The sequence below is a fragment of the Halichoerus grypus genome, chromosome 6, assembly GCF_964656455.1.
Source record: "Halichoerus grypus chromosome 6, mHalGry1.hap1.1, whole genome shotgun sequence".
Taxonomy (NCBI): Eukaryota; Metazoa; Chordata; class Mammalia; order Carnivora; family Phocidae; genus Halichoerus; species Halichoerus grypus.
The window spans coordinates 137,705,491-137,775,149 of NC_135717.1; the positions used below are offsets into that span (position 1 = coordinate 137,705,491).

The 69,659-nt window shown below is 36.9% G+C and overlaps 1 protein-coding gene and 1 long non-coding RNA gene across 8 annotated transcripts; one reads left to right on the forward strand and one right to left on the reverse strand.

The window, feature by feature from the left end:
* Positions 1-8,190: 8,190 nt before the first annotated feature.
* On the reverse strand, positions 8,191-41,468 carry NAP1L1 (nucleosome assembly protein 1 like 1). 7 transcript variants are annotated; one of them, XM_078076329.1, is made up of 16 exons: positions 41,330-41,468; positions 31,163-31,199; positions 26,576-26,661; positions 24,993-25,095; positions 19,187-19,328; positions 18,842-18,922; positions 17,983-18,111; positions 16,957-17,028; positions 16,012-16,151; positions 15,223-15,368; positions 15,109-15,128; positions 13,398-13,520; positions 12,636-12,665; positions 12,076-12,126; positions 10,543-10,586; positions 8,191-9,797 (listed from the first exon to the last, which is right to left on the reverse strand). In XM_078076329.1, exons 2-15 carry the CDS (start codon positions 31,177-31,179, stop codon positions 10,551-10,553), a joined length of 1,176 nt encoding a protein of 391 aa, XP_077932455.1. In that variant the 5' UTR covers positions 31,180-31,199; positions 41,330-41,468; the 3' UTR covers positions 8,191-9,797; positions 10,543-10,550. The 7 variants fall into 7 exon arrangements, with proteins under 7 accessions (XP_077932455.1, XP_077932454.1, XP_077932456.1 ...); XM_078076328.1 differs by having other exon boundaries at positions 10,515-10,586; XM_078076330.1 differs by having other exon boundaries at positions 8,191-10,586; positions 17,983-18,108.
* Positions 41,469-41,562: 94 nt separating this feature from the next.
* Positions 41,563-56,096, forward strand: LOC144382403 (uncharacterized). Its single transcript, XR_013449284.1, has 3 exons — positions 41,563-41,972; positions 42,340-42,459; positions 54,982-56,096. It is a non-coding gene; the product is annotated as an uncharacterized LOC144382403 (long non-coding RNA).
* The last annotated feature ends 13,563 nt before the right edge of the window (positions 56,097-69,659 follow it).

The following is a 69,659-nucleotide window of genomic DNA, read 5'->3' on the forward strand; positions in this document are numbered from 1 at the left end:
CCCTAATCTGCAATACACAGAAGACTCTCACAGCAATGTATTATTAAACATTGGGAAACAGCAACGTTCAAATATATTTCAAAAAATAGCTAAAACCCCAGTGATCTACGAAAATGTTTGGTCACTCTCACGAGCACACAAAGGTCCACATTCACTCGGCAATTTAGATTTTTCAGTCATTCAGTTCATTTTAAAATACTATTCAGCAGAAATACTTTATGAAGATTCTAATCTCCAAAATGCCTGGTTGAAAAGGTTAAATACTAACTCAATTAGATACAGAACTATCCAGAGTTCTTAGGTTCATCTGCCTAGCTGCCTTTTTCACAGCACTAGTTGATGAAGTAATGCCTCCTAGTGATCAATTTGTATAACACAGCTTAGAACAAGTCAGAATAGTATAGGCTGTTGGCTGCTCTCTAGTCTCTATTCATGGGTTAAAACAATTACAACCCATTTGTAGCTGCCAATCAGCTACGTCTCTGTCCTTTCTGCCAATAGCCTAACTCAGGTTTTTTCTCTCATCTACTCTTCTAATAGGCTAACCACTTGAATCTATACCATTCCATAAGTTACACTGCTGCCAGTTTTACTCCTAGAACGATATAAAACTTAATTACTTCTTACTGTATAGAACATTCCACCTCCTTAGTTAACATCTTAGATGAATGTTTTTATCATTGTACTTAGTAGCACAGTGGATCATGCTAGAGGTTGGTGATGGTGCTGACAGCACTTACACTGAAGGAGTCTAAATGTTAGTTTTGGTTGAAAATATATTATTCAAAATAGAGAGAACAGGTTGAAGACACTTTACTGAGGATGTCCAGCAAGTAACTGAGTTCAGGAGCATTAAGGTAACGCATTAAGGTAATAGTAGCTTTGAAGAGACAAATGAAAATATGAGTGGATGAAATGAAGCTGGGGTCCAGTTCTCTTTTGTCCTAAATCCAGAATGTAGGCAACACATTTAAGCAGAGGGAAGTAGCCCAATGAAGGCAGGTTAAGAGGGTATGATAAACTTGCTTGGGTGTTGTAAATAGTCTCACAAAATTGCTACTACTCGAAAGTACTGATACTCTAGAAGCCTTTGGGGCAGTAGCAGAGAAGCATCAGGTACTCCAGTGACCCACAGTGGGAGCACCGGTGAACCTGTTTTAAATTTGAGCACTGCCCTGGCTGAATAACACCCTCCACCCCCCCACTAAAGAGCCCATGAACACCTAATATCCTTTCCTAAGTGCACTTCAAACTAAGTAAATGCTGTGGTTGTTCACAACTCAAGATATATGATAGCCACTTGGGCAAATCTCTTCATTTAAGGGACTAGATTGCAAGGACGACTACCCTTTTTCAGTCTTCTATACACAACACATAGTCTGAGAGAATAGAGACTATTCAATTTGATTATTACTCATTTAAAAAAAAAAAAACATTCAGCAAATGAGCAAAGGCCTTTGTTAAGCATTAGAGGAAAGTAGAAGCAGTGTAGATAATGCTTTCCAAAAATACAAGGAGGAAGGAAAACAGATGGTATGATAAACTTGCTTGGGTGCTGTAAATGGCAAGGTTACTTTACAAGAGGAATTCAGGCTGTAGACCAAGAACTGGAGGGTAGAGGTTGTGGCACAGAGGACAGGATTGACAGGATAATGGATGCAAGACAGAAGACTGAAAGGGACAAAATGAAAGAATTCTGTGGGGTAGCCATGCCCAAAAAGGTGGAGATGCTCTTACCAAAGATAGAACCCAGGAAATTTTTTTTTTTTTTTAAAGATTTTATTTATTTATTTGACAGAGAGAGACACAGCGAGAGAGGGAACACAAGCAGGGGGAGTGGGAGAGAGAGAAGCAGGCTTCCCGCAGAGCAGGGAGCCCGATGTGGGGCTCAATCCCAGGACCCTGGGATCATGACCTGAGCCGAAGGCAGACACCTAACGACTGAGCCGCCCAGGCGCCCCTTCCCAGGAATCTTTTTATGGCAAGTTTCCACATTGCCAGTAAACTTACTAAGAAAATCAAATATCACATTAAAAGGAACAAATTTGCCACACAACTCCTAACTACAGACTACCTGATTTAAGTAAATCGAGTAACAATGACCATCTCTTAATAGGTCAGAAACTAGAACATTCAGCAGTTGTTATTCCTAATGAGATCCCATTTACACTTTCATTTCAGTCACTGTCTCAACCTCATCTGCGTACCCCGTTTCCAAGGAAAGCATCATGCACGATCAAGTGAAAAGCCTCAGATGAAGGACTCTGGTCAGCTCGCAATAAGTCTTTGGGCTAGATTCCTAAACCTTACTGGGGACTGTTTACCTATTTCTGAAATGTAGTTATTTGCCTCTTATGTTCCAGGCTATCCTTGATCAATCTTTTTCTAAACCTGAAGATCCTCAGTATATGTGACCAATGTGGCAGTCATAGTAACCTCCCTCCTCCCAACTCCTACCAAACTCAGCTTCAGCCATTTGGTGCTGTAACCAGGAATCACAGGCTCTTCTTTCAAGAGGACTGGATGCCAACAGTCTTTTGCCTCCTTCAGTCCCACTGCTTCCTAAAAGCCCGGACACGATGGGCAGGAGCTGCAGCAGCCATTTCAGCCCATAAAGCGATTAAACAAAAAGAAAGAAAGAAAGAAAGAAAAGATGGAAGCCATATGCCATGGGCAGCAAAGCAAAAGCCTCTTTGAGAACTATGAAGCTCCCAAACGAGCCCCCGAGTCTAATTTACACCTAGAAGAAAACTCCTTTTAACCCACATTGCATTTGATTTGTTGTTCAGCCAACATGTGCACGCAAACCAGGTGCGCGGCAGGGGGCAGCCTATCTGAAGGCTGTTTAAAATTGATCCAGATAAACTCTTGTGTACTCTAAAATATTTGATATTCTGAAATCCCTAGCTTAATGAAAGTGCCTATTTAACCACTAGTGCACACAGGAGTATCTCCAAGAAGCCAGTGAAGACTTCTCTTAGAGTGGGTACGAGCATACGCAAAGACCAAACAAGTGGACATCACACTGGCTCCAACAGAGACCAATGTTGAGGACGTGTTAAAGTTATTCAACTTCTATCTTTACGTATAAAGAGAGTAATTACCATCCTCAGTATAAAGATTAAATAAAGCATTATTTATACTATCTTAAATGGGTACACATTTGGATCTTTCAAAAATGATTAAGATCTATAACGCTATAAAAGCAAAGTCCCACCTCGTTTAAAATAGAAACAGTAGAGCAATGTTTTTCTCTGAACTCCTCACAATATATTACACCTAACCTTTAAAACTGAATCTATACTGGGACGCCTGGGTGGCTCAGTCAGTTAAGCATCTGCCTTCGGCTCAGGTCATGCTCCCAAGGTCCTGGGATCGAGTCCCGCATCAGGCTCCCTGCTCAGCGGGGAGCCTGCTTCTCCCTCTGCCTGCTGCTCCCCCTGCTTGTGCTCTCGTGCGCTGACAAAGAAATAAATAAAATCTTTAAAAAAAAAATGAAAATAAATCTATACTTAAGGGTCACCTTATACTTACCATTTAAGGTTCCTTTACTAATCAATCTTGAGATTTTTATGATTAAGAATGAGCTAATTATGTATGTTTAGGAATCTCAATTGTCCAGAATAGTCAAATGATAAAAGATTCTAATATGATAGAGTAAAACATTCTTTCTCCAATAACAGGCATACAATATATAATTTAAACTTTCTATGTTTCTGGTCATTTTGAAAAACTGTTGTAGCCAACTGTTTTCATAAAAATAAAAAAATTGTGGCCATTGTGAGATTTCAGTTCCTCTCATCCAAAATCTTATTATCCCTCCAGGAAGATGTAGTCCCCTTCTGTAATTAAACCTGGGTGGGTTTGTGACTGACTATAATCAATAGTGAGGACTTCCCAGATTAGGTCATAAAAAGGATGCAACTTTTACCTCTTGGAACCCAGCTACGCTACTATAAGGCAGTATCTAGGTAGAGATCTGGCTACATCCCAGCTGAGGTCTCATCCAACATCAACCACCTGTGCATGAAAAGCCTTCAGATGATTCCAGTCCCTGTCCTTCAAAAACTGCCCCTAACGATGCTCAGTACAGCAGAAATGAACTATAACCAAGCAGGGTCAACAAAATAAATCTTGTCAATGTCTTAAGTTTTGAGAGTGGTTTTGTTATCCAGTACTAGGTAACTGCAACTATTGATACTTTCCATGATCTCATAGAACCACTGAATTTACAGAACAATATACACAACCCAGCATTGTTTTACCATTTTCCTCAATATAAGCCAACCAGTATGTAGGATTTGACAACTACAAAGGACCTTAGACTATCTTGAACCAACGAGAATCCATCATTTATCTTGTTACAAGACCCGTAAGAATGATTTGGTAAAACAGAAAGAAAGAGCCCAGATAAATCCTAACTGATCTACACATACAAAAGTCTGCTGTATACCTACCATCCCAGTACTGTTAAGTTAGGAAATCCAACAGCAAGCATGCATCCCTAAACTACCTCTTAAACTGGTACAGCCAGTTCAGAACTGAAGAACCAGAATACGTATTAAATCAAAGAAAAAGAGACTATGTTGAGTAAGCCATGCACAGAAGACTAGTGGGCAGGAAAAGGTGAAAGAAAAAGCAGCCAAGCAGAGCTGAAACAGTGCAAATGCAAGACAGGCTGGGTTGCTGATACCGAAGCTGCTCTAAAGGTTGTACGCCCACTCACCAAGCCAACTGAACAGGAAAGAGATCAGATCCAGCTTCTAGTTTTAAAACTTCTATCAACTAGCCTAATCCAAGTCTAAAATAACATCTTATTTCAAAACAGACACCTATCTCATTGTCCACCTCTAGGTTACCTGTCACAATGTCCAGAGCTCCAGGTAAACGTTAGGGATGGAGAAGATGGGCTGAATAGTGACAACTTGGGTGTTCTGGAGCATTAATATCCAAATACTTCAGACTTAATTTTACTCTAGATTATTTCTGGATGAAAGCCAAGGCCAAAAAATTAGCATATGAAAACATGTATAAAAAATAGGTAGAGATCTTTTTAAAACTAGCTGACTTTAGAGAACAAATTATTTTCTATTTTAATTTTACATAAAAAACTTTCAAAATGGGATAGGTTTGTATTTCTCATCCAGTCTTAAGTCTGTTCTTTTGTACACCAAGTAGGGCACCTCTTAGCCAAGAGCCATTTTGCCTTTAGAAACACAACAAAACCCCAACTAGTTCTAAAATTAACTGCCAAAATCAATTTAAAATGTGATTCCAACTACAAGTTCTAGATTTTATTAGGTTATGGAAGCACATTTACTAAATGCTCATTATTTATATGAGGTTCTAAGTACTAGAAGATTAATGTGTTCTCATTAGTGCTCACCACAATCTTCACAAAACAATGAACAGTGATAGATGAACCCCAAAGCCTATATTTAACAATTCTACCTCTACCACCCAATGGTAGTAACTATTTTATTCTCACATTTATTTAAAAAATGATAGTTCGTCACTTGTTTAGGGGCTATATGGCTTTAATCTAAAATTAGATCTTTTCCATTTTTATTCATGTTTTTTTATTCCTATAAAGCAACCTCACCCACAATTCTCATTCCTAAGTCCACCTATTTGATGAAGGTAGTTACAAATATGGACTGGAGGAAGGCTAGGAAAAAAATCCTGTGTTGGATTAACTCTGAAGCATTCACTGTGTATTGTTTTTAATCTATTTTCACTGGTCAAAACAAATTTGACTGCACATTTAACATTACTTGTACTGTAATTCTGTGAGAACGTCTTCATAATGAGAAAAAAACAACACTTAGAGGGTAAAAGGGTATGATGCCTGCATCTTTGTCAAATAGTTTAGAAACAATGTGTATATGTATGCATAAGAATATAGGGCTATGTAGCATAATCAATAACTGTATTTTCAGAATCAGAGTTACACTATCATGTCTTAGTTTAAAAATTGCCTTCATGGAAGGGTCATCCTCACTTGAAATACTCTTCAACAGGTGGTTTTTAGTGTTTTAAACCCTTTAAAAGGACCTCCATGGCTTGGCCTCTTCTATCTCCATCCATTCTTTCAACACCTTGAATGTGCCCCAGATTGTCCTACTTCAGGCCTTTCAGTGTGTTTCCTCCAGTACCTTCACCTGAACTGCTCTCTGCTCAAATGATCCATCCTTCACTAAACAAATTCCTACTCATCCTTGAAATCCCAGCTAAAAGCTGTCATGTAAGTTTTTAGTCTTCTGGTAGAAACTACTTCACCAATTCATGAAAAATTTATCAGAGCCACAACTGCCTAACCTCATTATGAAGATCAAAATTATGACTATCAATAGCGTTAACTCTTGAAATGAGGTCTGTCAACCTCTGGCACTTTTGATCACTCATCCCGAAGTTCCTCCTTGGTTTTTAAGTTTAAACCACACAAGAACTAAAAACTACTTTTATCTTAAGCAACATTTTCTCCTGAGTTTCAAAATAAAAAAACTCAAAACAAGTAATTAAGAGATCTACAAAAGCTACAAAGTGTCAATTTCCAATATGAAAATTAAGCAACTGGATTAATGACTTATTTCCTGCTGGCAATTTATTATTTCTAAATTGTTATGCTCCATTTCTCATCTATTTTACACTTAAGATAATTAGTCAATGCCTTAATTTTTTTTTAACTGAAAAACCTAAAAGTACATAATGTCAAATGGAAGAAACACAAGATACAAAGTATATTGTATTTTTTGAAAATATAATTAATACATCAATTAAAAATTTCTCATGGATAAATACTCATCCTTTAAGTAATTTCATACTCCAACAAAGATGTTTCCATTTCTCATAAGTCACATAAGTGATCCCTAAGAACTTGGTTTTTTAATCCAAGTTATATTCTGACACCTGGATTTTTAAACCAGTATACAAAATCACTACACGTCTGTAAGTTAATTTCACCATTATCATTTACATTTACTTTTCAGCTATTAGACTTAGTGCTTTAAGTAGCAAATTACCTAAATTATGAATACGTATTTTCAAAACAAAATCCAGTTCACAATTACCAAGTATATACAGTGCAGAAGATTAAAAAAAAAAAAAACCTAAAGTAGCATAGGATTTCTCTTTCCTAAGGTTCCTATTAAGAACATATACTTCTAAGCTACCTTTATTCTGTACATTTAAAATAACATTTGGCTTGACTTAAATAGTCAAAAAATATAAAGACTAAAATTTTTGTAAGACTAACCCTTAATGGACTCAAATTCTAAACCAAGCCCTGAAACCAAGCATTCAAAGAATATCTGAATATTAGTTTAATATTTCTGCATTGTACGATAAGGTTTTCACAAACAATAATTTAAAGTTTTATTTTTATTTTTAATAATGGTAATGGCGTACAACTCAGATAAACCCACAAATTCATACTGTCTTACAAACAGCAGTAATATGAACAATTAATTCAGTTATCTTAGGGGCCTTATTATACACCAATCAGTATCATTAACCTATTCACATTATAATGAAAATATTTCTATCAAAGCTAATGTCTCCCTTTCAGGTTTGTTTTTATTATATGAGCTAAAAAGGAAACAGAGGTAGAATCCCATTTTTCTTATTACTCTATAAGCCAGTTCCACACATTTTTATGTCACAGAAATATTAATACTGCTTCAGGGAACTAGATAAAAGAATTCTGAAAAATTACATAAACTTTCAGACATCTGTGTTAAACTAAATAAACTATGTGATTTATGAAACTATTGTTCTGTTTACTTACCATATTTGAATGACCATAAAATGATAGTAAAAAATTTTCGAAGTATTAGTTTATATAGGGGTGATTATAGGAGATTCTGCCATTTCTAGAGAGAAAAAATAGAACTTCTTGGTAATCTGTGCCTGAGTTAAGGGAAACTATAAACTGAAAATGTAAAGACAAAATTCAAAGTGTCTCAAAAATGTCTATAGTTAACTCAGAGTAAAAACCTTTCTAGTCTTCCAATAACAAACTCCATTTAGCAGGGCTTGGGAGGTTCCTTTTAAAATTATACAGATTTACAGGCCATCCTGGCCTAAGCACAGAATAGCCTACTCTAAACATCTCTACTCTTCAAAAAAAAAAAAAGTATATAGAAATATATTCACATTTTTTAAAAAAACACCCAAAATATCACCAGTACATTTTATAAAATTAAATGCAAATTTTATTAAGGATTTCAAATTACATATTTCAAATTTCTAAAATGGAATAGAACCATTTTGGAACTGGAGAGATGGCATAGATAAACACTGATATCCCTTGCAATGCCAAATTTATTAAGAAAACAATTCCTCTACAAACCACATCCCTTTATATAACAAGATGAAATAGTATCTGCCCCTTCACTTTGGCAATAGCTATTACCTAAAGGAATGAAAAAAAAAAATAGTGGTTCTGCTACTTAAGTTCATTAAAAATGGGATTCTATCTTTAGATTAAATTTTTTTAAGTTCAGAAAAGGCTGTGATCAAATGAGCTATGGGTACAAAAACAAAAATCAGCAAAGAATGTCTAATCAAAGCAACCAAAAGCATTTTCAAAATAAAGAGGAAAAACATAAGGTGTTTTCATGGCATTTTTTTCCTACACACTACTGCAACTGGTTAAGGATTTCCAGTAGTTAATTAAAATCTCAGAAGAAGAATGAATAGTATTACACAAATAACAAGATGTGTTCACATTCCAAGATCTTTAAATACTAAATTTTCAAAAAGGAAGCTCTATCACTTCTAAAAACAATGTAATTTTATTAAGAGCAGGAACTCTGGGCCATCCTCTAATTATAATCCATTTAGTCCACCCTCACTGTCAAAGCTTTTAAGCTCATCACAAAAAATTAACAGTAATTAGCCTGAGGTATTTTAAATGTGGCTCTACAGACTCAAATTTAATGGCATTTCCCCCCAACTAAAAATGGTCTTCTTCCTATGTTAGTCCCATGATCTCTGTAGTATTTTACTACAATATGGTCATAACTAAAATACCTAAAAACAATCCTTGGACCTTTTCAAAGAGTTGCTCTTCTAACAGCTTCTATTAAGATAGGAGCCACACAAAGATCTGCAAGAATGTTGCCTGACCAGATCCAGAATAGAGGTACTTAAACCTTTGTTTTCCAGTTGAATTATCAAACCCTGGTGTGAATAAAATGCTGAATATCATACTTGTGGTACAAATAGGTCCAAATTTTTGAGCTTTTAATGAGATCGAGAAACATTTCATAAAATCTAACTTAATATGCCTTAACAGATCTGTGAGGTAGTTAGGTAAACAGTACTACCCATTTTAATACACAGTAAACAGAAGCATGGGTAAATGACATACTCATACTTTAAAAGCAGTAAGAATCGGAATTAACCACAGAAGCTTGGGGCCTTCTCTCTAGCTCTAATCAAAGGAAATAAAATTTTAACCTTTTAATCTTTTAAAAAAACATTACATCATTTAAGATTTTGTCTTTCTTTTTTATATTTCTTAATTAGCAGATGTAGTACCTCTCCCAAAGTTGACACACTTCTCTTCCATAATATGGTCAACTGGGTACAATGCTTAATTCAAGCTAGGCCTCTGCTACTACCTGAATTAGTACAAAATTAAGACATTATCTTGTGAGAACTAAAATTATATTTGACATTTTTATTTTAGGCTGCAAAAACAAAAACAAGCAAACAAACAATAACAAATAAACTTGAAATAGGCTTGTCAAATGATGTAAATTCATCCTTTCCAGGGAAGCAGAAGGTAGACCCTACCATAAAGAAAAGATGCTTAGTTAATGGAAGTTAAATTTAAAAGTACAGTTAAAATAATGAGGCTTAACTTCTGAAAATAGGTTTTATTCACTTCCCTACAATAACCAATAACCACACTATGAGTTAGGTTTCTTTACTATGGTTTCCTTACTAGGTTTCTAACTACGTCACCTAAAATACAAAAATCCATTAATAATCTAAGTTATCAGTTGTGGTCTTACTGGAAATTCTTAACCATATATTTGTCTCAACAAGTTTTGTTTTTGTTTTTTAAATGAGGAATTGTCTTAGTCTAAGTCACTGCATTTCTACAACAAAGTAATGAAAGGCACAGCTAGTGCAAGCAAACATAAACCCAATTCAACTACCAGCTGAAAAAAATACTTTGGTTCTTCAGGAAAAAAACTGGCAAAGCAAAAAAAAAAAAAAAAAGTTTAACAGTTCTGTTCATTTTCATAGCTGTAATCTAAAATCTTTGTTACATGATAAAAATTACTCCAGAAGAACCAAACCATGTAGTGATGAATGAACATGCGTGAAAGAATTTGTGCAATCAATAGATCTGGCAGAAAAACTAGAGTTGAAATGATAAGTAGAACAAATTGGTCTTTAAAATTATCAGTTCCTTTCCTTTAAAAAAAATTACTGAGTCTACCAAGAAAATACAAAAACATAAGGCTCTAAGTAAATAATAGTTGTGTTTAGGCTATTACAGTGCAGGTTATCCTCAAGGCCACATACATCCTGCTTCACTGCTGCTTGCACTCTGCTGGGTTTTGATCCTTCTGTTAAAGGAAAACAACAAGTCAATCTATCTTTTTCTACCTGCTTCAGTTAATTTTCAACAGTAATTATCGTATATTATCTCAATGTTCTACCAAAATTTTTGCCAAATTAAAGAAATGTAGTATATAGCAAGGATGGCAAATTATTTATTAAAATATTAGCAAGTCACAAAAATGCTAAAATAAGGCCCAAATTTTACATTGTGGAATGAACTCCGTAAAATAACACACTAAACCATAATCTTAAAAAATAAAATAACAAAGCAATTTATGTCATATTACCAATTATTTTTGCCTTTTTATAGATCAATTACAATTATTCAAACATACTAATTCATACCCTTTAGAATAATTAATTTGATTTTTAACTACTCCTCTCTTACCTGCTCACTAAAGTATCTTCCGGATCTTTTACAGTAATTAGCAAATGAACGAATGCATTTAACAGAAACCAAAAGTTTCAAATGAATCCTGATAATGTACTATGTATTTTCGGGGAGATAAAGGGCTTTACTAACCCTGATAATGACAAATACCCAAGAACGACAGATTAGGAGTCTCAAGGAACAGAGGTGGTTGGGAGAACGTAACAAACAGTACTGCTTCCCTATTCCCAAACACTCCTGCAATCAGATTATTTAAAAACTGACCTTTGTTTATAAAGCTATCCTTTGGAAGGAAAACCTAAGAACACAAGCAGTTGAGTAATTTCAAATGCTTCTAAGGGATGCCTGGGTGACTCAGTCAGTTCAATGCCAACTCTTGACTTAGGCTCAGGTCATGATCTCAGGGTCCTGGGATCAAGCCCAGAGTTCCGCCCCACCCTGCCCCCCTCCCCCTCAGGCAGTCTAGGGCAGGTAATCTGCTTGAGGACTCCCTGCTCGCTCACTCTCTCTCCCTTTCCCTCTGCCCCTCCCCCCCATCAGCCCCCTCCCCCACCCCACCAGCACCCCCCCCATATATCTTTGAAAAATAAAATGCTTCTAAAAAACTGTTAAAAAAAAAAAGCCCAGGGCACCCTGGTGGCCCAGTCGGTTAAGGGTCTGCCTTCGGCTCAGGTCATGATCCGAAGTCAGGATCAGGGGTTAAAGCCAGGCATCGGGCTCTGCTCAGTTGGGAGCACACTTCTCCCTCTCCCTCTGCACCACCCCCACCTTGTGCGTGCTCTCCCTCTCAAATAATAAAATCTAAAAAAAAAAAAAAAAAGCCCAAGATAATGTACACTAAAATAGAATCTTAGGGTTTATTTAGCCTGAAACTAAGTAAAATACAAAGTCAGAACCAAAAATAAAACTTCTTAGGAAATGTGCATTGAAATTTCATGTACTGTTGAAATGCCAGTGGGGATTAAAGTGGACTATACATTCATCTCCAGGCAATAGGATTTATTAAAGAGTTTAATGGACAAAAATAAACTTTATATTAAGAAACATCAACTCTTACTTAACCTGCCTTAAATTTAATAGAAAGCAGCACTAATTTTGCTCACCTTTGAGTCATAGTCTGGATCATTTTCCTCATCTCCTTCTTCTTCCCCTTCCTATATTAAAGTTCAAAATGCATCCATGAAGTAGGTACACAGTAGAAAGAAATGGCTCATAACGTACGGAGAAATTTTAATACAAGTTACTCTATGGGTCAAAAGATTTTCATGATTACAGAGTATGGTGAAAATGCAATTTAATTGAAAGCTTCTAATATGAAAAATTTCCCAACACAACTTGAGACATCCAGAGAGCTTTTATTGAAAAGATTTACTGCAGCCAACGTTGAAAAAGTTTACTGCAGCTTTTGACTTCTTCAAAGAGCTGATAACCCTGCAGCAGAACAGAATTATTTGAAATAAAAAAAATGTTCTGAGTTTTGCAATTTATTTATTGAAACCTCATACATACATTGTTTGGCTGTAGAATTCTAAAACCGTATTTTTTTCCAAAAGGTTTATATCCCATATCACAGAATAATGATTATAGCAAAGGAATACATAAGTCACTCAATTTGCTTCTCAATGTGTTAAACAGAATTATTTGCTCATTTGGTAAACATTACCTCATCTGCTTCTTCACCTTCTTCATCATACTAAAAAGGGAAAAAAGGATGAAGTTTGAATGAAGCTAACAAACATTTGAGAATAGCATTAGTTACAGCCATCTTCTCTCCACTAATATCTAAAAAGAGGAAAATACTTTCCTTAAGGCAATTAATTATAAATTAAATGGCTGCGGGAATCAATTCAGGGCCGTTATCTAAATCTGACAATTTTAAAAGTTAAAATAAAGAATACAGTACAATTGTGCGTGTGATCATACAACTATTACTATAAATATTACTTGCCTGTACTTATGCAAACACACAGCACAAAAAGGCCCTAAATCTATTTGCATGACTGACATTTAGCAATAAAGATAGCCAAAATATTTGAGGGCAGCCTAGTTTTACCTTAATTGTTGCTTAATATGCCTTTGGACAAAAATTCTATGCTTCCTAGTATTTTTAAAAGTAATAAAAATTATCTTAGACATGTTTTGTTTGGTCAAAGACAAGAGCATAATACATCTACAACACTGACCAAACACAGTAAAGTTGCACTAATTCAGAGCAGTCTTCCTATTAGCAGGAAAATAAAAGCTACCAAAGATCCTAAGGAGACATATTTAAAACAATTCAGGAAAGTTATCTATAGAACATCAGTAATTAGCCTTTGAATTATTCTGTTTTTTAAAAAATTACATCTGTTCGTTTAACTGCTCACCAGCTGTGACCATCATACCCTCACCAAATGATTTCACTGCAGGATTCAAATTCACTCACATCATCATCATCATCTTCGATAGCTTCTCCAGTAAAGTATAACACTGATCTTGGGATTATACGCTCACGTAAAAAGTGACCAATTTCAAAGTCTGCAGCAAGGATAGCTTCAGCATCATCATCCTGTTTTGTTTTGTTTTTTTTAAGAAAAAAAAGGCACAAAATTTAATAACTGTTAATTTGGCACATGCAAGACTCTTGGGTTTAAATTCTATGAAACAACATTCAACTTCAAACTTTCTGTCATTTTAAAATTAGCTTATGTGTGTGATTAAACAGTCATCGATATATACCTTAGGTTTAATAAAAAGAAAGCTACCAAGTCAGTGTACATACTCAGAGAAATTTGGGAAAATAAAAATCAGAACTGGTTATTGCTTAGTTTTTTGACTTAAAATATAAAAGCAACTTTGTTACATGACTTTAATTTTCTTATAAATATTCATTATTGAAAACACCAAATGAAACAATACTAAGAAGGAATCTCAGGACTTATATAATATTAGGCATACGGCACATAATGAAAGAACACGGAGGATCACTCACGTTTCCTTAAAGATAGTACAGAAGCAGTTTTTTGTATGCATAATGCCAAATGAGATAGAATCCTACTTAATACTAAGTCAATCTAGGATTTCTATTTAATGACAAAGCACAACCCAGAAATGGTGCTGACATTATTCAAAATTCAAATAATCCCATTTAAGTTCCATGATACCAAACAATGAGTAAACATTCCATAGTATTTATTTTGATTCATCAACATAATCCACTATAATAAACAGCCAAAAAAACACAAAAGGGGGCAGTGAACTTTGAGGGAAAGACCTGTAATCACAGGTGGAGGTGTTCTAGCTATAACTACTCAAGACTGTTTTGTTGACAATAGAATTAAAAAAAAAATCACTTCAACACAAACTCCCAACCCACTCACTGACATGAAAATAGCATGAAACTCTACTACAATGTTCTTAAGTAGTTCTACCTAAAATTCAGGTGCTGCTATATAGTCCCCTTTTTTGTCCCACAAACGACATTTTGAAGCAAGCCACTTACCACTCTTTACAGGCAGAAATACTTGCCTTTTACAGATCTGGTCTTAGCCTTAGCCAAAACTATTCCAATTCAAAAGTGTTCAAAACAAACATACTTTCTAATTCCGTATGTATAAAACTACTGAACTATCGGAGTTAAAAAGTTAAAAAATCTGGCCAACAGAAGAGCAGATTCAAAACCTACGTAGCTTACATCCTGCCTGCACAGCATTCCAGGCTGTGCACAGGCACCATTGCAGCTCTTGGCTTATATGGTCACATAACACATGGCCACAATATGAAACCATGTTTCCACTGGAATAACAAATACAGAGAGTTCTAACCAAAATGTGGTTAGGAGTTTTAGTAAATAAATAGTACAAATGATATATTTAATACATACTAGTTTCAGTAAGAAAACTATCATCTTAAGAACCTGAATCCCCCCAAAAATACTTCCAAGCCTCAAAAGAAAAGCCTTTAATCTCTCAGCATTTCTCAATGGAAGCACTATAGGCATTCTGAATGAAATAATTTCAGATGCATAAAGGTCTTCTCCATGCATTGCAAGCCTCAGAACAAAATTCGAGTAGCAACTATCCAACTCCCCACTTTTGAGAACCAGTTCTTTAATTTCATAGTGAACAATTCAACAAATAGATAACAATTTAACTTACCAGATCTCCACTTTCAGGAACTGCAAAATTGAGAGAAGAAATTCAAATGAGTAAGAAATTAAAGAAAGCTTATAATAAAACAACCATTAATACCCAAACTAAAACACTATTTACCTTCAGGAGGGGCAAAAAAATTAAAGAAAGAGTCATTGGAAACTGTTTTGGTCACAGTACGAACTGTCCCACGTCCCTTGTGTTTCTGTTTCTTCTTAATGGTTTTCAAAGTGACATTCTTTCCTTTTTTCCAATCTATCTGGCACCTTGCAAAACAAAGGGAAGAATCACAATTATCATACTATGCTTAATTGCTGGAAGAGCGAAGATTTACCTAATTAAGTACTGTATTTATTTTTTAAAAAGATTTTATTTTATAGAGAGTGAGCGAGAGAGATAAGAAGAACAAGAGCACATGCGCGTGAGCAGGGGGAGGAGCAGAAGGGGAAAAAATCTCAAGCAGACTCTGGGCTGGGACACGGAGTTCCATCTCACAACCCTGAGTTTATGACCTGAGCCTAAACCAAGAGTCAGAAGCTTAACTGAGCCACCCAAGTGCCCCAAATACTATTTTTAATTACAAATTTTAGAGGGAAAAAATGGCTCACATGCTTTTGATAGCAATATAAAGAGAAAATTTTATTTCTAAACACATTTTTCTGTAAATACATTGACAATTAGCAGAAATTCACAATATAATAAATTGAAGTGTGTTCTCCTTTGAAGAAGTGTAATACTATAAGCCAAAGAGAATTCCAGGAAAATAGGTGTGCTCATCTAAGAAAACACTTAATCTGAAATGTTTAGAGATAAACTATGTATCAAGTACACACTAGGAAATACCAAATATCACAAATCACAAGTAAAACAAAAAAGAATATTCTGTGAAAGTAGTAAAATTAAACTCACCCTGTACAACCCATAATTTCTGGTCCATCGAAAGAAAAGGGATCAGAATCATCTGGTTCTGACCTCATCCTATATGTCTTTGTCAACACTTCATTTGTGAAATATTCATTGGGTTCAAAGTGAAATTCTAAGACAAAACTCTTAAAAAATAAAAATAAAAAAAAGTAAACACTAATGAAATTCCTACATCACATATATTAAAATTCAATCTGTTGATTTTTATAAACACATAAACTTCTAGGTGATAATGCCTTTCCTATTCTGGGAAAGGGTCAGATAAACCCCAAATTATGTTTAAAAAGGCAAAACAAGACACAAAATAAAACTGAGTAAAACTTAGCTCAGCTTACAATTTCTATTTAGTAACATGTTTATAAAATTGGTTAGAACAACTGAATAAACTGACCAAGTACTCTTTCCTCCTTCCATCCTCACAAAGAGGACTTATTTAAATCATCTTCTAACCCGAATTTGACAGAGGAACTTTACTACACACGATAGAAGAATGTATAGTCTATAGTAGCTTTGCCCATACTTCACATAATACTGATGGTTTTTGGGAGAAGCTAGTAGCTCATCTTTCATCATGGGGAAGCGGGGGCCCTCTAACATCTTCTATTTTATGTAATCCCCAGACACATGCCTTTTAAGACAGAGTAAGTATTTAGGGTGCTATTATTTTTTATCTATTTTTATCAAGGACTTACTATATTTCAAAAACAGTTTTATGTTCAGAGGGAGGAAAAGGAATAAATTCTACATCACAATTACCAACATCCAAACATTTATTGCCTACCAACAATTAAAGAGTACCAAGTATGAGTTTTAGCTTCTTTCTCACCCATCTCTAGGCTTAGAATATCACCTCTTTTTAGAAAGTTCCATATATCTATATCTATAAACATCTAATGTTACAAAACTAAAAATATTTCAAAGTTCTTTTACCATGGGCTGGCCAGCATCTGAGAACTTCACTTTAATATCTTTCAAGTGCTTCAAAATAGGTTCATCATGTTCCTGCAAATTAAGAAAATATTAAAATGAGTATCTAACATGGCATTTTCGGATCAGTGTGCTATTACCGGACAATAAACATTTAGCTGAGACATTTATAGTGAGGCTTTATGTAACACTTATGAACCATAAGACCTACTCTCCAGATAATGGCTTATACTAAAGCTAGTTTACTTATAAGCTCTACTTATTTCTACTGGCAATGGTAGAAAAAAAGTGACTTAACAGAGAATTACATCATCATCAGACTGAATGGCTGAAGAATATAAAACCAAGTCTAACTCAGGCATGTTTGCTTTGAAAACATTTCCTTTTCCAGCTGCTGCTTGTTCCTTTCATTATGCTAGGTCCTTTCCTACTTTGCCAAAGTAGAAATGCAATAAGCAGTCATTGTTTTGAGATTTCTTTTTCTTGACGTTAACTTTCAACAATCACACTATAAGGCAACAAGTACTATAATGCACACAGTAGTGGCTCAAGAAATGCTTCTGATTAGGACACAAAAAGTTTCCCAGAAAAAGTGACATCTGTGTTGGATTCCCAGAAAAAGTGACAACTTTAAGAGTTAAAGATCTTTATGTTATTCTTTTAAAATGCAAATGTCCCTTGGAATATTTGTTTCAGACTGAAAAGGTCTTTTTGGGTAAGATAAATGAAATTTTAGGTTTCCTCCCTCCAATCTCTAATACCAAGCACTTAAACACAGAAGACGTAAGACTATGACAAAACATCGCTCAATGTAACTGTCAAAGGGCCACTTCATTATCTAATTTTTGAAAATGATTTAGAAATTTATTACATTCATCAAAGATGCAATTTTCCTTCTACAGGTAACAGGTTTCAAAAGACAGCAATCATTCTATAGAGGTCAATGATGGAGACTAGTCATCCCAGCCATTTAAATTTCAAAGGTTTTTACCCTTTAAAGTAAACTGATGTTTTTATGAGTAAAATTACCTGAACCATATCACTGAGCAAGTCAACGTTCTTAAAAACAGTCAACCAGAATTCAGGAATTCCCTTGGGGTCTTCTTTTTCTTCATCCTTTTTCTCATCTTCAATCTTGGCTTTTTCTTTCAGCTCCTCCTTGATAAATGACAACATTATGTTACTGAATTCCTAAATCAGACTACTTGATAAAATCTTACCCATCCCCTAACTTATACCCAGCAGTGAAGTACAGAAACCAACAAATCCTCAATCACCAATTGCAACTTTCAATCAATGAAGTTCTAGTCCAATTGTGTAAACACTGCTGTTATACTCATACCAAACTGTACTTCTATAAATATTGCTACTACCATACCCCTCCAAAAGAGAACCACTGAGAGAGAACCTATGAACTATAGAGAAAGTTTTATAGGAAAACATTTTAAAGCTTCAGGGAAAAAAAATAAAATAAATATAAACTTTGCCCAATTCCTCACCCCTTGGTGTTCTTGATCAAAACATTATGTTCTCCTTATCAACCAACATTAAAATAGCAATGCTGGGGAAACAGAGTCATGTAATAGAACACTGTATTTGTGTCACAACCCTGCCATTTATTAATTGTAGGCAAGTCATTAGAAGCCTCCATTTCATCATGTGAAAAACAAGAACAATCCTTTGCAGGTCATCATGAAGTTCAAAGGAAAAGTTTATATAATCTATAAAATTTAAATACTAAAAAATGTAAGGGAAAAATGAATTTGGGTACACATGGTACCAGGGCTAACAGTGGCTCATCTGTTCTGATTATTGTTAACTCACCATGAATCTTACAATAAAATATTTCCAAGGTATAAAAACACACTAAATTAAAGTTGGTACCAACCGAAATCTCATCCTCCTCGTCTGGTTTCCATTCACATTCTTCTTCCGTAGGTTCATAAATTGCATTAATGATCTCAAATCGCTAAAATGATTAAAATAAAAAAAGCTTGCATAAAAACACTGACATCCAAGCCAGAAACTAATTGTTTCTCATTAAAGATGTGTATAGATTTAATGAATGCATATCACAACTTGAATTGCTATTGACAGTTTTCCCAATTACCTCTAATAACCATTTTGCTGAGAGGTCTAAAGACTAAACCACCTGCAAGTTTGTTTATATTTCCAGAGCTTTATTATAATCTCAAATTTTAGATAAAGAAAATAAAACAGTAGAAAGCATTACCTTATCAAATAGAGGCTGATAGAGAACAGCATACTTTCTTTCAAGATCATGAACTTCCTCATAGAATTTGGCTTCTATCTGTGCACATTTAACTTGAAGATTTTTGAGAGCATTCACTCGTCTTTTAACTACCCTAGGCAAGCTGAAAGGTTGGAACGCACCAGTTACACAGCATCACAGTAAAACACAAGTCACACTTCTATCATATTGAAAAGTAAAGCATAAAAGTTAGTGAATGATAGGTTTCCTATTTGAAGCAAAAGGTATACTCATTCAAAGTAATTAAAATTCAAGAAACATAAATACATGGACTTCTTGACTATAAAATAGTTCAAAAGTGAACATTTAAACAGATACAGTAAGTTGTGATAAGAAAATGTAAATCATTATCAACCCTAAATCTTTCATTATAATCAAGTTCAGCATTAGACTTGTCAGTGCTGGCATTTAAGCTGTAAAACAGTCTATCTTAGGAAGTTAAAAAGTCATGGACTGACCATCCTAACTGAGAATAAGGACAATAACCTTGATTTAAAAAAAAAAAGTAGGCATTATCTCACCCACACCAGCTATTTTTAGGGAAAAGGATATTATATGAGAAAAAAGCATGGTATCCTACACCATTATTTTCTATTTTAGTCTCTAGAATTTATATTTATATTAAAAAAAGAATGTTGTATTTCATGAAGGGATTTTTAATAACAGCTTTGAGATATAATTCACAAATCATACAATTTACTATAGGGTATAATATAGGCCCCCTGAAGTTATGATTCAACTTATGAATCCCCCTACCACCCAAAAAATGTTCACTCAAAATTTATCTAACTTCAGGGATCTGTACAACAGATACAGAATCCAGGTTAGAATTTCCTGCCATAGGCAGATTGCTGTAAATCAAATAATTTTCTTAGTTAACCACTACTTTATAGTTAAGATAATCAGAAGTAAAAAAATTATCTACAGATAATTTTTTTTTCTTACAATTAAAAGTAAAAAGTTTGTTTTGTCAAGGTAATGAAACAGCATGGGGTGCTGCCCACCCCCACACTGTACCTCAGAAAAATTCAACCCTAGAAACTTCAGAACCAAGAAGAAAACAACTATTTCAGGGACTCACACACACTCACAAGCACACACATACTATGAGCAACTTCTGAGTAAGACTAACAACTGTACAGAGTGAACTGCAACCTGGAAAAGGGAGGGAATGGGCAGAATGGGTAGCAGTGAAGACAGGCTCGAAGAAAGCTTCTGAAATTCTGCACTTGCCCTACAACAGTCAGTGTCTGGCTGAGAGCCTACAAGCACTCATTCCTCCACCCCTCCAATCCAGGTACAGTGGATTACAACCAAAGGAGACCGCCTCCTCCCCAAAAGCAGCAAAAACAATTGCCTGGAATTGACAGCAAACTGAGTCTGAAGTAACTGGAGCTCTCCTTAGGTTCATTCCAATCCCTTTTCTTAAATTCCATTGGGACTGTCACAAACCAGAGCCTGATCTTTATTCTTCCCTCAATAATCATTATTGGGGACTAACTGTTATCAATCAGTGAGCCTGAGCTCTACAGCCAGAGTAACTAAACCCTTACAGAGTATAAATTTTAATGAAAGAATGAAATATTTATCATCGGAAGCCGTATTATTAGACAAAATAATATATTTAAAGAGATGAGAGAAGAAACAAGACCAAGAAACCTAAAACAAAGTAGAAATATTAAATATGAAAAATAAAGTAGCTAAAATAAATAAACCAACAAATAGGATAAACAGGATAGGTTTAACTTAAGGAAGTCCATTAACGTTCAAAAGCTCTCCAGAAAGGCAGCAGGAAAGACAGAAAAATTATGACTTGGACGACGAAAGTAGCAATAGCTGAAAGACAGAAAGGAGGTGGATATCTGAATAAATGAATAATAAATTTCTCAGAGTTAAAGTAATATGGAAATCCTTACTCTAACCCTTAGGTTAATGAGATTCATGAGTATCAAAGACCAAAGAAAATTCTACATGTGTTCAATGAAAAACCTACACAGGAAAAGGAATCTGACATCAGGCTTCAAAAGAAAACACCATATACAAGAAGAAATGAACTTTTATTTAAGAACTCTGCACTTACAATTTTAGAAGCCAAACTATTGTTCAAATATGAAGACAAAATAAAAATTGTGTGAGGCATATCAGGCTTCAGGAAATATGCTAGAGATACTCAATACATTCATTAAAGATCATTTCTGAGAAAGTTAAAAAAATAAGAAATTACTATATAAATATAGGTGGCCAAATATCTTGGTAAATCTTACTGTTGCCTTGATGGAAAAAAAGGCGGACTAGAGAACGTGTATTTATAAATAATACAGACATCACTAAATTTAAGAAATCAATATGGGTAAATAAACTTAGGTATTAGGTTATGAGCCCATTTAACATAATAACAAACAACAGAATGCAGTAACTTTGATACCAGCAGAAGACAACTTGACTTATTTAATGGAAAGCAAAAAAAGAGAAAAGAAACAAAGTACAATGAATTATAAAATAATAGCAATTAAGTCCAAAAACAATACTGCTTTCAAGAAATGCAAAGAGTTTAAAATTACTAATAAAGAAGCAAACTTCCATACTAGAGGTAAGATACAAGAATGGAAAAAGACATGCCAGGTAAATAAAAACCAAAAGAAAGCTACAATAGCTATCTTAATATCAGACAAAACAATTTATAACAACACCACCACCACAAAATACAAAAGAGGACACTTTATACTGGTAAACTGGAGGACACTTTACACTGGTAAACTGGAACAAAAGGACAAGATATATACATCACAAACATATAGCTAATAATACAGCTTCAAAATATATTAATCTATAACCAATAGAATTATAGGGAGAAACAGATTAAGTGGAAATTTCTAACACATTCTTCCCAGAAACTGTTAGATCAAGCAGTCAATCAATAAGCAGAAATAAGAGAACCTGAACAACACAATTAATAAATCTAGGCTACTAATTTCAACATATAGATCTTCACACTTAACTTTCATAGAACATTTAGAAAAACAAATATTAAGACCATAAAAGATAATTTTAAAAAAAATCAAATGAACAAAGCCTCAATTCAAGAAACTGGAGGGGAATGGAGCAAATCCAAATTAAGGGTTCTCAAACTCCAAAGGCCAAAGTCCATTTTTAGAAGAGTTCTACCAACTGTTCAAAGAACAGTTAATTCCTATCTTATACAAATTGCTTTGAAAACACAGGGTGAAAAGTAAAAGCAACCCTGTTTATTCATTAAGCAGCTGAAATCTTGACTCTAAAACCAGGGCATGGAATTACCATCCCATGAAAGTTTCTATATTGTACATACATGCACACATGCATACACACACACACACACACACACACGCATATATAGGTATGTGTGTGTGTATATATATATATATATATATATATATACACACACACACACACACACACACACAGGCACACATATTCAAGTACATTTCACTAACAAATAAGGACCTTGAATAAGATATTAACTACTTGACTCAACAGTGTAATAATATATGATTAAATTTATTCCAGGAATGCAAGGCTAGTTTAGTATCATGTTTCCAAAAATATTTAATATGTACTTAATAGAGTCGAAGAAAAAGTCAAAAGACCATCTGAATACATACAGAAAAAAAGGTCATAATAAATCTAAGTAGACACCAAGTTTAATGGCAAGATTTTATATCCATTCCTGGTTAGGACTAGAAATAAGATAAAGATGCTCATGTTTAATGCTAATTGTTTAACACAGTACTGAAAGTCCTGGCCAATGTTATAATGAAATACAAATAAACTTGGTGTGCTGTAATGTGAAATATTAGAGCTCAAACTGCCATTACTTGCAGACAAGATCTTTTGCCTTTGGGAGAAAAAAAAATTACTATAGTAAGTGTAGCAAGATTTCTGGATATAAGATCAACAGCAAAAGAAATAAAAAATAAAAATAAATCAATAGCACTCTTCTCTACATCAACAACAGCTAACCTGGAAATACAATAAAAAATAAGATACTATCCACAATAGCAACACAACTAAAGTATACAGGAATTAACCAAGAATAGACTATGAGAAAAACTTCGTAATAAAAGAGAGTATGATTTCAATAAATACAAGGATATGGATGAGACAATTTTACATTAAAAGAAAAATCCCCTATCCATGTTAATCAATAGATTCAATGTAACTCCTATCAAAATTTTAGTGCGGGGGAGCTGTTTTGTTTTGTGAAAACCTCTCTAAACTTACTATCAACCATATGTGGGATAAAGGTCTACATATAATTAGGCCAATCTTAAGAGTGTATTCCATAGGGGATGGGGGACGGGTAGAAGAAAGCAAGTTATTACAGGGAGAAACAAATTAATAGAAAGATTAAATTATCACCCTGCTAGATATTAAGACATACTAAAAAGCCATATTAAAAAGAGTGCTGCTCAAAGACAAACAAAGGTGTTTTTAAGAAACTGATATGCAATAAAGGTGGTATCACAAATAGATGAGGAAATAATGAACTGTTTAGTTAAGTGTTATATAAACAAGCTCACTAAAAAAAAAACAACAAAAAACCCTGATGCATAGCTAAATACAAAGGTGGCCTCAAGAGGGTTTATTAAAGACCTAAAGATGAAAGGTAAAACTAGTCAACAGGAAATACAGAAGGAACTAGGAAGGACTTCTTAACTTGAAAGAATAAGCCACAGGTCAAAAAACTTAAAACACAAAAATTAAGGACTTCTGTTTAATGGAGAATGCAATGGATAAAGTTAATAAAAATGACAATAGATTACTTACAAAGTCTAAAACTGATAAGAGATTAACACCTTGAATATACAAAAACTCCTGCAAAACAAGACAGTAAACCCCAATAGGAAAATGGACAATGAGAACAACCTAAAAGGCTCACAATCATGAAGAAAAGCTCAAAACTCATTAGACAACAAAAAGTACAAATAAAACAAAATAAGCCTGCACCTCTTAGATTGGTAAAAACAAAAAACCCATAAAGCTGAATGATGCCAACTGCTAGCAGAGATACAAGGATGAAGGGTGCCTTCATGCACTGGACACAGTCATTCTAGAAAGCAAGCTGAGAAGTACTTAAAGCTTGCATACCCTGTAACTAACAATCCCACTGGTAAGTACATATCCCCCCAAAATTCTTACACAGTTCTTTAAGAGGGCATGCAAAAAGAGGACCATTACAACGGAATTTGTGTTGATGGAGCTTAGAAGCAATCAAGATACCCATCAAAGAAAAAGCATATTAAAAAAAGCACGTAATAAAACATGGTGGACACAAATCACCGTAAGTGACAACAAATATTCAGAAGCTAGAAACTACTGATGAGAGATTACATACAGATAGCAACATGGATGGATCTTAAAAATCGTAACAATTATAAGCAGAATAAGATATATGGGCTATTGCAAATGATTTATAGGACCAGTGAAATAAATAAGAAATCTGTATTTCTTCTAATTCTGTGCATTTCTAGCAAACCTCCAAACAAATCTCAGAAATGGTTAAGATCAGTGTACTTTTCCTGTGGAGAGGAGTCAAACTTTAAAAGACCAACTCTAAATTGGTGGTACTCAGCAAAATTTTTAAACTCCCAAAAATCCTATACTAGATACTAACAGACATTAGCTTTCCACTATTACATATCTAAGTCCTAGATGGTCTTAAAAAGATACACCTGCAATGTTGATTATAGAAGGCTAAATAAGGACTACAGAAAAGAAGAACTTGTACCTTTCAATGTATCCTGTTGGTGTTTCTACCAGACCATCAAGTCTTTCTTGAAGGGCTGCAAGAATCTGAGGATTTTGCATCATCTGAACAGTCAGCTGACGCGCTTAAAAAAAAAAAAAAAAAAAAGGGCATCGAAAGGATTTTATGAAAATATATTATGCTATTTTAATAGGACAATCCAATCATGAAGTTTTCCTGACTAGCCCGTAATTCATTGGTCTGAGTACAGATGGGCAGCAAGCTGAGGAAAATCCACTCTAGGAAAACCTGACGTTCAGGAAAAGTTCAGATTCCTAATGATCTTAACACACGCCATTTCTGAAGACCATTGCCACAACTACTATTAACAATAAATATCCTTTCTCTTCCTACTACCTTGTGTTTCATCCACCTTACATTTTTAAGAAGCTCAAAGCTTCACCCAGATGCCTACCTATGACTCTAACACTTTGAAGGCAGACAACACATTATCGGAAGTACAGTGACAGTTTTGACCCTGGGAGAAAGACTGTGGAGTGAGTAACCTAAATGTTTGTTTGATGTTTATAGTATAGTATGCATCTGTTTATCAGAATAGAGAAAGTTAATAGTTGAGACAATCAAGGTTGTAACTAAAGCCAAACAAAATGTGGTTGTTAATGATGTCTAAAAATTATACTCAATCCAAAAATCAACTAGATTTAGGCAAAACAAATTATTTTGCTATTATCATCTCCTCGTCAACACACATTACACAAAAATGACATGAATTTTCCCAGTTATGTTTTTAAAGGTCAATTCCTAATATTAATTTGATTACTGGATGATGTATAGTTATGATAACCAACATGCCTTTAGAAATGTCAATACTGGCCACTAAGGATACTGACCTATGTATCTTTTAAGACAATGCTGCAAGATGAAAGCTGAAGCTGAAGTTCAGTAGTCTTTTCACAATTAACCTCCATCTGGCTTAACAATGGAAAGCTGAGTCATCTAGTACTTTAATATTCTTAGCCCATACCTATAGGGCATAACCTAAAGCAGTACAAGTCCCCCCCTACCATCGCTACCTCCCCCTTTATAATTATTTGCTAAAGAAAACTATGAGTGATTTTTGTTTACATTTAATAAATGTCTTTTTTGTCATTTGGTTGGGAAGGATTAAAAAAAGGTTGAAATACACAACTAAATGTTTTCTACATATGAAATACTGAATATTTCCAGTAACTCTAAGTTGTTTAGAACTACCACCAAAAACAACTCCCACCAACACCTGTAACATTTCTAAATTCAGACAAAACTCATGGGCAGCTGTTTGACAGTTATGCCATGTCACTCCAGCATTAGAAGGCAGAGTAACTTCTGTTGGGTCACTAACTATATTCATACCTTCCTCCCTTATTACTACTCTATCTCCATCTCCCTCTTCCCCTCCTTTCTTCCCCCCACCCCGAACATACACAAACGGTTACTGAACTAGAGGTATGGGCCGCATGGGTAAAGTGTCTAGACAAGGATCCAAAAGGGAACAGTATTTGTTACTACCCTCTAGAAGACATGTGCCAGCAATCACTGGCTCCTGAAGTAATTTAAAGTAATACCTTTGATTTTTGTTTCTTCACCAGTTTCTTCTTCTTCTACTTCTTCAACATCATCCAAATCTTGATCAAGTTCAGACTGTTCTTTGCTACAATATCATAGTATCACACCAAGGTTCAAATGTACCAATTACCAAAAAATAAATAAAAAATTATAAAAAACTTCAATTCATTTTCTAGGTTAATATGCCTCTTTCAAAAATATGAAATAGGAAATTCCAAAGGTAATTCAGTTTTCTTTCTAACTTCATATATAAACAAGCACAAACTGGAAGTACGTAAAATTTCATTTAAAAGCACATGGTCAAATATAAAATTTATATTTTAAGCTCTTTTTTCCCCCAAGATTTTATTTTTAAGTAATCTCTAAACCCAATGTGGGGCTCAAACTAACAACCCCAAGATCAAGAGTTGCACGCTCCACCGACTGAGCCAGCAGGGGCCCCTCTATTCCAAGCTTTAAAAATGTGGTTTGACAGTGTTGGTTCCAGGAACGTGAGGTCAGGAAGTATGTGCTCTCTACCCAATATCCACTGCTTTCACTCTTCTTAGTAACAGCATCCTGATTTTATATGAGATGGCAATACACCAAGCTTTTAAAAATCTACATTTCCCAGCCTACCTTTTAGCTAGGTGTGGTTATGTAACTCTGGGCGGTGAGTTAAAAAACCAAAATGAATAGAATTTTGAGTAAGCCTCCTTTATAGGACAGTAGACAGCTGGGAGGCCTTTTTGATCTTGCTCCCTTCATAGAATAGGGATGATGACTAGAGTTCCAAAAGCCATGCTGGACCAGGAGGCATCCTAGAGAATGAAAGTCAACAGAATGAAGGAGTTTGGAAGAACAAGGATCCTGGATCCCTGATGGCTATGGGGCAATCACATCAGCCTGTACTCACTATCTTTGGACTTTCCTCCTTTTTCTTTACTTCATAGTGGAGATGGGCAAAAAGTTAAGAAGACCTGAGCCTACTTCATACTTAGAGCAAAGCCAGGAGGATGGCACCATTGAAAGGAAAAAAGTAGTAAGATAACATTCTCCCCATTTCATCTTAAAAATCTAGTTTTTGCACATGAAATTACGAGAATTAAAAAGGGAAATAAGGTTATCTAAGTCAACATATAGGTCTTCATATAATTCCTTGTGTGATTTTACATTTTAGTATTTGGTTTACAGATTTAGTCACATTTATGTTTAGAAACAGCATCTGAAGTATTAACTTTCATACAGAGACAAATACTATCTAATTTTCATATAAGAACAAATACAGAAAAGGTCAACTGTATTCTGCCAGCAAAATTTATGTTCCTGTAAACTAAGGAGAAAAAACTCAGCCTTCCCGTCAGAAACAATAGATTGTTTCTGAAATTATCTTTGATTTCGTATAAACTTAAGCATACTTAGATTTAAGGGCCATTAACTAAAGATCACATAGCACAGCTATTCGTCCAGTGTGATTTTAATCATTTAATGAACATCTACATCTTAAGGCTTTAAAACAGGGGTCCACAGACTATGTCACATGGTCAAATACAGCCCAGTATTTTTGTAAATAAAACTTTATTGGAACACAGCCACGTAAGTTTATGTACTGTCTATGGCTGCTTTCACACTACAACAGCAGAGTTGAGTAACTGCAACAGAGACTATATGGCCCAAAATGCCTAAAATATTTATAATCAGGTCATTTATACAGAAAGTCTGCTGACTCCTGCTTTAAGGAACAAGAATCCTCCGTCCTTCCCACCCTCCTAGGGCTGACAGCCATCTAATTAAATAAGGGGATGGTGGGGAATCAAGCGGTCACAACCAATTTATTCTTTTTTTTTTTTTAAGTTTAAAACAAAATGAAGTTTTGTTATCTGCAAGGTTAAGATGGCAGATTGCACATACTCCTCTGATCTTAATCCTTCCAAAATCTTTACTAAAATTACAATAAAAGGGTTTTTTAAACAGACAAACATTAAAGGACAGGAAGACAAGAGCAGCAACAGCAACGTCACTGAGAACTGAAATCTAACAGTCGGAAAAGCTGAAAACTAGACCAAACACAGAATCAAAAAGGACACTTCTGGAATTAGGGCTGGGGGGATGAAATTGGAGAAAATAGGGAGGACTAAACAAAAACTGATAAAGCAGTTAAATCCCCAGATTCTCTCCCTCAATCCAGCAGCACAGCAGTTTCTTCTTTGGAAAGGGTTAAACTAAGAGCTCAGACTGTAAGACCACAGATACAGCCAAGAGTCTCTCAGATACAGGACTGTATCATGCTAGAATGTTGAATGTAGAGACCCTTCCCTGGTCACCTTTTCCCAATTTGGATTCCACAACACTGAAAGCCAGATCTTCACCCAGATACTCTTCCTTGGGGTATCTGACCAGCCCAGAAGAAAACATCATTCTGACAATGGGGATTCTCACAATAAACAACCACTTTGATGACCTTACATTACAATCTAAATTAAAAGCCTCCCTCCACCCCACAACACTCAAATTTTCTAATCAACTTTTTTCTTAAACATCTCTCAACTGCATGTTCTCCCCCACCCCAATCTTAGTGAGCAGACAACCAAGTATTACCTCCTATTTGAGAAAATGTTTTTACATGGAAATGAAAACAAATAGCGGAAAGAAAAATTTAAGAGCAAACACACAGGGGAAAAAACATCCAGAGAAAAGATATTACAATCCAGAGAAAAGACATTACAATCAATGAAATAGGAAGAAGATGCTATAAAAAACAGGAACAGAGAATAAAGACACTCCTGAAAACTATACAACAGAAATTTAGAAACTCAATACAAGAGCTGAAAGATAAAATTTCTTCAGCTTTGCCCAGAAAGAAGAGCAAAGAGATAAAGATGGAAAATAAGACAAAAGATAATTAGAAGAACAAGTTCAACATATAACATAACAGGAGGTCCAGAAAGAGAAAACAGAAATAAGACACTCAACAAAATAAGTCAAGAATATTCCCCAGAACTGAAAGCCATCGAGTTGCCAGACTGAAAGGGCCCACCACTGAATTCCTAACACAAGAAATTTAAAAAATACATAAAAACAATGTGAAAATTTCAGAACTCTGAAGCCAGAGTGCTTCCAGAAATATTTATGTTTAAAACAAAAGTGTCACATACAATGATCAAGAATTATAATGACTTTGAACTTCAACACAGCAATATTGGAAGCCAGGTGGTAATGGAGCAATGCCTTCAAAATTCTGAAGAAAGAGGATTCCCAAATGAGAATTCTACACTCAAACTATCAAACATAAGGATAGAATTGTCATTTTCAGTCATTTATCTCAAAATAATTTGTTTCCCTTGTACTCTTCCAAGAAAGTATTAAAGAACCAAAAAAGAAAATTACATGGGATACAGGAAATAGCAAACCCAAGAGAAGCAGCAAAAAGGAAACCCCAGGAAGATAATAAAATAGAACCACAATGATAGCTATATAACCAAGGTTAAGCAATCCAGATTGGAGCAGTAATAAAGGAGGCAATCACTTTGAAAGCCATTATCACTAAAATACCTGCTGCCATTCTTTTTAAGCATGGAATAATTAGCCAAATTCTTATATGTACTTGAATGTGATGCCCTTGTGCTAAATTTTCCTGCCTTCCCACCTCCATGCTCTGCTGCCTACAACTTGTGGATGGTCGTATTGTACCCCTAAATCCATGTCCAAGTGTTGTTTTAACCTACCCCTAAGTTGTGTGAAATCATAAGCAACGAACAATGCAGCTCACCCATTCTCCCTTACCTTATTTCTGCAAAACATCCATCCACACTAGAACCCTGCCAGAAGTCAACTTCATTAAACTGATGTTTCTAGAGTGTATGACCTTGCCCAATAAATTCTTCAGGAAAGTTGAAATTAGACTGTGACCCAGATAATCTTTTTGTTTCTTTTTTTCTTCCTACCTTGGAGACTTCAACTGATAGTGGTAATACTGCTTTTCTTTTTAAACACAGCTAAGTTTGTGACTGCTATTCAGATTTTCAAAATTAAACACTGATTAACAACGTGTAGGTGTTAAAACTCTAAAAAAAAAAAAAAAGAAAAAAAAAAAGGAATGCTTTAGACAAATGCCAAGACAGTGCTTACACGTCTGGAGAGGAAAGGTGGAGGATGCAATTGAGAAGAGGGACACTGGGCTTCTAATAGTAATGTTTTACTTTTAAAAACTCAAAAATTATAAGTATCCTATTACTCTTTAAACTCTACATATAAATTTCATATACTTTTTATCTTGTATGTATGATGCTGTAATATGGAAGTAGTAATTACCATACATGTATGGTAAAAATGAATTCTGCAAATATTTCTGATTCATTACTGTGCTCAGCACATTCCTAAGAATAAACACTGGCAAATGGTTTATTGTATTTAAGACAATGATTATATATACTGTATTTTATCTTGGGTACACTTTACCCAACTATTGTAACAGCAGGTACTAAGCATCAGTCTTTACCATACATTTTTATATTATTACTACTATTAATTACATCACAGTACAAAGTGAAGCCAAATCTCTGGGAAAAGAAAAAAACAAACAAAAAAACCAACTATCTAGCACTTACTTGTCAATGTCTGCCATGTTGTAAGAACTCCAAATATCTATGGAGAGAAATGTCAGTGTTAACAAAATATACATATATAATGTATTTAAAACCATTAAAAATATTTGATGCCCAAACCCTTTAAATCAGTACCACATTGAGAATCATCACACGGAGGAATGTATACCCCCATTAAAAACACATCAGTGTTAAGAAGAAAAATCGTGGCACATATATATGGACTTTCATACTAGCCCCCAAAGTAATTTTTCAGAGGATACTGCTAAAAATAAGCAAGTTATTACTAGGCTGTTAGATTCTACCACGTAAGGACATTTTCATAATAGCACTGCTGGTAAAGAATCTGATGTATGCTAGTATCACAGAAAAGGAACAATACAAGAGTTATTCAAACTCCTTTAACAATTACAAATGGTCAATTTTTGCTTAAATTTTTAGACTACTTAGTACCTCACAGAACCCACTTCATTTTTACCAGTATTAATTCTTACCAAATTCATGTTAAAAAGCCAAAATCTGCCACCATTATGCCCCTGGAGATCTTTCTAAGAAGTTTAATAATCCTACCAAATGCCAGTCCTTTAAGCAACGTAGTCACAGTTTTAAAGCTCTGGGTTCCAATCTATATCAAGTAAACCTTCCCCATCTCTTCAAATGTACCTCATGTCTTATCACTGATAAGGACCACACCCCCAGATTACCCTGGATATGCTGTCATATTGTCAACAAACTCTTGGTTACCTGACATCAATACTGTTAGAACTGATCTGGAGAATATCCTAAATTCTTTCCCGCTATAGATTAGTATTGACTTAGAGAATACTGCTTTTAGAAAAAGAAAACTGAAGGTAAAACGTGTTATATTCAGGCAGGAAAATGACTAATGCCGTATGTAATGAATGCATAAACTACCAAAAAAAATAATCTAAATCAAGCTTAGGATCCCACATTAAAATCAAGTTTTTATCTCTTAGTAATTAAAACCACAGACTTTTAATAACACTCAGAATGCTACAAGATGTGATTCCTCATATCAACATGTTTTATATGATTATTACTTAAATAGTTAAGAAGAGTTACTCATTTCAGCAGCCAAGTGCTAATATGTGGAGTATTATTACTGATCTAACATCCATCCTTTCAACAAACTGTGAAGAAAATATTTCTTCCTAATAATGTAGCCTATTCTACTTTAAATATTTTTTTGCTTTAAATAATTTCTAATAGCGCTGATAAATTTCTCTAGTGATGCTGGGTAATTTACAAAATTAACAAAATACTTAAACAATTATGAAGAAATATTAATTCAAAAATAAAAATACTGAATCTTAATCATCAAAGAAATCCAAATAGAATTCTAGTTTGTCTATCAAATCAGTAAGGCTCTTCTTTTAATGCAGGGAAAACGGTGGTGAACATGCATTCTTAAATATGGCTTGTGTTCCTATAAACTATTTTCTCTCTGGAGAGTAATTTGGCCATAGTAATATCAAAAACCTTAAATATGTGTATCTCCAGCTTTAGTTATTCACTTGTGAGACTCTAACATGAAAAAAAATATTATGAATCTAAAGGCTGTGCTCTTCATGTTTGCCTAGAAGGTTCTTCCAAAATTCAGTTAACATAACCTTTGGCTCTTAGCTCAAAGTTTTACTTTTTCAGAGAGGCTTCTCCAACCTGTACATTCTGGCTAAATAAGATTTCTTGGTTATACACACCTATAAAGCCCTATTTCTTTCCATTGTAAGATGTCTCAAGTTTGTAGTTACAAATTAGTGTGATTATTTGACTAAGATCTATCTTTCCCAACTAATCACAGCACAAGATTCATATTACAGAGATTATATATGCTTTTGCCAATTGCTGCATTGCATCCTGCAGGGTAATAATACATAAAGCTTATATAGAGAGCAGCTACAGTTACTTATCTCATCAAAAATAAATTCAGTATTAGCATGGAATGTGCATACAATGAAATGCTTTGCAGTCAAAAATGAAGCAGATATGAAAAAACACAGGGCTTATGGCAAAATCCAATCTGGACAGAATACATATATATTCTGCCACATCTTTGCATCCTTCATATACATATATGAACATGCATGCTCATGCACATACTTTACGAATAAGACATTTCTGTACAGATATACCAGAAACCTAATAGTAGTCACCTCTAAGAAAAGACTGGGAGAAATGAGAACTTACATTTCATTCTGCATTATTTGGCTTTCCCATATACAAGTACATTTTGCTAACGTTTTGGAAGTTGCTCGGTTGAATACACAGTCTAGTAAGTCCAGCAATTATCAAAAATATAAAACAACCCCCCCAAAACTTCTAAAGTCAGATTTTTATAACATTTTAACATGTACTCAGAAGAATGGCTACACTGCTACCTTCCCTGTCCATTTCATGGGGTCACATTTAGAATTCAAACTCTTAAAATAAAATTCTTTGGATTCTTTATTAAAGATGATATGATTCAAGACAGAACAGGATGGCATTTACTTCTTCAGAGATACCTTCTCCAATCTGCCCTGCCCACTCTAGCTAAATTAGATTTCTTGGTTATACACACTTCCGTTTTTTAAAGCAGGCCTAATTTTGTAGTCAGATCATTTGGGTTGACACCAGCTTTGTAAAAATCTGGCTCACACAAACAACTTCTGGTCTTATTCACCATCTACAAAAATACAAAAAAACTGTTTCTTCATTGGATTGCTCTTGTTAAGACGCAAATTCATAAAAAACTTGTGTTTGGTAAGTACTGAACATTCTAATAAACAAGCTTTTTAGTTCTGTCTGTTTTTAATTATCTTAGCACAGGGTCAATATTTCTGCAAAATAATTAGCTGAGATGACTGTTAAAATGTATAGACTAACCAGTAAACGTGCCATGGTAACGTTAAGATGTTAACATTAAGGAAAACTGGGTAAGGGGCACATGGGAACTCTCCAGGAGTATCTCTACAACTTTTCTATAAATCTAAAATTACAAATAAGTTCATTTAAAAGAGAAAGAGATTAATTCCCATGCCCAGATTCTGAAACAAGAGGTCTGAGAGAGTGGACCCAAAAATCTCCATTCTAAACAAGAAACCCAGCCCCTGGGCGCCTGGGTGGCTCAGTTGGTTAAGCAACTGCCTTCGGCTCAGGTCATGATCCTGGAGTCCCTGGATCGAGTCCCACATCGGGCTCCCTGCTCAGCAGGGAGCCTGCTTCTCCCTCTGACCCTCCTCCCTCTCATGCTCTCTGTCTCTCATTCTCTTTCTCGCAAATAAATAAAATCTTAAAAAAAAAAAAAAAAGAAACCCAGCCCCTGAGGCAGGTGGTTCTCAGACAATCAGATCACACTGAGAAAACACAGGTTTCAGTTAATACCTCCATTAGTTTTCTGTTTTTGTTTTTTACTGCACTCAACGTTAAATAAAATCAATGAGAATTTTTATTTATCAGACATGAAATTGCTTTCTAAGAGATATGAAGAATTTCCATTTCTGGTAGTGACAAGCTAAATTATGCAAACCAACTCTGCATAAAATAATTCCAAGTCCAAAATAAATACTTCCTAAAATCTTAAAAGCAAGGTTTTAACTACCGAGGTAAAATCAAAAGCCCCAGACCTATCCAAGATGGGAAATCTTTATAGCAACCCTCCACATTAAGCAGGAACCCCCAAGTGCTATAGTCTCAGGGATGATAAACCAGTTCTCTTGGACAAATAAACTAGAATCACTTATCACTGTCGTCCCAAAACCTCAAGCCATGAGCTTAAAGTGGTCTGCCTGATAGTGTTCCTAAGCACCTACATATCCAAATGTGAAAGGCACCTTCATCCCAGACCTCAAATAATTTATACAAGTAGTTTTCAAGAGCAATAAGGGCAACAGAAAAAATACAACAAAAGGGGCGCCTGGGTGGCTCAGTCGTTAAGCGTCTGCCTTTGGCTCAGGTCATGATCCCAGGGTCCTGGGATGGAGCCCTGCATCGGACTCCCTGCTCCGCAGGAGGCCTGCTTTTCCCTCTCCCATTCCCCCTGCTTGTGTTCCCTCTCTCGCTATCTCTCTGTCAAATAAATAAAATCTTTAAAAAGAAAAAAAAGAATACAACAAAAACCTGTCCCAAAGACTTAAATATTGTCAAAAGGACTGTAAACTTACAAACATTGACAAATGACAACCATGCTTACTGAGTTTGAAAATACAGTGTCTGCAGAAGCATCTGCAAAGAACAGCCATCTATTAAAGGTGATACAGCAAATTTAGCAAAGAATTAAGTAGAACTTCGAGAAATAAAAATAATGTAAATCAAACAAATGGGCAGGTTTATCAGCAGACTAAACACAGCTGGAAAGATAATTAAGCGAGGGATGCAAGCTTAGAAGAAATCTTCCAAAATATGGCAGAGACTAAAGGACAGAAAACACTAGTGTTAAAAGATATTTGAGGATACAATAGTCTAACAAAGATTCAATACAAGTTCTAGGAGTTAGAGGAGAGAATGCATAAAATATTTGAAAAAAAATCAAAAGCTAAGAATTTTCCAGAACTGATGGAAGATATCCCTACAAATCCCACCAGAACTGATGGAGTTAGCCCTACAAATCCCAATCAGAATAAATAAAAAAGAAACCTACACTTAGATGTATCAGTGAAAAGGCAAGACATTAAAGACAAAGAAGTCACCTCAAAATCACAGAGAAAAGACTCAGGTTAAAGCCATAAAAGACACACACAGCTATCTTCTCTTCAATAGACACCAAAAGACAAGAGAGTCTTCAATGTGCTGAAAATAGCCAAGGATCTTAGAAAATTATACCCAATTAAAACATCTTCTAAGAACGAATATGAAACAGGTATTTTCTGGAAAAAACGCCTCCAGCACTCTAATAAATTCTATTAAGTATATTCTTCAGGCAGAAGGCAAGTGATCCCAAATGGAAGAACTAATTTCCAAGAAGAAATGAGGGGCAAAAAGGGTAACTGCATATATCTAAATAAACATTTTTAAGTATCACCACTGTGTAGTGTGTTAAAAAATTAAAACTACCACAACATTAAGTCAACGGTGAAGGTAAATCAACTAAAGGCTCCCACTAAAAAGTGTCAGGCAGGATTTAAGAAAATCCAACTACATCCCATTTATAAGAAACATATCTATAACATAAGGACATATAGTTTCCAAGTAAAAGATAGCCCTAACCAAAAGAAAGCTGGTATCACTGTATTAACATCAAAAAATAAAGTTTAAGGAAAAGCATTACTAGAAATAAAAAGGTCACTCTATAATAAAAGAGTGAATTCATTACCCAGTATATGTAATGTGCAGAAGATCTCAATTCAAAGACATGATTCATAATGTGACTGAAGGCAAATCTTAACCTGAGAACTTGTACACAAAAAGAAATCTTCCACTGAAGAAGTGGAAACAAGTCACTGAATTAAACCACAAACTGATTATATTTTGTGGTCTTGTAGTTAGATGTCCAGACATGTGTTATCAAAAGCTTCCTGCCATTCCAGAAAACCTGACTCTGAATAAATTCCCCTGAGAACTAATGAGAAGAAAGCTAACATTTATGAAGCCTACTCAGTAAGGGACTATTATAGGCTTTCCTCCTATCTACAGATAAGATACTAAGCAACTTGCTCAGCAACACACAAAAGGTTAAGAACCTAGTAATTAAAATCTGACTTCCAAAACCCATGTGGAGTCCACTATCATCCCAAAAACCAAAGTACCTGCTCTATCAGCCTACTGTTACACAGATTATACAATAATACACTTGTTGATATTCCTTTACATAAAATGACTACTTCATGGGGAAACAACCAATCATTAAAAATTACAAATGTTTTAAAGCAAGAGTTCAAGGGAACCAATAATAACAAAGATAAGATTTCCCTTTACCTGAGACCTCAAATCTCCCTCCAAATTAAGCAAATCTATTTTTAAGACACTGCTCTTCTATTAATAATGTTTTCAGTGGTCCAGGGGCTCAATGCTTTATTTGGCTCCAACACAACCTCATAGTTAGAATATCCTATTCTTCAGGCTCACTTTTTCAATTCTGGGGTGTCAATAGCCAACTTGGAACTGACTTCTTAAGAGTCCCAAGCAAAATGGACTCCTATTTAAGAACACTACATACCTTCTAGTCCAAGGGAGCTAATTATCTAGATTATCATCTGATCCAACAGCACATAAACATACCTGGGTTGGAGTGAAAATCCGGTGAAAATTCACCCAGCAGTAACAAACAAAACCAATTTATTCACATGAGGGGGAGGGGAATTACACACACACACACACACCAGACAAAAAGCTTAGGAGCCATCACTCAACTATATGTAAACAAAATCCATGTTGGAAGAAAACTCCCTGACAAAAAGCTTAAGAGCCATCACTCAACTATACGTAAACAAATTCCGTATCGGAAGAAGACTCCCTGACCATAAATACTGTTGCTTTTCCTTGGAGCACAGTGGAACCCAAGCAAGTGTGCTTCTGAATTCCAAGCTGATGTACAGCCTAACAGTTTAAATCAAGGGAACTACCGGTGGGTGGGTGACAGACACTGGGGAGGGTATGTGCTATGGTGAGCGCTGTGAATTTTGTAAAACTGTTGAATCACAGACCTGTACCTCTGAAACAAATAATACATTATATGTTAAAAAAAAAAAAAAAGAAGACAGTAGGAAGGGGAAAATGAAGGGGGGGAAATCGGAGGGGAAGACGAACCATGAGACACTATGGACTCGAGAAACAAACCGAGGGTTCTAAAGGGGAGGAGGGTGGGGGGATGGGTTAGCCTGGTGATGGGTATTAAAGTGGGCACTTACTGAATGGAGCACTGGGTGTTATACTCAAACAATGAATCATGGAATACTACATCAAAAACTAATGATGTAATGTAAGGTGATTAACATAACAACATTAAAAAAAAAAGTTAATGAAAAAGTTTTCCCAGGGCCACAAAATGTGACTTAAGAGCCACATACCTAAACAATGTAAATTCAGATTTCTTTCACCAGAGGTACAGAGACTTTCAAATCTCCAACATTAAAAAAATGTTTTTAGCAAATAGTTAAAAAAAAAAATACAAAAGCCTCATCGTAAGTCATCATTGCTCAGTTACTGGAGAAGTCCTTTAACTGCTCTGTATTTCAGTTTCCACATTAAAATGCTGATACTACCTACTTCTAGGAGCATTAAATTAGTTAATAACAGAGTAATTTGTGCTCTTACATTATTTACCCCTGTTGTGTTCTTCTATACCCTCTTTATCTTAGAAAATAAGTGTAATTAATTAAATGTAATAGGTTAATTAAATGTAATTAATAGGCTCTTCAAAATTACAGCCCCCTTTCCCAATAAAAATTAAAAGGTACAAAATTTCTGAACAAAACTGTATCAAACCATGTAGTGTAAAAGGCAGAGTTGGTAACCGAAAGTACAGAGGCCACTTTGGATGGCAAGTGCAGTAATGTGATCTAGTGGTCTGGTATCAATGTACTAAACAACTTACAAGGATGGGTGAAAGCAACAACGCTCACCTTTCTAAACCCTACTCTGCCCAACAAGGACTTCTTATTCAGATGAAATCAGTATGAAATGGCACTTAAAATCACCATTAAACAGGCCCTTCATGTAAAGAATGTTATAAATACTACTCGGTCCCCCGCTTTTTCTTTATAGCATTCACCACAATTTAACATTTTATATCTAGCTAACCAATATGCTTGTTTTGCTCTTGTTATGTCCAAATAGATGCCAAAATATTTACTCAAAGAATCAAATAAGAACACAAATAATTACAGGTTTGATTAGACTTGAGGATCTGAATGGACTGATCGTCAGTTTTGAAAACTGATCAGGATTCATCCTCTCTAATCTTATTTTCATTAACATTTCACATTTACAACCAATCAAAAAATGAGCGAAGATGTAGTATTTGATTTTTATTTCTTCATCCTTTGAAGTCAAACAGATTTTGCCTCTTTTAGCCCCTTTTCCTACAAAAGGGCTGTTTTCAATATAATTTTGGGGGTTTAGAATCCAGTTAGTAACCTGGAGACAATACGGGCAAGCTGAGTAATAAAATGACCAATAGCATTTTGGATTAAATTAATTCTGGTACAAGTGCTGGGTTTTGGTTGTTTTTTAAATCTCTAGAGGACAAGAACAGTCACATGCCACATTTAGCATTAGCTTCATATTTTTGTCAATAGGCCCAATATCAAAAATAGGTACTTTGCAACAGATAAAATTTACAGATTTTTCAAACTGGTATGAAATTTTTAAAAGTGGTATTTATCAAATTAACGTAACATTGACCTGATATGATAATCTATGAAGTCAAGGTTTCATGACCAATGTTTGATTCTATCTATCCTCCAAAGGACCAGTCTTCTTAGAAGTAAATTGCACATTTTAGATTTGGACCATTAATTTGAACTCTTAATTTTTTTTAATTTTTATTTAATTTGAACAACTTCCAAAAAGCATGAGACTTATACCAGAAGATCACTGTAAACCTTATTTACCTCAACAATTTAAAACAAGTTATCCTATATAGAAGATTTTCCCCTTATCCAAAGGTAATGTGTATTACTTCCTAAGTACAGAAGTGTTAATGTAGGTTGACAAGAAAATAGGGCTTAAATATTAATTTTAAAAGATATTTTGAGGCTACCTATTTCCAAAAACAGCCAATTCCGTTTTACAGCTCTTCTGAAACCAGGCAGTGTTAGGAGATTTTAAAGGGCAGTCCTTACAGAACTAATTACTCATCATTTTTAAGACAGTGATGATTTAAAATAGGGGCTCCTTGAGGACGTTAAGTGCTGGGTTCATTCTTCTGTACTCTGAAAGCCTAGATGTCCCAAATAGGACCGCATTCCCCGGCTCCCTTCTCTGCCTCCTTTTGTGAGTAGTAGGGGCATTGACAAGACAACAGGCTACAAACTTGGCCCATTAAGTGTACATTAATACCTCATTTCCACCCAGACTTCCTCCACCCAGCCCCCATTCATCTTAAAAACAAAACAACTAGTTGAGTAACCTATTCTGGGAACTTCAATAAAGGAACTAATTTTTAAGAATGTGAAAGAAGTCCTAACAGAATTAAAGACATTGCAGGCCAAATCGTTTATTTTCATCTTCGAACCGTTTACAGGATTAGATTAATTAGGATCAATTCTCCCCAAATAATGAAATCCTGGTCAAGACACCCATCTAAATTCTAACTGTACTGGAGGTACACAAAAAAATCATGTGTTAGTAACAGCTAACAAGACCCCTTTACAAGCGTTAATGCTTTAAAATCCTAGCAGTAGAGACCATGCTTCATCACCTATCTCCTAACATTCATACTTTCCTCTGGTACCAATAAAAAGATTTAAGACCAAAGAGAAGCAGGTAGGAGTTTGAAAGCCAAGGCTAGACTTATTTACTCACTATTAATTTCTAAATCCCACCATCCCTACAACTCTCAGTGAAGTGAGGACAACCCAGACCTTGGTCTCGTCAAGCCCAGGCGGCGGCCACGTGTCTAGGGAAGCCGCCGGGGTTTCCCCTCCCAGCCCGTCGCCGCCTCCAGTGGGCGGAGAGCCCAGGAGCCTCGCAGCCTCCCCGCCCCCTCCAGGCCTCGTCCCTACACATCCCCTCCCTCCCATCGGAATTCGCAGCCTCCGCCGTTCTCTCCATCCCCCAGCGGCCTCCCTCCGGGGATTATTTTTGAGGAAGCGGGGGCGAAAAGGCAGCGGTGGGCTGCGCACTCGAACCCGGCCCGCACCCCGGGCGCCCTAAGGAGACAGCCGCTATGGCCCGGGAGGCGAAACCGCGGCCTCGCTCCCGTCCGCGCGGAGAAGCCGGTGGGGCTCAGGGAACCTCGGCGCATACCAGCAGGGCCCCCGGGCCTCGCAGGCCGCACCGACCCCCCGCGTCCCCTCAGCCGTTCCCGAGTAAAGCGCCAGCCAATCCCGGAGGCCCTCTCAGGCTACGGGGACGAAACTCCGCGGACGGCTCAGGCTCCGGCCTCACTGGACGACCCGGGAGGCCCCGGAGGCCAGCGGCCCCCACTCTCATTTCCCCGTCCCTTCCCTCCGCGCAGGCCGCCTGACCGACTCTACGTTCCCCTTTCCCTTTCAGACCCCCATCCGTTACCGGTGGCTAGCACGGGGAGCCAGGCGGTCGGAGCTGCGCAGGCAGTGACTCAGGGCGGCGGCGGGAGGAGCAGGAGGCGGCGCCGCGAGCAGATGGCGCTAAAAAAGACCCGAGAGCCCGCCGCTCGCGCTCATATACAATTAGCGTCAGCACGTAGGGCCCGCTCCGCCGCCCCCCCAGGCCTCGCCGTCTCCTAGCAACGCGAGCGGGAGGCGGGCCCAGGACGAGTTGCCTAGCAACAGAACTGTCCTTCTTCCCCGAAGACCTCCACACCCTCTGCGCAGTGCTTGGGGTCTTAGGGTTCCCGCCTTCGCCCCCTGCTACGCGCCGCGCCATCTCTTTTCTCCCCGCTGCACATGAAAAGAAATCTCTTTTCTCCCCGCTGCACATGAAGGTTCTCGGGAAGCTCCCTGACCCGCTCGCCTCGCCCCTGGCCCACCTCGTCCTCCTCGGCCTGGTGCAGGGAGGCGTGAGGGCGGGGTGGGGCAGCTACCGCTTGTCCCTGTCCCGGCCTAATTCCTTCAACTCCCCGGTCCCCGGTAACCATTTTCCCTACCCCCCCATATTTTCCCCTAAGAACAACAGTTCTTTCCTCCTGACCACCTTGGCGGCGTCTTCTGCAGGTTTTGCGTCTCCTAACTTGGTGGGTCTCAGTGGCTTCCGGGGCTGCCTCCTCATCCCTACTCCTCCATCCTTTTACCTAACGTGCGATCCCTCATTTCTACTTCAGTTCTTTTGATGGATGAAAATGGCAATGTTTGTTTATTCTCTGAATGCTTTATAATGAGGACACTGTTGTTTCATCTTGCTGAAAAAATAAATTTTATGTAAATCCTCAGGCCTGTGAAACATCATGGCTATTTTTCAACTGATGCTGGATCGACTGATGTTAACTCTTAACAGTGGTCCTCAAAGTGTGGTTCCCAGACCCTTTAAAGGGGGAAGTCGAAAGTATTTCCATAATAATACTAAAACGTTATTTGCCTTTTGCATTCTCATTCTCTCACAAGTGTACAGTGGAGTTTTCCGGAGACTACATGACATGTGATACGGAAACATTGAAAAAGGAAGCAGATAATAAAATCCAGTCATCTGCAGTTAAACCAGACATTAAGGAGATTTGCAAAAACGTAAGACAATGCCACTCTACTTAATTTTTTTGTTTTGGAAAGTTACTTTTCATATAAAAGATTCTTTTATGTTAATATTTAATTGATTTATTGTTTTTAGATGAAATAATGAATACTTTTAAAATTTCTTAATTTCTGACATGATAAATATCAGTACCTAGAATGCACAGGATAGTTCTCTGGTGTCCCTAAGTTTTAGAGTGTAAAGGGGTCTTGAGACCAAAAAGTTTGAGAACCTCTTCTCTACATGCTCATTCCTTTAAATTTCAAACTGCCTGGAGTCATCTATTGTAATGCTCACGTTTAACAACTGTATTCCATTTTAAAGGATCTAGATTTTCTTCTTGCATCCCCAACCTCATTAAAATTAGTTGCCTTTCCCATTCTAAGCTACAGATGCCTCAGTGTACCCACTCATTTTGGTTCTTCATATGTGATTCTTTTGTTTGTTTGTTTGTTTTAACCTACTGTCTGTATTCGACAATGATGTGAAGTTAACAAGTAATTATAATAATATCAGTAATGACTCCTCATGAAGAATCCACAAGACATAAAGTAGGTAGACCAGTGCCCAAAATGTACATACACTTGGCACTAATTTCAATGGAAACCTCAAGATTATTTTATTCTAATTAAAGCTATGCACAATGCGAGGTAATTAGCATACTAGAAGTGACCTAAATTACTTTCACCTCCTCTCTTTAAATCTTTGCGGTTGTAGAACTTCTGAGATCAAATTGAGAAGTTAGCCTTCATGATGATTTCTATCCCACTCCAGGAAGCCTCATCAATTTGAGTCACTGGTCTAAGGCTCCTAATTTCTGATGCTTCAACCCTCACCCCCATATTTAAGGGCTTATCATTACCAGTTTATATTCTTTCCCCTTTTCTTCAGCCTCCTCCTCCAGCTCCTTCCTCCAGCTTTCTCCTTCCCTTCTTCCAGTGTATCTTAGCCAATCTAAGGAATGAAACACTAGTAAATTGCTAATAATGCATGTCATTTAATATGGCCTTTTAAACCATCGTTTGTAAATCTAAAACTCTACCATTTAAGTCAAGGGAAGGTCATTTACACATTCATTTGGGATAGTCCCAAATACATGTTGGGAACAACTTAAGACACTGGAAATACAACATTGAATAAGAAAAACAAGTTTCTTGGTATTACTGAACTTATGTTTTAGTGAGGTAAGTCATGTGACAGACAGTAATGAAATAATTTTTTTTTAAGATTTTATTTATTTATTTTAGAGAGAACCGGAGCAAGTGGGGGGGGGGGCGCATAGGGAGAGGAAGAGGATCTCAAGCAGACTCCACACTGAGCCCAGAGCCTCATGTGGGGCTGAGATCATGACCCAAGCCGAAACCAAGAGTCAGACGCTTAACTGACTGAGCCACCCAGGTGCCCCTGAAATAATTTTAGATATAAATAAGTAAAAGAGCTATGAAGAAAATAAAATGAGACAAAGGGGTAGAGGGTGACTGACCTGAAGATACCATTGAGTTTTTCACATTGATTCCTCTTAGACCCTCAAAACGCATAATGCAGTTAATCAGCTAATTTAATTACAATAAATGGTGGTCCTGGTCACTGATCATGAGCCATGCTAAACATTCAGTTAAAGTTCCTTTTTTCTTCATCCCCCCCTTATCTTCATTTGGTTGATTTTTAAGGCATTGTAGCCTAGTGGTTAAGAAGTGCAGCTTTGGAGTCAAACGGCCCAATTTTCATCCCAATTTTGTTGTGAACATTTAAACAACATGTAAGTTGCTTAACATGATACCTGACATAGAATTAACACCCAATTAAAGTTAAACATTATAAACTTCTTACTGAGGGTTTGTTTTGTTTTTGTTTTATTTAAAGGTTGAGGGAATTCCCCTGAAGTCTTCTAATAGTATCTGACACTATTTTTGTGAAATATTTTATCAACAGTTATCTTGTCACAAATTTTAAATCATGTTTTCCTGAGCTGAAATAATCCACACCAATTACCACAGAAGTACATTCCACATTTCTAAATATTGGATACAGACACTATAGAAATCAACCAGACAAATAGATGACAGAGATGATTTCTTAAATGTGTTTATGTCGGGCGCCTGGGTGGCTCAGTTGGTTAAGCGACTGCCTTCGGCTCAGGTCATGATCCTGGAGTCCCTGGATCGAGTCCCGCATCGGGCTCCCTGCTCGGCAGGGAGTCTGCTTCTCCCTCTGACCCTCCCCCTCTCATGTGCTTGCTCTCTCTCATTCTCTCTCTCTCAAATAAATAAATAAAAAATCTTTAAAAAAATAAAATAAAATAAAATAAATAAATAAATAAATGTGTTTATGTCTGTATTTCAACCCCTAAGTAGTGGAAAAGTGCATAGGCTTGAAAGTCAGACAGGCATAGATTCATCCCAACATGCTGTGACCTTGCAAAAGTACTTACACAGTCTGACCCTTAATGCTTCTCCATCTGTAAAATGCATTAATAATTCTAATAAAATCAGCCTTTTCATTAGCATGAAATAGAGAAATATATGTAAGTCCCCAGAGCAATGACTTGTACTTTAAGTACTCAATAAATATTTATTTTCACCCATCTCAATTAATTAGCATGTAAAATGTCTAATGGCACCAATAATAATTATCATGTAAAAACTGCACAAGATACATTTAAGTAATTGTTATCTTAGTTTTGAATCTGGATAGTTTTATTTTTTCCTTTTTCCCCCAAATTATATAAATGAAACATAAAATCAAAATTCCAGTGGGAAATTTTTGACAAGTTGCCTTAAATTTCTCTCTACATCCAAAAACAGATTAATGGATTTTCATCTGAAAATATCTTTATTTTGCTATCATTTTTAATTGAAATTTATGTTAAAATGATCATAGACTCATACAGTTGTACAAAATAACACAGAAAGATCTGTGTAAATTTTACCCCGTTTACCACAATGGTAACAACAATTCACAATCTTAATTCAAATGCCCCCAGTTTCACTTGGACCCACTTGTGTGTGTGTGTTTAGTTCTATACAATGTTAGCATGTGTGTGTGTATCTGTCACCACAGGCAAGATACACAGGCTCCCCTTTTATGTTGTCCTTTGATGATAGTTTTTATTTTCTAATTTGCATGACAAATATGATTCTGCCTTGCCAGATTTTCCTTCTTTTTTCCTGCTTCACAAATAGACAACTTAGGCAGAAAATAGGCCATTCCTTTGTGTGGGTCTTCAATAGCTCTTACCTTAACTATTTGCAATAATAGCTTTGCAATTGGTCTCTCTAATAATGACCTCTTATTCTTCTCTGATCTGTATTGCCAAAGTTATGGTTCTAAATACAAGTCCAGGGATGCCTGGGTGGCTCAGTTGGTTAAGCATCTGCCTTCGTCTCAAGTCATGATCTCAGGGTCCTGGGATCGAGTGCCGCCTTGGGCTCCTTGCTCGGCAAGAAGCCTGCTTCTCCCTCTGCCTGCCACTCCCCCTGCTTGTGCTCTCTCTCTCTGACAAATAAATAAATAAAGTCTTAAATAAATAAATAAATAAATTCCAATCAAATCTACTGTCCTAAAACCTGCAATGGCTCTTTGATGTCACATGACAAAATAACGCCTTACAAAGTCCATCTTAATCTGAATTCATCCTTTTTTCTAGCCATACCTCCCACTATCCACGGTCATGAACCCCATACATTATGACTTTGAACTACTCACCAGGCCCACAACACACCAAGTATTTTTATACCTTCTGCTCCCGCCCTTCAACTTTTCTTTCAAAATCAAGCCCAAGTTTTTATCTTTCCTGGAGAATCTTCCCTAACTCACCAAGGCAGATCTGGTTGCATACTCTTGTCTGCTTTCTGAAACTTTTTATGTATACATGTGTGTTCCCATGTTTCCTTCTCCCCGAACACACACTACACTGGATTATTAGTCACTACAGGCAGTGTCCTTGTTTTTGTATACTCCTGGCTTGGATAATGACTAGCAGGGCAAGGACAGTCAATAAATATTTGTTTGATAGAATGAAGTGAAAGGAAAGAAGCAAAGAAGAAAGCTAGTGAGGGAGGGAGAAAGGAAAGAAAAAAGTCATTGAAAACAAACTGGAAGTCATAACACTTTATTAAGTGATCCTTTTTTGAAGACAATTGCATCAATTCTACATTTGTCTATGTGAGAAAATTTGACAATCTACTCTATGCAAGAAGATTTTTGGATATGGTTTAGATCTTGTTTGGATATTTGTTTAGATATTATTTTTCCTCATCTGTGAAGCAACTTGTTGGTAAAAATAAATATTGAAATCTGAGATCATAAGAAATAAGGAAAATAAATTATATATTATTTGGAGACAATTGCAGTGTCCATTATTGGGAGAATAGTGAAATGTGGTGGATGCATATCAGAATATTATGCAGCAGAATGTCAAATGTAATATGGCAACAGGGATAGATCTGTGAAATGCAGTGCTTGCAAAATAAAACCACAATTAGATATTATTACACACCTATTAGAATTGCTCAAATTAAAACAAAACAAAACACCTGGCTGATGGTACAATATACTAGTAAAGATGTAGAACAGCAAGAATTCTCATTCATTGTTGATCTGAATACAAAATGGTACAGTCATTTTGGAAGATAGTTTGGCAGTTCCTTTTAAAGTTAAATATACACTTACTGTATGACCCAGCAGTGTCGCTCCTGGCTATTTACCCAAGTGAACTGGAAACTTATGTTCACACACACACACACACACACACACAAACACACACACCTGGAGGTGAACATTTATGACAACTTATTCCTAATTGCCAAAAACTGTAAGCAATGAAGATATTGTCCACAGGTGAATAGATAAATAAACAATGTACAATGGAATACTACTCAGAAATAAAAAGGAACAAGCTACTAATATACTCAACAACATGGATGAATCTCAAATACATTTTTGCCAAGTGAAAGAAACCATAATCAAAAGGCTATATATTATATAATTTCATTTCTATGACATATGGGAGAGGCAACATTAAAGGGATAGAAGACACATCAGTGCTTGCCAGGGGTTCAGGAGGGGTGAAGACTTGACTCCAAAGGTGCTACAGAGGAAGAGACTTTTTAGGGTACTAGAACTGTTCTATACTCTATCAGTAGTGAATACTTACAGACTTTATACATTTCTCAAAATCATTTATTGTATTCACATTTTAAAAAGTCAACCAGGGGCGCCTGGGTGGCTCAGTCGTTAAGCGTCTGCCTTCGGCTCGGGTCATGGTCCCAGCGTCCTGGGATTGAGCCCTGCTTCGGGCTCCCTGCTTGGAGGGAAGCCTGCTTCTCCCTCTCCCATTCCCCCTGCTTGTGTTCCCTCTCACACTGTCTCTTTCTCTCTGTCAAATAAATAAATAAAATCTTAAAAAAAAAAAAAAAAAGTCAACCAGGATGTTGAGGGATCCTAGGATGGAATTCAGTCTGATAAATTAATCTAATTGTATTACAAATATATAATATAACCCCATTAGAGGTATAGGTAAAAAAGGAACTTATTTTAGAAAACAGTATTTTGACTAAATACTATAAGGCTAAAGGCAAAAGCAGCTATACATAAACCCTGTATTCTATTTGGTAAATTTGTTTCTCATAGAGGTGAGTATTAGAAGTTCTAAAACTAATCTGTCTGTATACCGGGTATTTGTATTCACTTGCCAGGGCTGCCATAACAAAGTACCAACCTGGGTGGCTTAAGCAACAGAGATTTACTGTCTCACAGTTTGGGAGACTAGAAGTCTGAAATCAAGATTTTGGTAGAGTTGGTCCCTTCTGAGTGCTATGAGGAAAGGATCTGTTCCAGGCCTTTCTCTTTGGCTTGTAGATGGCCTTCTTTGACCAAGATCTTCATATTGTCTTCTCTCTATGCGTGTGTTCGTGTCCAAATTCCCCCTTTTTATAAGGACACCAGTCAAACTGGATGAGGGCTCATTCTAATGACCTCATTTTACCTTGCTTTCCTCTTACCTCTGTAAAGACTATCTCCAAATAAGGTCACATTATGAGGTACTAGGGGTTAGGACTTCAACATATGAACTTTGGGAGGGCACAATTTAACGTGCAGTACCAGGGTCAAACAAATAAGTAAATAATTGTAGATAATGGGAGCAGATCTCTCATTATCAGAGGGAAAAAATCACAAATAAGCAAGGAGAGAAGGCTAAAATGAGCCCTGCAGTACTGGATTGGGGCTAGAAATATCAATATGAATTCATGTTTATAGATAGATAGATGATAGATAGATAGATAGATAGATAGATAGATAGATGTGTGCATACATAGGTTTAGTATATATACATATATTTCCTAGCTCTGTCCATTGAGAGGGCCTAGAAGTAGTGACATTCTAGTAAAATAAGCATGCCCATCACCCAGATTTTGATTTCTAATTACCATTTTTTCCAAGAGAAGGAGATATAGCTGATTCTAGGGCTGGAGGAGGGAAAATACAAGGTAAGTCTAGAACATCTTATATTACTGTAAGTTTGAATAAACATAAAAGTGATGGGGGCATATCACAAGGACACAGAAGTCAATCTGAAAGAGCTCCCAATGGCCCCCAATGGCCAAAGCTGGAATAATTCAGTAGCAAAATAATGATAGGATTGGATTATAACCCAAGGAATAAAATAAATATCCATGAGTCCATATTGATATAAAGATTATTGAGTGTGGAGGCGCCTGGGTGGCTCAGTGGGTTAAGCATCTGAGTTTTGATTTCAGCTCAGGTCATGATCTCAGGGTTGTGAGATCGAGCCCTACATGGGGCTCTGCGCTGGCTGTGGGGCCTGCTTAAGATTCTCTCTCTCCCTCCCCTTCTGCCATACCCTCCCTTCAAAAAAAAATTATTGGATGCAAAATAAATAGTGGAGAAGGGACAAATCCTCCTTATAGAAGAATCCAAAGAATATGTGTAGATATCCCCCACTCCAGGAGGTGAAGGTTACTTCCCTCCCCCTTGGCTGAGGATTGGATTTAATGATTCACTTCCAAAGAAGAGTAAGGAAAGGGAAAAATATTAGCTTTATAGTAGAGAAACCTGACAAATATCACTTTAACTAAAATGATCAAGGTTAACATCATCAGTTATGAGTCATGTTAATATCAAGTACTCCCTGATAGGATGAAGCAGGAATTAATATTAAATAGATATATATTAAACACATTATAATGGGGAGGTAGAAGGGAATAAAATGTAGTATAGAAGTAAAAGGGAATCAATTTATTGACCTAGAAAGGCCTTATCTGGGAGTTAGGAGGAGTTACAAGATAAGTTTTAAAAAGAAAAAAAAGACAAAAAAATAAGACGTGGAATGTGGCTATGCATCTTTTGCCAATACTAGACATTCAATATCTTTCATTTCTCAATATTTTATCTCTGCAGAATCAAACTGTGATTCATATTTTGAAAAGTTAGTTCTTGAAGCTAGAAGAAGCAAAGAGCAGTAAAATTAGATTTTCGTCAGTTGTAGCAGAGTAAATTTGAACAACTGCGGGACACTGGAGATAAAATATGGAAAAAAATTAAGGAAAAATCAAGTCAACAGTAACAATAATAGTAATCGCTAACCTTTACTGAGTGTCTTCTATGTGCCCCATACTGTCCTGTAAAGATTTACAACTCTTAGCTCATTTAATCCTCACAACAACCCTATAAGATACCACTCTATTTATCCCTATGTTCTAGATGAGGAAATTCAGGTCCAGAGACATCCAGGATCTGTCCCAAGGCCACACAGCCCTTAAGTGGCAGGGTCTGGATTTACATCTGCAGAGCCTGGCACCAGAGTCCGAGCCTGTAATTACCTCTTTTCTAGTTAATTGCATAAGATGTCCCAGAATTCAAGGAATTCACTCTGAAAGAAACAGACAAATAACCAAGCAGCTACAATTCAATTGTAAGTGGTAATAATAGAGAAGTAGGTACCAGAAAAGATGTCACAGAAGTGACATCTGAAACCAAATCTTGAAGGGGAGGTAAGAATTTGCTGTGTGATAAGAGCAGGACAGTATTTCTGGCAAGAGAACAACCATGTCGAAGATGTTTTGGTCTAGTTGTTCAAGGTCATTTGAGAAATAGAGTTATGGAATACAAAAGCACTCAAACAATGACTTCCACCTTTGAGTATGGATTTCATATACAGAAAAACTCCAGCCAAGTCATGTAATGTGTTGGTACCAAGTATTTGTCCATTCAATTTGGGCCTATCACTCTCACATACTTCAGGTGTCAAACTGAACCTCTATTTAACTCCAGAAACGAGACTTCTTAGTAATGAAGAAGGTGCATTTACATAGTCTCAAGCATCAAGGTTGTATTCTTTACAGGTCATGAACCAGATTAAATCTATTTTCCAAAATCTTATAAAACAATCTCTTTTAAAAGCAGTTTTGAAAAATAGGTCACAAAAATCCAAGAGAGAGTAACAAACAGTCAGGGCTGAGGCAGCAGACACTATGGCTCCTCCATATGTGTTGGGCATTGTTCTCAGTTGCCTTCATGCTTTAGCTCATTTATCTCTCACAACAGCCCTGTGAGGTAGCTACTTATTAGCACTATTTTATAGATGAGATCACTGAGATACAGAGAGGGTAAGTAACTTCGGCAAAGTTGCAATTAATCTGGTAACTGGTAGAGCCAGGATTCAATAAAATCCGGTAATTCCAGCCTGAATAGAAAAGAGGGATGCTATCTGGTTCTTGAATCCATTTCTTAATACAACAAATGGTCTAGTATGACCAGATCAGTGGTCACCAACTCGAACATCCGCCGTTGCCAGGCCAGGGATGGATCATGTGAAGTCAGCCAGGAGTGGAAGGGACTGTGCGCAACAGGAGCCCAGAGGCAGCTACTCCTCGGCTCCAGCCAGTTGTTGCCCCACGGCTTCGGTATTATCAGATTTTCCAACTGGTCCAGAGAAACCAACTTTCATATGAAATCTGCCAATGTGGGAGCAGGAGTGCACAAACTGAGTTTAGTTCTGCACATTCTGTGTTTGAGATAGCTCTGATGGCTCCGGCAGTTAGGAATTCAAATGGGTAGTTCAGGAGAATCGTGTGGGAGGCAAGTATGGATTTAGAAATCTTCAACACAAGGCACGCAGATGCGGATGCCCGTGGAAAAGGTAGATAAGAGGACCAGGAACTCCAGCATTTAAAAAGTTGGCAGAAGATAAAGGGTCAGCAAGAAAGACCTGTAGTAGGAGGAATGGCAGAGGAGACTAGTATCTGAGATGCCAAAGGAGGAAGGGCAATCAGGCAATATCTCTCAATCTAATCTTGTCAAGAGTCAGTGTACTGATTTCCTTCAGTAGAAGGTATCTCAGACATCAGTAAGAAGAGATACTATTACTAAGTTCAAAGAATAATTTTTTAAGGCCCAAGTGGGCTATGACTTTCTTGTATCAAAAATTAGCGCTAGAGGGGCACCTGGGTGGCTCAGTCGTTAAGCGTCTGTCTTCGGCTCAGGTCATGATCCCAGGGTCCTGGGATCGAGTCCCACATCGGGCTCCCTCCTCGAGGGGAAGCCTGCTTCTCCCTCTCCCACTCCCGCTGCTGATGTTCCTGCTCTCGCTATCTCTGTCTCTGTCAAATAAATAAATAAAATCTTTAAAAAAAAAAAAAAATTAGCGCTAGAGGAGCATCCCAGCACTTTCCTACTGCGAACCACTTCGATGGCTCTAATTTAAAAGGCAGAGTATTTTACTTCCATTTTTTCCCCCAATTTCTGTGATATTTTGTTAGCATACTAATTATAGTTCTGTTTCTTTGGGTATTCTTTCTCTGTATCCGGTATGCTCTTAAGACATTTTGAAACTTCTGAAATTCCAGATTTCAGCAGAACCACCAATAACAAAAACTGTGATTTTGTGGGAAAGCAATACCCATTTAGATTTAACAATTACATAAAAGCATTTTTCACACTTACAAGTTAAAACTTGGTTCACACATCACAAATTATTTATAACTTTGCTCAGACATAATTTTACAGTGAATTTAGGACCCCTTTGTCTATGAACAAAGAAAGTAAAGGAACCTGTCTACTTGGGTTTCCAGGGAGCCAGTAAATAAAACCCATTTTCCCTGCCTGAGTTAGAACCAATTGAAAGAGAGATGGAAGAGGCAAGCAAGTGGACATCAAAATAGTTCCCTTCTTACAGAGAAGGTAGGCTGGAGAACATAGTTTTATATCTGCAGCAGATGGCTGGCTCTGCTCACACTTCACCTCTGACTAACACAGGCCTCCCTGGCAGTCACAGGCCCTTCCATACCTTTAGCAAGGCAGAATGCAGACCTGGCATGACAAGTTCTGAAGAAAATGGAGCCCAAGAGGGGACTGGGCTTGGCTTGCCCAGTACTTCCTCCCAGACTCCCCAGTCAGATAGATCACTCCTTCTGCCCTGGGGATAAACAATCCAGAGGAAAGAGCAAACCAAGTTTTTCTGGTGGAGGTTCTTCCACACTGAAGCCTGAGGCCAGAGAAATGGAAGCCACTCGTAATACTCCCTACTGCCTTACCTCCTTTCAAGTTCATCCTACAAAGCATCTCCTGTTATCCTCACACAGCTAGCAAATGACTAAACCAGGACCCAGAGCATATGATTTCAGAACAGCGACCTTCATATACCCTGGGAGGCTATGCCTCAGAGGTCTGTGGTTAAAAGGAACAATCCTGTTTAAATTCATTGGGTGGGCAGTTAGGGAAGAGACAATAATGAAATAGCCCAAAAAGGCACTGTGCGGGGATTCAGAAGACCTCAAATATGGTTGCAACAATGTTAGCAACTAGTTGCTTGGCCATGGTCAAGTCACTACATTCTTTATAAGCTTAGATTCTTCATCTGTAAAACCAGTTCAGCAAGTCCTGCCTTTCTACCAACCTGGAGGATCAAATAAGGTATCTCATAAAAATATTTTAAACAAGCATCATGCTATGTTAAAAGATATAGTAGTTACTTGGGATAAAGTTATTATTTCAACAATATTACATAGAATAGGAAAACCAGACTGGTTTTCTGAATGTTTGCATTTGAAAAGCAGATGCTGTAGAGGCAGGCAGAGGTAGATTTAAATCCCAGAGTCCTCTATACACTAACTGAGTAAACCTGGACAAGTAATTTAATCTTTCTGAATCTTGAAGGGGATCAGAATATGCTACCCCCAAATACTCCACTTTGACATAGGGATTATTTTGAGTAAAAGGCAATTGAAAGCAAAGCCAACAGACGCAGGAAGAGTCCCCTGCCCTTCCCTGATTGCCTACAATCCAGGATATAAACTTCCCTTTGAGGAAGGTGCCCCCCCTGCATCAGTGAGAGGAGAATGGCTCCTATCATCAGAGATGGGGAGCTCATACCAAGATGAGTTTGCATAAACAGACCTTACTAAAATAGCCCTTATCTTCCATTATTTTCCCTACATATTTCCCCACAATTTATCATCCCTTGAAGCCAAAATTCTCTTCCCTTAGTTAAGAAGGGTATAAAAGTTCCCAAGTATAACTGCTTCTTTGAGAGTTTTGCTGTAAACTCCTGTGCATGTAAATATTAATAAAAATTGTCTGCATTTTCACCTGTTAATCTGTCTTTTTTTAGTTTAATTCACAGGCCACCATGTACTGAACCTAAGAGAGTAAAGTTTTTCCTCCCCGACAAAAGTTTTGCCTCTTTGTCTGCATATATGAATGCTTATATCCTTTTTACCTAATAGGGTTTTGTGAGGGCTATATAAAGGGCCTATCAATTTACTTGATAAGTGTTAGTTTTCTTCCTTTTTTCTTGTTCTAATCTAAAGATGGACCTTACCTACAACAGGCTTTATCTTTTAATCAAGTGAATTTTATGTGTATAAATCATTTGACTGAACTGTTAAAAAATTCACTTTTTGAGTAGTTTTTTTTTTAAATGTCGGATTGGTGCGCTAATTAAATAAACACAATTCCATGATTCAGCATTGTAGAAGAAATTAGCAGCCATCCTTGATACTCCTAAGTAGTTTTCTTGAGTATCTGAATTTTAAAATATTAGTTCTTATCAAAATAATTTACCTGTGTAGCAAGAAGTCTGCTTCTATTAGTTTCTAGCATCAGCACATAAATATACATTCATCATTAATTTACTCAATTAGCAAAGCTTTATTAAGCAATTGCTATGTCTAGATGTTGGATTTTGTAATGTTGAGAACATGATGTTATGATCTAGTTGGGGATATAGCCCAAATAAATATAATAAAAGGAAGACTATACTATAACAAGGAACAATAATCTGTGAAAGTTGCATAACCTAATGCCTTAATTCTCTCATCTGTAAAATGGAAATAAAAACTTTTGATCCCACAGGACTGTTAAAATCATTATATAAGATAATGAAGCTAAAATTAGAAGAATGATCCCCACACTCACAGCCCAGTCAGCCTGGGAAGGAAAATATCCCTTGGTGGAGACTATTATTTACCCACTAAAATTCATTCTCCTTTCCTTTCTAGGTACATGGCTGCCCTCCTAGACTAAATTCCTTAGCCTTCTGCACAAGATGAGACATAGTAAGAGACACAGGAAGACCAAGACAGAGAGAGAGAGAGAGAAAGAGAAAGAGAGGAGAAACAGAGAGACTCCAGATCCAATAGTTACTTTCTGGATAATTGGACAAAAATGTAAAGAGGAGGATCTAGAATTCATTCTGATGGGAAACCTCACAAGGTAACAGATGTGGAGTGTGCACACATATTCTGGCTGTCCTTTAGAACTTGGGTTGCTGGGTGATTCTCTGGGGACACCACTATAGGCTGAATGTTTGTGTCCCTTTGAAATTTATATGTTGAAACCTAACCCCTCATGTGATGGTATTTGGAGGTGGGGCTTTTGGGAGGTGATTAGGTCATGAGGATGGAGCTCTCATGAATGAGATTAATGCCCTTATAAAAATGACTCCAGAGAGATGCCTCACCCCCTCTGTCATGTGAGGACACAGAAATAAAATGGCAGCCTATGAAGCAGGAAGCTAGTTCTCATCAGACACTGAATCTGGTGGCACCCTCTCTTGGACTTCTCAGTCTCCAGAACTGTGAGAAATGAATGTTTGTTGTTGAAGCCACATGGCATATGGCATTTTTGTTATAGTAGCCTAAACAGACTAAGACAGCCACCAACCCAACCCGCAGACATACACACAGTTCTGTAGGACTTGGAGTGACAAAGGTTACCATGGGCAGCCCTGAAGCAATGCCTGAATGCTACTCTATAGTAAATAAGTCAAACTCAGGGGAAGGATTAAGGATGCTGGGGCAGGTTGTGTGGATAAAGAAAGAGTATGCAGATAGATAAACCTAAGAAAAGGGAAACCAGGTGAGTAACCAGAGATACCTATAGAGTCTAGAGCTGCCTCATCCAATGCAGCAGCTACTACTTCAGGTAGCTATTGAGCACCAAAATGTGGCTAGGCTGAATTAAGATGTGCTTTAAATGTGAAAATACACATCAGATTCCAAAGACAACACAAAGAAAGAATTGAAGATGCTTCATTAATATTTTTGAATGCTAATTACATGTTGAAATGATAATATTTTGGCTATATTGGGTTGAATAAATGTATTATTCTGTATTACCTGTTTCTTTTTACTTTTTAAAATGTGACTACTAAAAACTTTAAAATCACGTTTGTGGCTTGCATTGTGTTTCTCTTGGGCAGTACTGCACTAGACCGTGGGTCGGTAAATTTTAGTTCACAGGCCAAACCTAGCCCAAACCCTATTTTTGTAAATAAAGTTTTATAGGAACACAGCCAAGTCTATTTGTTTGCATAACATTTATGGCTGTTTTCCCCGCAATAGCAGGGTTGAGTTGTTGCAAAAGAGGCAAACTCTTCAAAGCCTAAACTATTTACTCTATGGCCATTTACAGAAAAAGTTCTCCAACCTCTGGTCTAGACTATGGGAAAAGTTTTATTTAGCATACAGTTTAAAATTATTTCCTCTTGACTCCTATAATTTCTTTTAGTAACACCAACTTTAACTAAAACCTGAAACAACTATATAGGCTGTGATGGAATGTAGGGAAAAAATAAAGTCAAGACCATAGAAAACGTGATTCCCATCCCCTATTCATCTTTCTGCAGACATTTGTGCAGAGGCAGCTGTACCCTATCAAGGAATTTTAGGTGGAGACCAAGATCAAAGTGTGTGTGTGTGTGTGTGTGCGCGTCCCCAGATGGTGTGAGTCCTGTTTGAACTGAAAATGATAGGGAGTGACCCCATGCTGACAGAGTTCAAAAGAAAAACCTCAAACGCAAACTTTTCTATTCTTTATAGTAGGGGCCTCAGCGTGGCTAGTAATCGGGGGGGGGGGGGGGGGCAGATGTGCTCTTTGCTAGCATTACCCACCATACACAGTGCACAATAGTACACCAATGCAACACCTGGTTAAAGGGCGGAGCAATGTGCGTCGGTAACGCTGGTTCCGCCACTAACTAGCAATCCTGCTCAAGGTCCGTGAAGATGAAATGAAATCATGCTTGAGTGCTGTGCACGGTGCCTGGCACATATCAAACATTTAGAAGCTTATCACTGTTTTATAAACAAAATACAGGTCAATTTAGAGAGACAGTAGAAATAATCTTAATTTTAAAAAGTGGTAAGAGTTTTAGAGAAACCTGGAAAGGCAATAAGGAGAAAATACAATTTGGTTTTTGTTCCTAAATTCTATCTGACTTAAATTAAATGAGGCTGTTTAATAAGAAATGGTTTCTTTGCTAATGGCCTGTGCTTTTGATCCTATCTTCCCGTCCTCTTGCCTGCAACACCTAGGTCTGCAGAAGGGATGGGATGATGAGGACTAGCCCTACATGAAATTGAAATGCTGCTTTAGATTTGCCAAATGATTTCCACTTGTGAAATTCTCCCTCTCCTCCACCAGTCTACTGCAAGAGGCTATTCCATTTCTGCTGAGCCCAAAATCTATCACCATCCCCCATCCCTAGAATTACTCTTAAGAGTTGAACCAAATAATTGACTCCAGGAGGCCACAGCTACAGTACTTCTAAGGAGAAGAAAAGGAGGAGGCCGGATATTTATTTTGGTGGGTATGTTTTGGATTTGGGGGGAGGTTGTTTCCCTGCTATTGGAACTTGATTTGTTCCCTCTTCCCTGAGGCTTGGGCTATTGCTATTGCCTGTGTGTGTGTATGTGTGTGCATGTGTCCACCACCATTAGAACCGTGCAGGCATAGTTTGTTTCAATCTTCTAGGCAGGTATAAAATGCAGTCTTCTGTCCTGAGTGGTGAAGGGGTGCTCAGCTCTGACATTCTGCTTTTCTGACCCAGTTCATGAAAAATATTGCCCCCATAACCCATCAGGTTCCCTATGTTTATGAATTCTGAATCCTACCTCTCAGGAGCCAATGAGAAAAGCTCTCCTAGAATCTTCCGAGATTCAGAACTGTAAAATTAATACCCTAAGTAAGCTTTGCATTTGACCGCAGTACTCACATGGTCCCTTATCTGACAATATTCTTTCTTTCTTTTTTTTTTTTAAGATTTTATTTATTACTTTGAGAGAGGGAGAGAGAGAACACAAGCAGGGGGAGAGGCAGAGAGAGAGAGAGAGAAAGAGAGAAAAAGAGAAGCAGACTCCCCACTAAGCAGGAAGCCTGACGTGGGGCTCCATCCCAGGACCCTGGGATCATGACCTGAGCCGAAGGCAGACGCTTAACCGACTGAGCCACCCAGGCGCCCTTGACAATATTCTTTCTACCCAAAGTTCCCAATCCTGTGTCCCTTTCTTGCATTCTCCAAAAGAAGGTTAAATGAAAATAGACTCTGTCTAGGTTTTGGGTAAACTCCCGAGCTCTGAGGATTTTCTGCTATTACGTTCAGGCTTTTCGGAGAAGAGTTTTTATCCCTTTTTTGTGATACCTCGGTATATTGGCTGATGCCAGCCCACCTTTCCAGGGTAGACATGAAGGAAATCCTGGCCATCCAATCTCTATGTTGGAGAGCTTGAAAAACAGATATCATTAAAAAGAGTTTTTCAACCTGGTTATAAATAATTAGCAGTTGAAACTATTAAAACCTTTTTCTCGATCTCTTTTTTAAAAACACTGCATTAGATAATAATGGCAAACATTTATTGAGCTTACCATGTGCCAGGCACTGTTACAAATACTTCATATATGTCTACCTGATTTCCACAGCCCTTTGAGCTGACTACCATTATTATCACTCTCCCTTTACAGATGAAGAAACTGAGGCATAAAGAGGTTAAGTTGTTTGCTCAAGGTCACACAGCTACTAAGTGTGAGAATCTGGCTCAAGAATCTAAAGTGGCTAAGCTTGAATTCTTATTTTCCCCTTACCAGCCAAATCATTTGGGAAAAGTCAATGAATCACTCTTAGCTTCACACCTGCATTTTGAAAACAATACCTATCTCATAGAAGTGTTATGTAGATTAAAAAAATATATAAAACCTAGAATAGGTTTTCATAGAGACCCTGGAAACATAGCATTATTTTTGGAATGAGAAACTATTCTCAGCTGTCCAGACAAAATCATTTGTGGCATGACATCTGCAAGAGGAATTACAAAAGTATACATTTCCATTGATAGCTGGACAACTCTACCACCATAGAATGATGTTGGTATTTTGTAAAGTTCTAGGCACCATCCCAAATTTACAGCCAGTAATTTTAATCATTCTAGAGTAGTACAGTCCAATAAAACTTCCTGCAATGGGAATGTTCCATATCTGTACTGTTCAATATGGCAGCCATTAGCCACAGAGTAGCTCTTGAACACTTGAAATATGGCTAGTGTGATAGAGGAACTGACATTGTAATTTTATTTAATTTTAACTCATTTTAATTACTTTTAATGTAGATAGCCACCTGTGGCTGGTGGTTATTAAATTAGACACCAGAGCTCTAGATGATCTAATCAACTACTTTCATCTGAAGAAAAACGCCAGCAAAGTCTCTAGGTATTAGAATTTTTTTAAAAGATTTTATTTATTTATTTGAGGGAGAGAGAGAAAGAGAGAGGGAGCATGAGCAGGAGGTGGGGCAGAGGGAGAGGAAGAAGCAGACTCCTCGCTGAGCAGGGAGCCTGACATGGGGCTCAATCCCAGGACCCTGAGATCATGACCTGAGGCGAAGGCAGACACTTAACCGACTGAGCCACCCAGGTGCCCTATAGAATTTTTCATTTTCTGTCCTAAATGCAGGATAGGAAATAAAATTATGTAACTGTTTATTCTAATGAACTATACAGGTATGGAATCAAGGTGTGATCTGTTCTCACTCCTCAACTGTAGATCGATCAGTGCTTTGAACTATCTCAGCTTTCCTCCATAATCTGTTTGCAAATCTAAGAAACATGTATTCCTTTATCATCACTATAATGCTTTATTCCATCATACTGAGAATATAGGTAGGAATAAAAACTGTATCCTAGACCCATTTCATTGTAATGATTTATAGGTGATTTGAATAAATACTTTCCTACTATAGAAAACAGAAAGATGAGCATTCCTCTACACCATTGATATTATTCTGTTTCTTGTAGCAAAAGCCATCCTAAGAAATGATCACACACCTAGTGGGTAGTTGATGTCAAAGGTCTTTGGTGGCCTTAACCCTGGAAGTCAAAGAGCTGTAGCTGTAGGCAGTTGCAACACTTTAGCAGAACCCTTGGGCAGACTCAAAAATATCTAAACTCATTCAGTGGTTTGGGAGTTGCAGCTTTTGCCTGACTGATTTGGCAGTCCAGGATGCCATGTGTTCTGCTGCTCTCTTTTTATGTGGCATAAGACGTAGGACTCTCAGTCAAGTACTTACTGACATTTTTGATAAGAGTTTGGTAATATCCACAAGCACACCTGCTATCTGCACTTCTAATCAGCTGAGTGAAAATTCTGTCTGGGTAAGAATATGAGTTGGGATCTTTTTCATGGCAGAACAAATTTGCTCCCTACAAGCTGGTATCTAAAATATGACTCTCCCTGTAACCATCAACATAAAATTTCTTCATTTCCCACATTTACTAGAAAAATTCAGTCAAGGATTAATTGAGATTTGTCACTTCATAATGCTTACTTAAGCTTCTGAGACTGGGAGAAACTGTTTTATCATTATGGTCACTATTGATTCTTTTAGATTCCCCTAGTTTTGCTTTAATACTGTTAGCTAATAATACTTGCTGTCATTTATTGAGCATTTACTCTTTGTCAGAATTGCATAAATTATCTTATTTAATTCACAAACAAATTTATGAATAGGGAATAGTGTCACATCTCACAGATACAGAAACCACGGCTCAGAGGAAGTGAGTAAATTGCCCAGATCACACAGCTCATGTATAGGATACAGCCAGCATGCAAAACCAGATCTTTCTTCTTGTTTTCTTTCTTTCTTTTCTTTCTTTCTTTCAGAGAGAGAGCGCATGCACAAGGGGTGGGGAGAGGCAGAGGGATAGAGAGAATCTTAAGCAGGCTGCAAGCCTTAAGTAGAGCCCACCACGTGGCTCAATCTCATGACCCTGAGATCATGACCTGAGTTGAAATCTAAAGTTGGATACTTAACTCATTGAGCCACCTAAGTGCCCCTAAACCCAGATCTTTCTGACTCCAGTGTTTGAACAATTAAATACCAAACTGTATTTTGTCTTGATTAACTGATATCAATGTCCCTGGGCCATGTAATCTGTTATCTACAAAAACATTCTCATTAGTTAAATGTAATGTAAACTTTCAGGAAGTGTCCATGAAATAATTCATTCCAAAGCATTTGCTTGTTCTGCAAAACCAGAGATGTGGTCATTTCTGTTACTTGGTGTCTTTGAGTTCAATTCAAGGAAAATGGTTTTGTCATGTACATGCTATTTTTAGTTAGAACAAAAGCCCAATATATGTCATTTGGGCCTTAACTGCCAAGAAACTTTGCCAAATTCATTGCTTAGCTATCTCAGTGAACTTATCTCAGGTGCCTAACAATATCATTTGTTTACTCAATATATAATTATTGTATTTATGACACCTATTGTGTGTCAGGGGCTATAACCACATTGGGGATGCAAAATATGGTGGTAAAGTTGACCGTAAGTTCCTCAGGTAGCCCACAGTTGAATAGGGAAGAAAGAGCTTACATAAACAACAACACAAATAAATAATTATAGTTGTGACAAGAGCCACAAAAGGTAAATGAATGATGCCAGTCAATAGACCTAGCTTAATGGGCTAGTTAATAAGAGGAACCTCTAAAAGTAAATTTTGTGGTCATTGGTCAGCAATTCCATTATGCATTATTTCATTGTATATAATTTAATAATAAATACATTAGAAAAATCACAAGAATAAATAAGAGGCATAAACATTCTTCTTACTTATCTAACAATTATTCTTGCATTTATTTTTCTTTCAGTAAAACTCCAATTTTAAAAATTCTTCTGGAATGTATACAAAGCAGTTTGCAATAATAAAAATGGAAACTGAGTTGCAATGATGTCATTGCTTTTGGTACCTGCATTAATAATTTGGAGAAGACAAAGATTAATAGGGTCTTAGCCTTCTGTTCAGAAGTTAAGAATGACAAACAAAGATCATGCCTTTGTGAAATAATTAATTCTTACTTCAGATACTTATATCCAAAAGATGACTAAGAAAAACCAGCATTTTCTTCCTTTGAAGGCTTTAGTCCACTATCATAATTAAGAACTGAGATAAAAAATATCCTGGGTTAAGAGTCCCAGAAATCAATTTAGGACATTCCTTTCTACTTAGAGCTTGCCTGAAAAAGGGTAATGTAAATTAATCTTTGCATGGGTCAGCCAACGATCAGCAGATGTGGTTGTTAGCACATAACCAGAGTAACAAGACATTTGGACCCAAAGAAGACTCCCATGCTTTTAACAACATTGCTTTCACTGCTCATGCCTTGGTATGTTCTGCAGAATTTAAAGAAGCTGAGTTTGCTAATTTATCTTTCCTGGTATTTTCCGCCTGTGTTTTTCTTATGTTCAGAAGTGGAGAAAGGAAGATGCTGTAAAACAGAATAGCTCTGAGTTACAGCCTCCATGGACTTTCTCTTCAGAAGAGCCAACCCTTCCACTCAGTAACCCAGAATCATCTCATGCCTGCCCCTCACTGCCAGACCCACCTGCCTGAAATACCACCAGAAATGCATTTGCTTTATGAGGTTTCCTTTTTGAAAATAAAAGCATCTCTGGAAAGTTTCTTCCTAGCATGTAAGATCAGATACACTAACATAATGGTTAAGTGTTTATTTTAATTCCAGTATAGTTAACCTACAGTGTTATATTCGTTTCAGTAAGATATAGTGAGTCAACAACCCTATGCATATACAACCTCAGTGTTCATCACAAGTGTCATATTGGGAATTTTGATGACTAGGGATTGGAAAATAGGGGATTTTGGAGCATGGAGCACCTTGGACTGTAGATTGGCCAGGGCAAAGAATGCAGGACAACACGTGTATCCTGGTGATTTTGAGAGAGGTGCTCAGAGAGTTGAGAAGGGATACAGAAGGAAGGTGGAAGGTGGGTGACAACACAAAGCAAAAGATATTTGTTTAAATGAGTTACTTTATGTACAGCATTTAGAATAGTGGCTAGGCAAATAATATGAAAATAGTAAGTACTTACTAATCATTGGTCCTAGGGCTTGTCAGTTCCCACAACAGGGAGAGATAGTTCCATTCTTTCTCCTTCTACCCCCTCATCCCTTAATATTACATGCCTGTTTTTCTAGAGCTCAGAGATATGACTTATACAATTCCTAATACAGTTTAGTTCCATGTTAGAGAGCTGGCCCTGAAACCCAAACAGTATTCATTCTATTGTGTTAATGGAAGAAATGTTTAGAGCACAGTAGGTTCCCAACCAATGTTTGTTTATGCAAAAACATGTTTAGTGTTGATGGGGTTCAAAACATGCTCTCCCAAAATATGGTGCCTTGACATATTGAATATTTTAAGTTGAAGGAATTCAAGAAACAGCAGGTACAAGAAGGACTCTCTGACCTTCCCCTAAAGAAGGTCATAAGACCCTCCTGTGAGAGGTGCCCTTCCTGTACCCAAAGGAAATGAGCATTCATTTCTCTAAGACCTAAGACAGACAGACAGACCCAGAGAGGTATCTGAATGAACAGGCCTTGCTAAGTTTCCCCAGTTTATTGGCTTATACCTTTAGCTCAGGCCCTGTGCTATCACATTTTCCCATGAATTTCCACCCTTCATCAAACCTAGTATAAAAACACTCAGATTTAATGTTTCATTATGAAGGCTTCCATGTCACATGAAAATTATATTAAATAAACTTGTATGCTTTTCTCTGGTTAATCTATCTTCTTTCAGTCTAATTTACAAGGCCCCAGCCAGAGAGCCTAGGAAGGTAGAGGGAAATTTTTTCCTCCCCAGTAATTTTCCAAACAACCAACATATATATTTTGGGAATAGTCGAAGGCTCCCTATGTGTTAGAGGCATTTTTATTTACCTCTTCAGGATTGAAAAAGAAGGGTCTGTGAGCACTTGCAACTGGTAACTGTGTTGAAATTTGTGGTTTTATTTGAATTAACAATATTTTCTATTGAAAGTGAAGAATTAAACATCCTCATCTTGGACAAGTTGGAGAAGGATACCTCTTGTCTAAAAATTGAATTAGAAAGGCTATTACAGGCAGTGTTGGGGTCCTGGGACAGAATCTGGAAAAAGAGACATGAATGAGTTAAATTACTCAGTGGAGGAAAATGAAAAGTGCCCACAGGTTTTGTTGCTGTTCCTGAGAGGGAGGGAGCAGAAAAGAGAAGGGTGCAAAGAGGAGAGAGGGGGTGCTGAGTAGTAAGGCTGGACCCCAAACTGTAAATAGACCTAACACCATTTCATGACCCTCCTGCCTGCCTGGGGGTAGACAAGAGTCAATGTTATTACAACCTATGGTGATTAATGGGTTGGGAGCGGTGCTTGGGGTAGGAATGGCCACCAACACCCAGAAGCCAAGGGATGACTAGGGATCTCATAGGTGGAACACACTCTTGGGTTTGTAATCAGTCACTGAGTCAAGTTTATAGACATGTGGCAAAGGTTGAGCATCAGAACAAGAGGTATAGTTAGTTTCATCTAAGAAGAGTGTCAGGACTTAGGAAACATTCAGGAAGTTCAGTAAATAATCATTGATTGATTAAGCTGGAAGAGAGCTCTATGCTGGGAATGTTAACCAGTGAGTGCTTTTATAATCCAAATTTAAGTGAGGTAAATGTGTTTACAAGGACAGTAGAAACAAAAGTATGGAACCAACTTAAAAACAAAAGATCTATCCTTTTCAATTTTCAAGATAGCTAAAAGTTCTCCTGTTAATAGGATTCTGAGTTCTCAAAATAAAAAAACACTTTAACAATATTTTCCGGCTGTTATTTCCAAATGAATAGGTTGCTGCTTTTCTCATAAAGTCAATAAATAGCTCTTTATATCATACCTATGGTGCTTCCACAATAAAGTTCCTTTTGCCATTTGGGCACTGTCTACCAAATCGACTTCTCAACAGTTTCTCTTCTGCCTTCTCCAGAGGTGAGTCTATCCAACCATTCTCTTTGCACTTGTCCTACACTTGTTCATAGTTCAATTTTGGTTCATGTCATGAATCATAAAAATGTCCTTGTTTTTCTCATTAGCAACCTCCCCTCTCCACCACATCTCAATCTGGTTTAAAAAAAAAAAAGCTCTCAAAAATTTGAAATTCTGCAGAGAGCAACCAAATAGGGCAGAAATCATCCAGGGAGACTTAGTTGTGGGAAGTAGACCATTTTGTTTTGTTTACATGATTTATATGTTGACATCACCTTAAGCAATAACAATTGTAAAATGTACTGCTTATAAATGGTGTTTAATGTTCCCGTGTCTTCCAGTCTCCTGAAGAATTCCTTCCTTATCCCTAGCCCAACACTTTAAGCCCTATTCCTCCCAGAATTAGGTCTTATTCTCTTTGCTTCCTGGTTCTCTTTTCACTTGCAAAGTATCTTTTTATTTAACCCTAACAAAATTCCAGGTAAGAAAGGAAAGGATGGAAAGGAAGGAAAGGAAAGAAAGAAGAAAGAAAGAAGAAAAAAAGGAAGAAAGAAAGAAGAAAAAAAGAAAGAAAGAAAGAAAGAAAGAAGAAAGAAAGAAAGAAGAAAGAGAAAGAAAGAAAGAAAGAAAGAAAGAAAGAAAGAAAGAAAGAAAGAAAGAAAGAAAGAAAGAAAGAAAGAAAGAAAGAAAGAAGGAAAGAAGAAACTTTGGAAATTTGGCTATCCTGAAAGGTAGATTCCATGGGGATACAACTAACAACTCTTTAATAAGGGCACATGTACATAGAACAGGAATTAGAAACCTGCAAATCTGAACAGAACAGGCTCTATCCAGCAACCAAAATGTCTTCAGCCAAATAAGTTTTCAGTCAGAGAGAATCAACGTTTAACAATTTATGTTCCAAAGAAAATGCATTGCAGCAACAAAGAATTTTTCCTCTCAGATTCTGAATGGAACCATAGAGAGATGATGACTGCCTATAAAATAAAAGCCCAAGGCACCACTAACCCATTTGTGTTGGTGGCCATAACTACTAGTTTGGTTCATGACACAATTGATTCAACTGTAGCAATTGCCTTCAACACTAAAGAGAACATAAATGAATAGATCAATCATGCCCCAGTCCAGTTTGCTCGCCACAGGACTCTAAAAATAAATAAATGTCACCGTAGAGAGCTTTAGAAGAAAAATGTTATCTACTAAAAAGGATACATTAGCCCTTTGTGTTTTTCCAAAGTCATTACTGAATGACTAGGGCAATTCATATGCCTCAGAACAGCACTGTTTACTTGTATTTTGATCCCTCAGCAGCATTTGGGTTTTAGTAGTTTTTTCTTAGAAGGGAGGGATAGCAAACAGCCTGTTTCAGAGTTTCCCAAAGTGTCCATTCTTATCTACTGTACACAAGAGGATGAGTATTGTATTTCTGGAGGTGGGGCAAGGAGGGCCTCTTAGGCCAATCTTGGAGACATAGGACCTCCAAATTATTTGATAAATAACCTTCAGTTCTGAGAGAGAAGGATTGGGGCAGGGTGGGAAATGAACTTTGACCAAGACCTATTGTGGATACCAGAGATAGAAAGAAAAGCCTTTTTAAAAATCACAATGAAGTGGAAACAGTCTTAGGATGAGCTGAAGGACAAGTATTTTGCCCATGAAGATCTTTATGGTTACCTTCTGTTCATAATCATTGATATCAGATTCCCATTTATGGTAGTAGTATACTTTCCTTTTTAAGTAAATATTTTAAACTTAAAAAGTGAATTGATTCAAGGTAAAATGCTTATTAGTATGATATTCAGATGTAACAAAGTTTCTAAAGCTGATGTGTGAATGGTTGATGTTTAGGAGCTGTTAGCTTAGAGAAGAGCCACTCCAGGACTGCCCTGGGAATCTTGAGCAATTTACTTACCTTCCCTGAACCTCATGATCCTCAACAATAAAATACTTGGATGAGAAACACAAATGTCTCAGGGCAACTGTGAAGAATAAATAATAGGTGCTCACTTAATAGTTAACCCCTTTCCTTCCCTTAGTAATATGTGGAAAAGCAGCAAACTCTCCTTACAGAATTCCCCTGCCTAGCTACTAGATGATAACGTGTCATCAGAGATTGTTCAGATTACTAGATAATTCTGTTTGCAAACCAACAGAGCCTATATTTGTAGTCCAACACATTACGTTTGCAGAGAAGGCAGAAAAATTAAGTATAACATAGCACTGTCTTGTCACTAAGCAGCGTATTCTAGGGCACTACGCTACAGTGTGACTGGTATGCAGGCCAGTTCTGGGCATTCCTGACCAAAACCCAGGACAACAGGATACACACACACACACACACACACACACACTCACACACCCCAGGGCAACAGGATATACGTGTGTTTGTGTGTGTATTTTGGGAGGAAGCAGAAATCTCTTTTAAAAATATAATTTTTGAGATGGAAGGAGAATTCTTGTGTCCTCAATTTTTCTCCCTCCCTCCCTTCCTTTTTTCTACATATAAAAGCACACCAAAATTTATGTTGAATATTATCTTCTATGTCGTTCATAAAACCAGACCTCACTAGCCTGACTACAAAACTCGATCACACTTGCTTTTACTGCTCATACAGCAGCCTGACTCTTTCTCCAACCACCTGCCCTCCCTTCCCCGACCCTTGCCCACCAGACCCAGAAGGAGACCAGCCCTTCCCAAAGTATCCCACAGATATTTCTGGGAATCTCCTAGGGCCCTACCAGTTGTGGTCACAGTGCAGTCACCTGCCCTTTCTGCCCCATCCTCCTCCACCTCCCATCTGATGCCACTCACAAAAGCCTCACCATGGGCCCTCTTGATGGTGTCAGTAGTAAGAACACCAAGATCAGTGTCTGGTATAGTCTTCACCGACTGTCTGGACACCCAAGGAGGGATAAAGCTAAGAGCTGGGCTCCATGTGGTGTCCACCAGTCATCCAGGCACCTGAGGAGTGCCAGTTTCCATTCAGGAAAACAACTTGAGAGCTCAGCCTCTTTTCTAACTCCGTGCTACACTTGACCACCAGGAACCAAAGCGGTTCTGTTTAGGCCAGAGTTTCAAAGTCTCAAAAAGGATTAGTTCCATCAGTTCTAGACCCTCAGATCTTGCTCAGCATTTCATCAGGTGTCATGGAAGCACTGCCATCAATGTTTGGTTTTCTCTTCTTTTATCCCAAGACCATTAATACAGACAAATGTTATGACATCTCTTTTCATTGTCTCCCGGGCCCTCACCTAAAAATGAAGACAAATAAATGCCCCTTTCCCTCCAAAAGAAACCTAACCGATCCAGATCCAACTCTCCTCCCATAGATAGCCTTTTTGCCTTTTCATCTGCAAATCTGTTTTTTTTTTTTAAGTTCCTGGAAGTCCTGTCCCCTGAAACATCTCCTGCAGAGGCTGCAAAGTCTATGCACCTCGGAATAATTTACTTTCATGGATTGCAAAATACAAAATCGCTTGAATCTGTGAAATTATATTTCTGCCCTGTGCTCCCCTCCCTGATCATAATTCTAAAGTAAAAATTTTGGCAGAGTTCATCCTTATAGTAGCCATATCCCTCAGCAATTTATTTATAATGATCAGTTTTGAATACCTGGTCCACTCATTTGTCATTCAGATTGTACCACAGATACTGTAAACCATCCTTTTACCTGCCCTTCTGGTCTCCCCCTGGGTCTAAGAGCTTTTCTTGGGTCTAGACTGTGCCCGCCATTTTTTGCATTCTCCATGATGAGAATGGTGCAGCAGACATTCAAAACTTGCTTGAAGATATAATAAAGTGATCTCAATTCTATTAATATCTGTTTATTAATACCGCATACAGCATGTATGAATATGCATCTTAGAGTAGATACTGATTATAAAAATATTTCCTGTATTGTGGACTTAAGATGACCACATGGAGTGAAGGAACAATGCCTGGCCAGTAGCCACCTTTTCCTCCTGGCATGGTGGACTTTAGCAACTTAAAATTCTATTACTAAGCAATTTCCTTCTTAACATTCCTTTAGAGAGATTCATTTCCCTGAACAATTAGTCATCTTTTAGGATAATTACCTTTTCCTCTCCTTAACAAAACTGCAATGACTGAAAGGCTGATGTTGAAAAGTGGAGATAAATTCCTTTACAAAATATTTGGATCTAGAGTGTATAGTAACTACTATTTGTAATTTGTGAATTTGTGTGTGTTTATTCATTAATGTGCCATCTGCGACTGTTTCCTTATAAGTGGTAAAAATTTTGAAAGACTTTTACAAATGTAAATTATTTTAAATCATATAGTAATTATTATTATAAACAGACTACTCAAATACCTCTTCACTTGATGATATTATTAAATTGTATCTAATTGCCCTTTTCTTTGTAAAACTTCTTCTCTATCAATTTTGTTAAACTTTTTTAGGTCTTCTGTAATTTTTTTCCAAAAGTAAGAAAATTTTTTACACCAATTATTTTTTCCCAATAGCCTGGTGATGGCCAATTTGGAATCTCATCTATTTTTTATTTTTACTTATTTTTAATTACTTATTTATTTAAGTAATCTTTACACCCAACATGGGGCTAGAATTCACAACCCCAAG

What these genes read in the sequence shown, in the direction of transcription:
- NAP1L1 (XM_078076329.1), bottom strand. An exon ending in TGAAGAAACAAAAATCAAAG is followed by an intron (nt 25,096 to 26,575) that starts GTATTACTTTAA and finishes TTTTTTTTTAAG; the next exon opens with CGCGTCAGCTGACTGTTCAG. An exon ending in TTCCTGAAAGTGGAGATCTG is followed by an intron (nt 13,521 to 15,108) that starts GTAAGTTAAATT and finishes AAAACAAAACAG; the next exon opens with GATGATGATGCTGAAGCTAT.